Below are 60,948 nucleotides of genomic sequence, written 5' to 3'. Positions count from 1 at the left end.
CAAATTACCCATAAGAGTTTAATTATTTAACAACTACCCCCAACAATAATTGCCAATCACAAATAACGCTCAATTAAGTCTTTAACCCAGTGTTTTAAAACCCAAATTGGCTGCTGAATTGGGCGATCCGACCGATCCTCTCAATTAAGAATTGGTCCATAAAAAAAAAAAAAAAAAAGAATAAAAAAATGAATTGTGGTTCCCTAAGGGAACCTAACAATTCCAATTCCTAGTTGTAATTGAGAACTGGGTCAGTTCCCACCAATTCAGATGATTTCAATCTTGATTCTAGATCAACATTTTTTAAACACTCATTTAAATGCTAAGAAAGTATTCAACCAAAATATAACCTGTTAATCTAATTGAAATCTTAACTGCAGTACGATTGCATAAAGCACTAAGGGTGAACATTAACTCAAAGCCGTACCAGGATCCAGACTGATCTGGACTGGACCCCACTGGACCCAACCCAAAAATTAAAGGGTGCGGTTTGTATAGAGCCTAGGCTCTAAACAATCAAATTAGAACGTACTTTCAAATAGTGTGGAAAAATGAGGTTTCAATACTGAAAATCTTTGTGATAGCCTTAAAATATATTTTCATCTTTATTTATAAAGTTTAAAGCTTCAAAAATAGTGTAAATAGATAGATCTAAAAAAACTTGAAAATCTTGAAAATTGACTATCAAAAAATGCATTACAAAATACCCCATTTTCAAAACTTGAAATCTGTTTTTTTTCTCATGTCCATCCATCTTGATGTCGAGAAGATCAATGTGAGGACATTTGGAGATCAAAACCACCTCTTCTAGTAAACTTGTTGAGGTAGGCTCTAATTTGATTGTTTATAGCTTTGGCTCTATATAAACTTTTCCACATATATGTATTTAACTATATATGAATATATGTTATAATTTGAGACCCAAAAATATTATCGGACTGGGTCCAAGATTTGGATCCGGACGTAATCCGCCAAGTCCAATTTATGGATTCATACCTGAACCCAGTTTGGGTCTACCCGGGTCCGGATCCATTCCATGCCTAAACCCCAAGAACATGAACGTCTAAGATCAGCCGCATAAATAACTCATTAACGGTGACGATAATTCAGTTAACTGTGCCAGGAATTCTAGCAAGGTGACAAACTTCACAAACTCGGAGCTGAATAATAAGCAAAAACTAACGCAACCTATGCTCGTCCTGACACCAAGAGGCATGCTTAGATTTTCAGGATGAGATGAGCTATTCAATATTTTACCTATTTGCGACTATTTCAACATGGTCATATATTTATTTTTATGGATATTTTGAAATTGAATAAAAAACCTCTCTTAAATATTTGGATATATTTCTTAAATTTAAAAAAATAACAAACTCTAGAAAGAGAATTTATTTTTGATAAAATATAGAATGAGATCATTTATCTTTGATGCAAGGTGGTCACATTAATCTTGACCGTTAGATGTGAAATTGAGCGGTTGTAATTATTCCATTACCAAGCTCAAACTTAAAATGAAATTTTTTCAAATTTTGTGACACATCCAAACTATCAAATTTTACATCAAATGGTTGTAAGAAATTGTGACCACCTCGTATTAAAGATAAATGATGTTATTATATAAAATCCCCAAAACATATTGTATACAATGGGACCATTTAACTTTACCATGCAATTGGAAATCTAATAGCTTAGATATGTCACAAAGTTCGAAAAAATTTATTTTGAAGTTTGAGCTTGGTCAATAAAATAAATGCTGCCATCTAATTTCACATCGACTGGTCAAGATTAATTTTGACCACTTTATATCAAAAGTAAACGTCTCATAAACATTTCCAAAACCAAATATAAAATCATCATAATTATTTTGGCAGACAAAAAAACCCTATATTTTTTTTTATGGATATTTCGTTTTGTCTAGTGACGGTAGCTAGACGAGCAAGATCTAGCATTATAGCTCAAGAACTATCCTTTCACCTATGAACTTTATTGGAGTTCGGAACTTTTAAATACATTTGGTTTTCTTTCTCATAAAAGTAAATAAGAATAATTCAAGAACACATGTATTATATTTCTGCGGGAGCATAATGTATGCTTACTCCCTCGGTGTAAAAGACTTGAAGATTTGAGAATCGGGTTTGTATAGGGTGCCAACGCAACTTACACCATATAAGTAAGGCAAACCTCTAAATTTTACTGGAAGATGCAACTCTGATGTTACTAGCTTTACAATGGCTTGAAAATTCGTCTTCAATGATAGATAGAATTGAAAATTCCAAAATAGTGTAAATTACATAATTCTTTAAATACATAAAATTTTTGAAATGAGTAATGATACTGAGACTTTTTCGGACCCATGTGTGTACCCCAAAAGATCACTATTAAATTTGACACAATCTCTATAAAAGTTATCATGGGTGTGGGGCTTGACTTTTCTAGAGATATGTGCCAAATTTAATGGTGATCCTTTGGGGTCCTACACACATGGGTGTGGGAGGGTCTCAAAGGATCATTACTTTTTTGAAAATAGACGGTTCAGATAGCTTATGACATGATAAACTATTTTTAAGACTTGAGAGTATAATTTTTGTTTATATTGATCTTGAGGTCAAGATGACCAATAAAAATAAATTTTCTTACTTCAACAAGTTATTTTTGCTTGATACCTTGCCTCTATAGTATAAGGTTAGAACCTTCTACAAACTTTCTCTTTTTTTTTTTCTATCGGAAATATTGGGATCAATGCAAGCATAATCGGATTATTGTTAAGGTAAAGAACGATTGTTTCATGTGGGCTAGACCGCATTTCTACAATATGCAGTCGTGATGCATAAAGCATCCATCTCAGTGTTCGTAAAACTAGCCGGTTAGAATCGGAACCAGCCAGTTAGAACCGGAACCGGCCGGTTAGATCGCTACAGGTGGGGTGGCGAGTTCGGTTAGGGCCGGTTTTACGGTACACCTCATAAGATGGCACTCTCCAAAAAATATCAGCACCAAAACCGGCCGGTTTGAGGTCGAACTGGCAGTTTTTAGTATAAACTAGCCGATTTTTCCTAACCGGTATGGTTTACCGTTTTAACGCCTGATATAACGGCGTTTTTAACACATCAAATAGCAGCCGTTATTTGATACATGCTCGTTATTTTTTACAGAACGAGATTTTGCTGCTTTTTTTTGTATATTTTTTCTTTTTTTCGGTCAACTATTGATGTTATACACCGGAAAGTTTCTATAAATCGTCGATTATTGAATCAAAATTCCAAAAACAAAGAGTTCTTGGAGGATTGAAATGGGTTTTTTGAAAATTAGAAATTTCCGCCATTCTATCAAATGCAGCTTCAATACCTCATAGATTTTCATAAAATGGAGGGCTTTGATTCATTGTTGAAGGATTCAACGTTCACATATTTCAAAATTTCCAAAACGATGAAGATTTGAGGTTTTATTGGGCCCCAAGTACTGCCGCTCGAAGAATTGTTTTTTATCTAAACAAATAGATTTCTGATCGATCAATTGATAGATTTTTATCGAATTGATCACTGAAGTTTGATCATAAAGGTCTCATGTATTAAATAAACGAATTATTTTGATTTACTATTGATTAAATATTTTTATATCAATTTTTTTTTGCTACGTTTTTTTCCAAAAATTTTTGTGAAGTGAAAAATCCGCAATTTTTTGAATAAAGATCTCAATAGTGAATGAATCTTTATGACATTTTGGGCATTTGAATCTTAATTAAAGTATCTATCATATCCCCAATGTCAATTTGTTCAAAAAATGAAAGATTTGGGGTTGATTTTGACTCTAAAGTTTATGTGTTATTTGGCTCAATTTTAGGGTTCTTAAAAAAAATGTGTTCTTTAATGAAATTACGTTTTGTTTTTATAAAAATATGTTATTTGTGATGAATATAAGAAAAAAATAATATATTATTTTATTCTTTTAATTTTATATATTTTTGCTGAGCTTTTTGGATCGTTTTTTATGTTTTTTACAAAAATGTCTTTTTTTTTATAAATGTGAGAATAAAATATTTCGTTCTTTTTAATGTTATATATTTTTTATGAGCTTGTTGGATTGGTTTTAATGTTATATTTTTTTTTTATAAAAATATTTTTTTTTGTGATGAATATGAGAAAAAAAAATATTTATTTTTAATGTTATTTTGGTGCATGTTATTGTTGTCTTAGTTCTCAACTTCTTGTTTAGTTGTGACATTTTATTCTAATTTGTTTTTTATTTGTTGCTCGCTATTTATCATTTTTTGCAACTTCATACTCGTTAAATCTATTTATTAGCCTTTATGAAGAAGAGTGGTAGAAACTAAAATGTGTTTTACTCATCTCTCATGTTTCCACATGCCGAAATGGATAAAAATTTAACTTATTTATTTATTTATTTATTAATATGCATCTTAACTCTACATTTTAAAGTTGCCATCTTATATAATTTTTTTTTTTTTTCATGTTAAAACCTAACTCTAAAGGTTATTGAGTAAACGAGGTTTGACCATTTTAAAATTGTTTTGGCCCTTTGAAAATCGACTCGGCAATATTTTTTAAAATATGCGATTTGGCCATTTGAAACAACACTCAACACCTTAGATTTGATAACCAAGTTATTGAGTAAACGAGGTGCTCTCTCTTAGACTCACAACCCTTCGAAAAACTGGGAACATCATGCTACAAAAAAATACGCTATGAAATTCAATTCTAAACTGTATTAAAGGGTTTTTCAACATTAAAACAACATTTTTCAACATCAATATTAAAAAAACATAAAAGCATATATTGTTGCATCATCCATTGTTAGTTGGACTTTGTAACTTCCTCAATTGAATTTATGTGAAATTATAAATTGTCTCGCATATCTCCATAATATTCCAATATTGAATTATATAAAAAGTTGTTTCAATTTTTTTTATAAGATAAATGTATGTAATATGATAGTGTATACTTAATCTAAGTTTTTTTATTTTTTTTGGGGGGTTTTGAGTCAATTTTTTTTAAAAAAAATCTACTTGACCGGTTAGTCCGGTTACCGCTCTGGTTAGTCTGGTTCCGGTTCGAACCGCTCCTAGCCTCATGACCGGTTAACCGTTCCGGTTCGATTTTGCAAACACTGATCTATCTTAAATATGGATGCAAATAGTTGGTCTATCTGAAAACAATTTTAACTAACTGGTCCAAATGTTTTTTTAATATAACTATTATTTTTAGTTTTCATTTTTTTTTTTCATATGCATGATCTCCATGTTAAAGATTATATATTATCTAAAATTTAGAATCCAATTATATTTAAAAAATATATTTATTACCAAGCCCATATTTCTAAAGGTTGGCCGCATGCCAACTGCATCCTAAGGTAAATGGTTTAATAGGCCTGTAACTTTATTAAAATAAGTAAAACCTCACATCATAACTCATAAAAAATTACAAATCGTGTTAAAAAACCTATAAATCAATCATCTCATCTTGAACATTATGGTTGTGAAAAAAATTAAGATTTTAAATTGAAAAATAATATATATTGTAACAAATCATCTAGACTATTTATTTCACTCTAAAAATAATTATGCATATATCCACAAGATCCGTAGTATATTTTGATTTTCAAATTTCATCATCGGTGCCAAAAATTAAGTATAGAACCATCATACAACTTACTAAAGTACTTTTCAAGTGAGGATTTGAGTGAGGCTTTATTTTGTTTTCATAAAGCCTAGACCCTACACTGACTTCATCCCATTATTAAACCCAAAATCTCCCGCTGCCCTAGCACCATCTGAGCTCTCACTCTCTCTCTACCCATAATTGTTTTATGCATCTCTTTCCCCATAACAACTGATTCACCATTGCCATTGCTCTTTCTCCAGGCCAAGGTAATACTTTCTCTCTCTACATTCTCTGAGTATAATTGATAGCCATCTCTACATTATCTGAGTATAATGAAGCATGAAATCAATAACAAACAAACCCCACTAGGAAACCACAAAACCCCACAAAAACTGACGCAATATATAACTCCACAAGAAAACCCATGAATTTGTTTTTGAAAGCAAGTAATGTGGCCCACGAAAATCTGAAACAACCCAAAAAGTTTTTGAAAAAATTGCAGGTGTTTCAAACTTTCGAAACTGTTGATAAGAGCTCAATGCACTAGTTTTTGGCAATATTACATATGTTACAAGAATTTTCCCTTTGATGGTCTTTCCACTGAATAATAATAAATTGAAAGATTGACAACACTATTTTAATAAAAAATCAGGTTTTATTGTTATTACTAATTTACTATTTTCAATGTTTTACTGATTTTTTCCAGTATAAGAACAACTAAGAACACCAAATATAAAAGCAAATAAGAACTCCAAATATACCCGTACTGGTTGGATTAAGTTTCCAACTGGTTTTAGGGGGCTCGAAGTTTAAGATTTTTGTGTTTGAATGATATGTGATATTTTGTTCAGTTATTGGTTCTGAATCATCATTTTATATTGGCTTTGAAATGGTTAATTCATTGCACTTTTAAGCATTTAAATTTATATAGACATGTTATAGCTGTCCATGTTTTGAGTTGTTCTTATTTGGAGGATTCCATTGAATAGTTTGGCAAGGGTTTAAAGAATGGGTTTTCAGAGGGAAGGAGGGTTACAGAGTGACTAAGTGGGGTTTACAGCACTGGTTTTACGAATGGGTTTTCAGGGAGGGAGGGATTCTTATGATTTTATAATTGGTGAGGTTTGTATAAGGCTGCCTCCTTATACTGTAGAAGTCAGGCGCACCTATAAATTTACTTAGAGATGTCGTTTCGGAATCTAAAATCTTATGATGACTTAAAAATCTCTTTTTATCTTCAGTTAGAAATTTTAAAATTTAAAAAATGGTACAAATTGAGCAGATCAATAAACACTTGAAAATCTTGAAAACAGACGGCCCATATGACTTTTAACAAGATGTACTATTTTTGAACTTGGAATTCTTTTTTTTCTTCATGTCCATTCATCTCAAGGTCGAGTTAATCAGTTGGAGGGTTCTCCTATGTGGAAACACTCTCCGCTGTAGGATTTTTTAGATGCACCTTTCCTCAACAGTATAAGGTTGCAACCTTATACAAACTTTTTCCTTTTATAAAGTGGAATTAGAAAGGGGAGAAGGTGGTAGGTGGAGATAGGGCTCAGAATGCAGAAGAAAAGGATGAACTTACTATAGGGTCTAGGCTTTATGAAAACAAAATAAAGCCTCACCTCAAATCCTCATCCGGAAAGTATTTTCGGCATCAGAAATCTTCATGATGGCTCTAAAATTAATTTCCAGCACCGACAATAAAATTAAACTCAAAAGATGGTACCGCTCTTGCGGATATGTGAACACTTATTTTTAGGTTGAATTGGATGGTCTAGATGATTTGTTGCAATATATCCTATTTTGGAATTTGAAATCCTAGTTTTTTTTTCACACCCAAAATGTTCAAGTTGAGATAATCGATTTAAAGGTTTTTCAACACTCTTAATTGCAATTTTGATGAGTTATGAGGTGAGGCTTTACTTATTTTGATAGGGCTGCAGCCCCATCAAACCATTTTCCTTAAGAAACCGAAGAAAATAAAGTTAGACAAGGAATCAGTAAAGTAATTTTGACAAATATAGAATATTTGATTATGCTTTGCTCTCTCCTGGTAGTAGCCTTATTGGATTAAAGCTAAACTGTGTTCTCACTTTATTTTTCTTCATAATCATTTAAATTTAATTATTAATCTCCAAAGAATTCCCTTTCATTCAGGGCAGGGTTCACTTGTAGTTGATCAAGAATATGATGTCTATGATCTTGTAATGATGTTAGCCATCAACCCTTCTGACAAGAAGACATTCCAACGCCACATCTCTGAAGGTGATCTGGTCATAGTATACGAGAGACATGACAGCATGAAGGCCATCAAGGTCCAGGATGGCTCAGAGCTTCAGAACAGATTCGGTGTTTTCAAACACTCTGACTGGATTGGTAAGCCATTTGGGTCCAAGGTCTTCAACCAAAAGGGAAAGTTTGTGTATCTATTGGCACCCACCCCAGAGCTATGGACATTGGTCCTCAGTCACAGGACTCAGATACTTTACATTGCTGACATCAGCTTCGTTATTTCGTTTTTGGAGATTGTGCCTGGTTGCGTGGTGCTTGAGTCTGGGACAGGCAGTGGGTCACTCACCACTTCCCTTGCTAGGGCGGTTGCTCCAACAGGACATGTCTACACCTTTGACTTCCATGAACCCCGAGCTGCTTCTGCAAGGTTTGCTTAGTTACTGTGGATTAACGTTTAAAAGTGTGCACCTTGTTTTAATTTGTTTACTGTAGTTAAGGTGGCAACATTAAGATTCATTTCATTGGTTGAATGAATGGGGTTATGATATATGTGCTGGCATGGAAATGGGGGTTTTACTGATTTCTTTTAACATTTAGGTTGCTTTAGCTGCTTTCATGAAACCAAAGGGGTCAGATCAAGATGGAAAATATTGACCTTTCGTTTCTTGTATTTTTAATTTTCAGCAGATGTTTTTGGGGAATCTTTTAGCCTAACTGCCTTCCTGTAATTGTAAAATTTGTTGGGCTGGGTTGTGTTAGTCACTTCAATCAAGCTGGATATTTCAGTTACTCTGCAAGTTCATGTTATGGAATTTGCATTTTCATATTAAGTTGGTCGTGTATGGCAGTTTTAGTGCCTTTGATATTCTGGCAGTCGTATTGCTTTTCTCTTATTTTTGATTATCAGATCTTCAAGTTCCTGATCTGGTCCAACATGGAGGACTACAGTACAGCTTAATTGTTTGGGTTTGTTTTGAAAGAATCAATTTAATTTCTCAACATTAATGATATTTTATTCTGTCCTTATTGCTTAAATGAAGAGTTTCCTGCCTAGAAAGCTGAGTATTTTCCCATGCCATTCTCTAGTTGTGTGGATTGTGAAACTCTTCTCTTTGCTTAGGTGGGGGATTCATTTCCCATGATTCCAATAGAAAACAAAAGGAGAAGAAAACAAGAACCCTGTTTTGACTAAAATATGTGAAATTTTTTGGTTGGATAACTTTCATGCTGCTTCTTTTTGTAATCTGAACGATATACTTCTTTTTTTATAGATTGTATTTGTTGATCTTACTGCACAAGCTTCTTTAGTAGGCCTGCATGTTGAAGTAGAGGTTTAGAGTACGTTTGGAATTTGTTGCTTTGGTATCACTTGATGGGGTGTCAAGAGAACTTAAAAAGTTTACATGAACACACAAAAACACCCCTTAACTAGACTTTATAGCAACATATAGAGTGACATTACTCAAAATTTCGTACACAATTACACCCCAAAAGACTTCAACAACATATCATCTTGGTCCAAAACTATTTCCACTTAACACATAACATGAAGATTGGCCAAAATGAACATTACATAACCAAATTACATATCAAATCTGTCCATAAATATTAGGACCACAAATATAACAATTACATACTCCTAAACACATTAAAATGCCAATCTCCTTACACATGAGGCAAACCAAATTTGTGCACAAGGACTCAAAATTATGGGATGCTTCACATGGATTAATTATTTGTCCATTAAGTTCTTATTTATAGCTTATATGATGATGCTACTTTGATAACATGAGAAATATGGTCCAAAGCAATGTAGGTTATGGGATGCAGTGAACTAGGATAGCAAACTTTAAATATGCTCAAGATTTTGAAAGAAAAATTCATGCGAAGCTTTATGGGAATCAAAGTATGAGAGACTGTTGTGTGATACTCAAGTATGGCCATCATTGTAGGTAATGGTTCAATATAGTGGGAGGCTAACAACATTACTACGGCCTATAAAATAATGATATGAATCTCACGAGGGGCTTAAAATCTTACTGATTTTGGGTCAAGAATGTGCAAATTCGGCATCAAACTACTCAAGAAAATTCAGCAAAATTCACCTTCCTCCACTGTGGGTTTGCAAGAATATTATGGACCTGTATATTGGGCTTCTTTCAGTGGTCATGGGTAACCCCAAGCTCCATCCCACACCTGTTCCGAGCTTACCTTTATTCGCCATGGCCCAAGGCAGGAAGAGAACTTTGGAAAACCTCGGTTTCTGGCACTTTGTGGGTATTATGGATAGAAAGAAATCACAGGATTTTAGAGGAGAAAGACCATCAATTGCGGTATCGGCCGACAAAATTTCGAACTTAATGGCTTTCTGGGCCTCAAACCATAGATTGTTCAAAGGCTTCCAATCCAATGACTTCCACAGGAACTGTGCTAACCTACTTTATGTGGCCAATCCCAAAATTTCATGGGCAGCTCTGTGGAGACCACCCTCGCTGAAGTCCGTGCCCTTTTGGAAGGCCTGCAAAGACTCAACAACATGTGGGATTCATCCATGGTGGTCGAAGGAGACTCCAAGAATGTTCTTTCGTGGGCATCCGGTCTTTATCCTTGCCCTTGGTGTTTAGATGACATCTTTGATGAGATATCCCAGTTGTCATACCAGTTGTTGCGGGCTATCTTAATCTCATGGCGCCATGTGTTTTGGGAAGCGAACTCGAATGCAGACCTTCTTGCTAAGGAGGGAGTCCACTCTAACACCCTGAGGGTGCTTTAGATTTGTCCACCCCCACCTTTAACTTCCCAGCCACAAGCCTTCTTTTGCCTCTCTTTTAAACCCTTTGGGGATGTAAAGGGTGCCCTATAAGGGAACCTCATTTGACTATATCATTAATACATGTATAGTTAAAAAAGAACTAGATAAGAAAAACTACTGAAAATTGTACCAAAATGGACTATGATCAAGTAGGCTTGAAACCAAAGCATGGATGCATAAAGGGAAGAAGTAACTGATGAAAATTAACCAAAGTAGGATTATACCTTGCTGTTTTGTTTGATTGGACAACAATAACAAGATGGGCTTCAGCGTGGGGAAAAGGTCTCCTTCGTTGCCTTTGATCACTTTACACCACATGCACCATGGTGAAGAAGATGAAGGCCAAATGAGTGGGGCTCTCTGTGATCATGAAGAATGAGCTTTCATTGATGCAAGGGCATCTATGGCTTGGAAAGAGGATTGATCCTAGCTCCACATCCACTCACAAGCTATCTTTGATGAGTGATTGTGATTTATCCTCCTTTATTTCCATAGTACAAGTTGATTTTCAAATTTTCCTCCTAAATAATGATTTTGAAAATTCAAAAATCAATTTAAATCACATTACACATTTGCCCTTGATTTTAAATACAAATTGCATGAGAGCGTATGTATGAGCATGGGAATGAAATTTGCATTAGAATGTATGTATGTATAGACATGGTTTGTATGTGTATTCGAGTACAAGGCCTCAAAAAGCCAAGTGGGAGAATTTTGGCATTATGGCCTTTCAAGTCCTCAACACAAAGATTTTCTATGCTTCTTGTTCTTTGTGGGAGTGATCAAGAACATGTGGCTCACAATTTTGTGCGAACTAGGATCCAGAGTTGGTATTCATAGAGTCACAAAACCCCGGATCATGAGGAGTGAGATTATAGGGCAACAAATCGAAAGGTTTGAGGGTTACCCCTAGTTAGGGTTGGTATTAGTACACTTCATGATCTTTTCAGCTAAGGGATGACTATTACTGTTATTATATGAGAAAATGCGTATATGGATAAGAGAATTTTTGTAATTAGTATTTCTGGGTGCTGTTGAGGATTAATGAGAGAAGCTATGTGTCCCAATGAATAGGCTTTGAGATATCACGAGCCAAATCCCAAACTTCGAACCTTCTCACGGCATGTGCATGACCAGTCGCAAATGGGAAGCCGCTCTCTCACAGTGTAATCCACTGGAGAGAGACATGCACGTGTTAGAGAGAGTACCCCACATCCCAAGAATGCATGTCTTTAGGGGTCTACCTACAATCTAATATAATTATGGGATATTAGATTAGCCTCAATGAAAACAGTCGGCCATGGGCCTTGTTGGGTTAATTTCGAGAAAATGACTCAGGGCCTTGGGAGTTGTCAAGTGGAGTTCCCAAATCATCAAGTTTAATTTCTTTAAGAATACTAATTTTGCTCTTGATATTTCTATTGATCCCAAAATCTATGGAGAAGAGTAAAATATTATTGAAAATGATTTTAGGGAAATTTTGAGAATTTTTTGAAATCTTTCTGATGTAAAAAGAGTGTTGAAATAAATTGTTTATCAAACTTCCAAACAAGGACATTGCAACGTGGGGCCCAAATGGCCAAAGGGTCCCCCGGGCACTGCCAACATGGCTGCACATCAACGCCACATCAACAACATGGCTGATGTGGGTTGACATCATGCACTTTCACAAGTGGCTCAAAAATACGAAGGCAAAACGGAACCCCACTCCAAAACCTGGGTTCCATAACAATATCCTAAACCTTTTTCCCCTTTGCCTCCATAGACCACTTGCTCCCCTTCCATTCTTTAGAGACAAACATGGTTCGAAGCTTGTCTCTCTACTTATTCAAAGAATCTAAAGACAAGAATGAAGTGGCAAACCTGGTGACCTCCGACATCACCAAGTGAGTCCCATTTGTTAGCTTCCTCTTCATTGCCAAAACATGGGTGCGGCTATAAATAAAGACAGTTATAGCTCTGGCTTTTTCTGATATCTCATGCACTGCTTTCTTTGTAGCAATTTTTTCAAGCATGAAATCTTTACAATGAGCCATGCAAGGCGTCCAGAAAATGTACAGCCTCGAAATCCTCAACAATCTACCAGTTGCCAGATTGGCCTTAGCCATATTTGTAACAACTTCACAACATGTGCCTCCCCCACCTCTGTGATGCTCTTATCCACAAAACTGTAATGAAAGCAGCATCATGAATCTTATTGGACTCGGCAATGGACTTCATAACACTCTTATACCTCCTGGGGAAATTAACTAAGAAGTTCATAACACTCCTATACCTCATGGGGAAATTAACTAATAAGTTCATAACACTCCTATACCTCATGGGGAAATTAACTAATAAGTTCATAACACTCCTATACCTCCTATCGGTCAAAAAATCTGTCATAATAGTCACTCCATTATGCCCCAAAGCATCCTTGTGGGCCTTCAGGTAGTCATTTGTTAATTCCACGTCTTTCTTCAACAAAGGCCCCTTGAGCTCATGAGGTGTTGGGCCCCTATATCCTGGGCCATACTGCCCCACTACTTTTAACATAGCATGGAAGCTCCTCAAATTGGTAGTATTAAATGGGAGACTGGCTTGAAAGTACCACCGAGCCACATACTGATTCACCCTTTCTCTATACTGCTTCTTCAATTGACTCTCTAGACTACTCTGTGCCGGCTCCTTTTCGCGAACCACCATCTCGGGATCGGGAGGTGGGAAGAATGTATCAATAGGTCCCCTTCTTTGAGGTCTCTTATGCCTATTTGGTCTACATATGGAGGCTCCTCCCTCTTCATCTTCTTCATCTATTCCATGGATATTACATAGGCCCTGATGTCTTGATATTGTTTCTTGGCCTGTTTTTTCTTCTTTTGGACCCCTTCTAAATGATCCAACATCTCTTTCTTGAGCTTTGCAGGGACTTGAGGATATGGTGGTATGTCTCTTCTTATGCTAGCCAAATGCTTTTTCAATTGATTAATGACAACATTATACTCCTTTTTGCAAAACTTGCAAGCTACTTATTCTTTTCATTAGGGTTGGGACAATATCCATATTCCCAACCCATATCACTTTGTTTACTTGAGCTCGAGGAAGACATTCACCTACAACCCTTAGCTATCAAGTATCAATTTATGACCTAAGCCTGAAAATTACACAAAAACGACAAAGTAAAACTTGAAAACATTTACAAGGAGTGAAAATTGTTAATACATACACAATTTTCAAATTAGTCATCCAAAAAATATTAAAAAATGTTCATCTAAAATACAAATAGGAAATGAAGTAGAAATAATTGTTACATTGATCCTTTCATATCTTGAGCTCTTAACAATCCAAGGATGAAGTAAAGCAAGCATTATCAAGGCAAAAAGAAAACATCTAGGTAAAACCTACATATCAAAATTACAATGATATAACACATAAAATAAAAAAAACATATTCATCATCATCATCATAGCCTTTTCCCAATTAATTGGGGTTGGCTACACAAATCCTGGTCCGCCATTCTGCTCTATTAAAGGCCATACCCTCAGTGAGGCCATAAGTCCCCATATCTTTTTGAACTACTTTCAAGCACGTCCTTTTGGGACTACCCTTTGTCCTTTTAAATTCTTCCACTTGAACTAACTTGCACGTCCTAATAGGTGTTGTACTTGGTCGGTGCCATATATAGCCAGTCCACCAAAGTCTACTCTCTCTCGTCTTCTCGCCTATTGATGCCACACCTAAATTCTCCTGATTGGATTCATTTCGAATTCTATCCCTTCTTGTCTTGCCACTCATCCATCTCAACTTCCTCATCTCTGCTACACTCATTCTATGGGTATATTCTTTTTTGTCAGTCCAACATTCAGCCCCATATAGGAAAACTGGTATGGCCATTTCCTAGAGTCCTTTGGAGAGTCATCCTGCTATGAAATTAGTTAAACATGCATGAAACTTGTAAAGAGAGACTATGCATGCAAACCTTACAAGCAAAATCCCAACTAGAGAAATACATGCATAAGCGGATATAGAAAAAAGCAAACTTCAAAAAACGACTTTCCCATATATTTGTGTATGTGCATCATTGATGAATTTGTGCGAGACTTTCATTCCATCAATATGCCCATTTTGCGATTGACTCAATATGCCCATTTCAGGCACATAGAAACACATTACATTCCATCATGAAAAAAATAATATTCACCATTTCAGACAATTACATTACATTCCATCATGAAAAAAATAACAACCATATGAAAAACAAGAGAAAGGTTTCTATGCTTCCCCTACAACATAAAAGGTATATACTTCCCCCTTCATCTAGCCGTCCAATTTAGATCAAGTGAGCCACTAACCATTTAATCTAAATCCGACTCCTCAAAGTATTCTATTTATATGAATATGAAATTTGGTATGTGGCATCACCTAAATGGGGCACACCTAAATAAAATATAAAAAATATTGTAGATAAAATAAAATGACCAAAATACCCCTGAAACTTTCAGGGGCATTTTAGTCATTTTATTTTAATGGGAATGTTGTTGTTGTTTATATATATATATATATATATATATATATATATATATATATATATATATATATATATATATATATATATATATATATATATATATTTTATAGGTGCGAGTTATTGGATGCCCAAATTTTTGGTGTCAAAATGTTTTGTATAAAAAAAATTAAAACTAAAATAGAATAGACGGTGACATTGTGATTGGGTCCATCTAAGCCGCCCATTTAGAATGGACGGTTGGATAGGGGAAAGTATAGAAGTTTTATGCTGTAAGTGAAGCATAGAAAGCTTGCCCAAAAAGCAATGCATCAAACAAACGCATTGCACTCCATCCATTAATGCAAAAATCCATCTTAAAAAAGTACAACATATAATATTCCATTAATAAGCCTAATTTTGTGAGTGGATCAATCTGCATGCTCGTTTCAGGCACATAGAGAGAGATAATTTTGCCATTTCAAACAAAGTATATGTTTCACCATAATCAGAAAAACACTACGTCAAAAAACAGGTAAACATATCCAAGTACGACTTGTTGATTATATTTAAATATATATTTTACTTTGCTTAAAAATTTGTAGTTCAAGCATCTAATTATTGGAACTGCATTAAGTTGCCTATTTAAATTTAAACCAGTGTGCCCTTTCATCCTCATCCATCTTCAAGAATGCTTGAGCTTCTCCAGCTTCAAAATGATTGAACAATACAAATGAGTCAGGAGTAAACACTTTTGAACCTGTCAGAGCACCAAAGCTTATTCCTTTATTGTAATTTATGTGGAAATAACTCAAGGCTCTCTTTGGAGTGTATTAGCTAGCTAGCATTTAGGACAAGTATTGGCCTACATGTGACTTAGTTCAAGTCAATGCTTTAATATATAATTGAGGTCGATACTTTAATATATAATTGAGGCTCCCTTTAGAGCTTGGCACTTACTAGCATTTGGAAAAGTAATGTTCTACCACATTGCTTTGATACAATGAATGCCGTATACATATTTTGCTCTTATATCGTTGGTTTTTTTGGTTCCTATCAACAGGGAGGATTTTGAGAAGATAGGTATGAGCCAATTGATTACAGTAAATGTCCGGGACATCCAAGGTGAGGGCTTCCCAGAGAAGTTCGAGGGGACTATAGATTCAGTTTTTCTAGACCTTCCCCAGCCTTGGCTAGCCATTCCATCTGCAGGAAAGATGTTGAAACAGGATGGAGTTATTTGCTCATTTTCTCCATGTATTGAACAAGTCCAACGTTCATGTGAGGCACTAAGATCGTCTAATTTTACAGGTATTTCTTCCTTTTGTTTCTGTGTAATATATGATGCTTTTGATCGCTAATACAAAAATGCCTATATATGAGGCACTTATTGATAATGGAAAGAACAATTTGAGTGGTCTTTCAAACTAGAACTAGGAGTTGAGTGGCTGAATTGAATATAGATATTTGAACTGGTTCCTGCATATATTTCTGTATGATATTAATTTAATTGGTGAATTAGTAGGGAACTAGGAATATGAAAGGTTTTCAAAAAACAACGTAGGACAGTTGTGAGACCAGCTTTGCTTTATGGGCCGGAATGTTGGGCTGTCAAAAAACAAGATACCCATAGAATGAGTGTAGCGGAGATGAGGATGTTGAGATTGATAAGCGGCAAGACAAGAAGGGACCAAATCAATAATCAACATTCGCTTAGCCTCAAGATTTGTCCACAGATAGAATCCGAGGAGAAAATTTCTCGTGTTCCTAATCTAGTGTTGTGGGGTGGGGAATCTGATGTATCCGATGTTTTGTACTTATGTTGTGGGTCAATGAATAGGCACCTGGTAATCCAATGCAGAGCCATTGGCAAGCGGTAACGAATTTCAAAGTTGTTGGGAACGGGAGATGGTGCAGGTGTGGGTGTGGGTGCGGGTGCGGGAGCCTGAGATCGACCCTTGGCTGAAGCATCCCTACCCTTGGAGCGCTTGGGACTGCTGCTCACGGAGTAACTTGGGAGCGATCTCCTATATATGCACTACATGTACATGGGAGCGCAATGGGAGCACCGCATGCATTTTGTGTTTGTGTGCGTGTGTGTGTGTGTGCATATTATTTTTCTATATATATTATTCCAATTTATTTATATATAGAAAAAATAATGTATATATGTATATATTTATAGAAAAAATACTATATATATATATATATATATATATATACACACACATATAGACATGTATTTATGCATAGTATTCTCAAATGTTGCTGTATATGTTATTGCAATTACCTGAATCATAAATCATATATATATATATATATATATATATATATATATATATATTATTGCAATTACCTGAATCATAAACCATAAATGTATGTGTGTGCATATACTTACAAATATGTCCTATCAATTTTTCAGAAATGATATTTTTAAAATAAAAGAATGATCAATCAATCTTTGAACATTATCAATATGCTGGATACATGCTAATAAGAACTTTATTGCTAGAAAGTCCCATAAATACTTACACAATCCAAAACAAGAGTGCACTTACGAGTCTATAGGGTACACTTACAGAGAGTGCACTTCGAGTATGTAGACATAAGAGAGTCTATAGACATAAGCAAATGACATGCATAAGAAAATCACAGAATCCAAAAATATTTTCTATTATAAACAGAAGATGAGAAGAATTTATACGAAGTGAAAGAGGCATTTTGTGTTAGCAAAATAGAATGTACAAAAATCTTAATAATTGAAAATCAAGGAAAGGATTTAGGAAGATTTGATACAATAAATGCATGAAATGATATTAAATTGATTACTTAGGAAATGAAAGACATAAAGGGCATTATGAAGTCCACGAAAATTTGTCATTATGAAATCCAAAAAAAGATTTTCTACTATAAACAGAAGTCTTTAAATGAAATAGTAAATATATCAGTGAAAAATGTCATTATTTTCATGCATTTTCAAATAACATATACAAAAAAAATCGTAAATTGAGTAGACACTTTTGAAAGGTAAAAGACATTTTTGTGTTAAAAAAATGTAAGGTATGAAAAATATTAATAATTGAAAAATATGGAAAATATTTTAGGGAATCTTTGAAGTGAGATACAATAAATACATGAAATGACAGAAAGGTGATTAAGAAATGCAAGGAAAATTTTTTTATTATAAATTACATATTTTAAATGAAAATGAAGTGAAAAATGCAAATGTATGAAATAATTCCATCATCAAAATACCCTTGGAAATAATATAAAATAATAAAAATCATCAATTAAGTAGACAATTTGTAGGCGTGGATCAAGATCCTTCACAATCAATGATCAAGATCCTTTATGTTAGGAACCCAGATCCCAATAGGTATCAAGATCCCATGATGGGAGGAAGCGAGTATCACTCGGGCTCCAACTCTGGGATCACCGGATCAAGATTCTAGGAGGGGATTGCCACCTCTTGAACAAGGTCCCCTCAACTATGAAGAGGATATATTTTGAAACCTCCAGAGCACTTTGACTCAAATGATATGTTCCCAATGTACTGACCTACGGTTACAAGAATAGAGAGACGCTGATGAGGAGCAAGCTTGGAGTGCGAGTTTGGGTCACATGTTCTTGCGCAAAGGAGGCGCTATCTACTGATATAGCAAGAAACGATTGTGCACTGCTCCTTCAATACCTCGAGGTTCACCCTGGTACTTGGCTCTGCAAGGGACTGAGGCCGAGTAGCTTGGCCCAGTTCAGAGTTAGAGGTATGACCAGGTGACACAAAAGTTGAGACTGATGCATGTCTATGGCTACACTAGGCCCTCATGGTGTTTGGGGTCCATTCTACATCCTAGTACCAACTCCACCATGAAATGCGACTAATTTCACGTGCTACATGGGGACTGAAAATAACCCACATGAGTGGAAGAAGATCCCTTGTTCCTTTTATTGTCTTATGAGAACCAGTTTGTAGGTAACTTAGGGTGCCTTGTGGGCCTTAGATCATATAGACCATTGCTACCTAGATTTCCTAAATTGAGTGTCGACTCTGCTCCGAGTTCTTGCTTCGGTGGTCCCGGATGGGGACCTCGATCCCCACTTCTTAGGGTTCGTTCACCGCCACTCAACAAGAGGCAATAAGATAATTCATTTGGATATTACTTGCTATCATTCTCTCCCTCTCTCTTTCTCATGCTTTTGGATGTTGTAAAATCTAACATTGCAAATAAAGCAACTTATTATGCATTGGGTTTGGGATGTTGTAAAGTGTGAACTTATAAGCAAAGCATATTTTTGTTAATAAAAAATCAACTCCGTTGTATTGTTATCCGCTATGCCGATGTGCTTCATCACAATATTCTTTTGTTTTATTATGTATGATTATTGTTAATAAATTATATCTCATAGGGATGTAAAAATATTATTTATTAATGAAATAAAATTTAGTTAATAAATAGTTACTATTTTAGTTGCCCATTTTTATTGTATCTTATGGGATTGTTGGGTTTTATATTTAATAAAAATTCTGATTTTTAATAGTAAGTTAAAGAGGTATACAACATGTGCTCCCAACCTCGGGAGCTTCTTGCTTGTGTTGTCCCGTTGTTCTTGCCACTGCTCCCACTTCAAGTAACTGTGCTTTGAATTGCATTAGGAAGTGATGACCAATGTTTTAAAATGCGGGATGCGGCTCTGATGCGGTGGGGGGGCGATGCGGCTCGGATGCCGGTGCATCGAGATGATGCGGTCAATAAATGTAAAAAAATTCTAAAAAATCTAAAAAAATAAGTTAATACATAGAAAAATATATGAAGGTGATATATGTGATAGTAGTATTTTAGTTTAGTGATTAACTTCAAAACTATTAGCTGTCGGAGATTCTGTATCCAGTTATCCACTATCCCCTGATAGAAACTAAAAACTTGAAACCAACTTCATAAAACATTCAACAATCAACAACCATCAGCACAAATTTGCACCCTAAGCACAACTATAATTAAGCACAACCATCAACAACCATAAGTACAACTATAAGCACAAAATAATGATATTACAAAATACAAATCAAAAGTCAAGCTCAAGAAGAGTTAATAGTTAATAAATAATAACTTAGTACAATCATCCATTTTGAGAGTCAAATTTGAAATTTGAACTTCATTTTTTCAAATATCAATCAGACAAGTCATCTTGAGAGTCGTCATGCGCATCATCAATATCATCCTCGATGCCCTCCATGTATTTTTCTTCATCGGTCTCCTATGAGTCAGCTTCCTCCTTGACCGTTGAAGCTAATGTGCGAGTGTGACTAGACCTAGCAACTCCTCTACTCCTTTGTGCTCTAGTGTTAGGTCGATCTTCTTCATTTGCCCCTGTTGCTAGCTCGACATCAAGCCATTTAAGATCGTCACCCTTAAAAACACGCCCTTGTCTTGGATCCATGGTCCACTCACTGAATCACCATCAGCTTCATATAATTGAACAGGGTTGAGCTTCGTGCGATTTTCATACTCCCTAAGCCGCTTGTTATATCGCACATAAACCAAATCATTCAACTTTTTCTGCTCCAACCTATTTCTTTTTTTTGTATGGAGCTGTGGTAGAAATTTGAAATCAGATAAATTAGATTTTAGATTAGAAAATTGAAATTCAGGAAATAAGGATTAAGGAATAAGGAGTAAAGGACTTACATGCTCAAATGCACTCCAATTGCGCTTACAACCAGATGAGCTACATGTGAGATTCAACACTCGAATAACGACGTTGTAGATTTTGTGTCTCGCTTCCATATAATGCCCACCATGCAGCTGTATATTATTTTATAGTTTAGAATATAGCTAAAAATTAAGGGTATAAAATAAACAATGGAACTATACATAAAGTAAGAGACAAGTAAGATTATTTTTGGGCTTTTGGCCTTTACCTGGATCTGTAGTGTCCCTATTTCGAATGGCAATATCTTTCCCAAAGTTTCCCAAGGCTAACTTGAACTTAATCAATTCATGGCTCTGGATCTCATCTTGGATATCTTTGTCTGGCACCAACCTCTCTAACACATCTAAGAACCCACCATTTATTACACGATCTGACTCAATGGATGGGTGCTTGTAGTGAAGAGATGGGTTTAGAAAATAACCAGCTGAATGGAGGTGCTTGTGAAGCTGGGTATCCCATCTCCTATCAATAATTTCAAGTATAGCCTTGCGCATATTTTCATCATTCTTTAAAACATATTTTATTTCATTTCTTGCCCTAGTCATTGCCTCATGTATGTAGCCCATGTCGGGCTTCGCATCACCATCAACCGGTCGAAGCACTCTCACTAAAGGGGGAGCCTCCTCCAATGCAATAATTATTTGACTCCAAAGGGATATATTCAGAATAAGTTTTTCAGCCTTTCTCCCATCCTTATGCTTTAACCATTTGCTTTGACTCCATTGCTCTGAAGCAAACATAGTCCTCAAGGCACTTTTTTGCTTGGCTAAGCTTCGAAGAGTGAGAATTGACGTGGCAAATCTAGTGATACCCGGTCTCACTAATTCTCTCTTCTTTGTAAACGACCTCATCATGCTTAAGACTTTGGTGTGATTGTAAATAAATCCAACAACAAACATAGCTCTTGAAATCACCCCACTAAATAAAAATGTTGTATCCGTTTCCTTAAGCATAAGATTAACACAGTGAGCTGCACAAGGAGTCCAAAACATATGCTTCCTTTTCTAAGTCAAGAAATGCCCAGCTGCAGCATAGTTGACACTATTGTCAGTGATAATTTGTACCACATTTTGCTCCCCAACAAAATCGACAATCTCATCCATAAAGCCAAATAAGTATGTACCATCATGTGACTTGTCTGATGCATCAATAGACTTAACAAAAAAAGTACCTATTGGGCAGTTAACCAAAAAATTAATGAATGCCCTTGATTTCCCATCGGACCAACCATCACACATAATAGTGGCCCCATATTTCTCCCACCCTTCTCTCTAAAAAATCAAAATTTTATTCACATCAAATACAACATCCTTCAACAAGAGCTCCCTAACCTCATGTAGTAAAGGAGGAATAAGTCCTGGGCCATATTGCCCAATTGCCTAGACCATACATGCAAAACTATCTAAAGTTATAATATTAAAAGGAATGCCGGCCATGTAAATCCACTTTGCAATCCACGTACATACTGACTTCCTTTGTTCTTTCTTATATTTATTGTCAATTGTGGTTTGTTTTGTTTTTTTCTCTCTCCTGAACCATAATTTTAGGGCTAGAGGTGAAAAAAGAATCCATTGGCCCCTTAGAGAGAGGTGTCCTTCTCTCAGCACTACCACCAATATTTATAACCTTCGCTCTTGAAGTTGGCGTATGAGTACCCTTTGCCTCATAGCAACTTCAGACATATCATAATCGTCGTCATCAACATCATCAAATAATTACATATCATCAAGTAATTCCTTTCTTTTCGTTTTTTTTTTCTCTTTATCTTTTTTCAATCTATCCAAATATTCTCTAATCTCCTTTTTTATATCATCTGTAGCTTGTGGGCATGCTCATACATTCCCAGAAATTCCGGCTAAATGCTCTTTTTGTCGAAAAATACCACCCATATAAGTATTTCCACAGAGCAAGCATATCACACAATTTCTATCCTTCGGATTTTTTAGTTTAGCATATTTCCAAGCTGGATTCTTGTTACTAGAACATTGGGAAGAAGACATTGCCCCAAAAATAAGTATAACAGTATTATTGTACAATAAGGAATAAAAAGTTACCGACTCTGTGAAGTAGTGCTCGATTTCTTCACGGCCTCTGAAATCCCCAATTTCTTATTACAAATTCACCTTAACATCCCCAAATCAACAATCAAAGGCATCAAATGAACATCCAAGTATCAAACAACCGCCAAATTGAAGATTTGGATGAAAAAAAAATTTCGCCAAATTATTTTTTCCCCTCGATTTGATGTAAAAAAAGCCACAAAAGTGGCTGGAAATCTTCGTTTATTGGGTATAATAACCCCCCTAACAGTTTCCCTAAACTTTGGAACTACAAAAAGACCACTTTGCCCTTCCCCTAGGGGCAAAATCAAAATTTTTTCCATGGAAACAGATGTGGCACGATGCGGTCTGATGCGGCACGATGCGGGATGCGGCCATGATGCGGCACGATGCGGGATGCAGCGCATATGCGGCCGCATCTGTCAAAAGCGCATATGCGCCAGTTTGCGATGCGGATGCGAGTGCATCCCGCATGATGCGGCCGCATTTTAAAACACTGGTGATGACTTGATATCATTTCCTTAGCACATTCCCTTTGTTAGAGGAGTGGTTCCCATAGAGCTTTAGGGTTGTTTTCCTTTTTAGTGAGAAATCTCGTTGCTCCCAAGGTATTCTTCCTGGATAGTAATTTAATTGTGGATTAGAGGTAAGAGATCGGCGGGGTTGATCTAGTCGAGAGAGTGGGTTTAGAAGGTTTGCTCAAGAGGGTTTTGTCGAGAGGTGGAGAGGCAACTCTATGTCTCAAAATCTATAATGTAATTATCATTGATGTAGTGGATTTTTGTTTGCCATGCCTGTTGATGTAGCATTTTTGAGGTGAATTGTGTAAATCTGTGAGTTCTTGTGGTGTGTTTTTTATTTTTATTTCTCGTATTATGGTTTTTATTGCTATTGTTGTTTCTAACCGGTTAAGTATACGATCTTGGTGGGATCGAACTTCTAGGTTCCTGTTTTAGCATCTAAAAGGGTTCTTAAAACTCAAAGAGTCGGCGCATATTTCAGTACGAGGCTTGGGTTTGTGAATTCAATCAAAGAGAAACACATGGCAAAATATGTGTGTTTTGTTCGAGGTGGAGAAATATGATGGTGAACATAATTTTCATCAACAAGAATGACATATTTATTTGGAAAAAAAGGAAGAAATCATAAAACTCTCCGATGGATATTGGCATGGTGAGCAGATGACTTGACTATTAAGGTGGCGATTGTTAGAGAAGGTGATAAGCAAAATCATCACCCCATAGAAATCTAATGGTAAGTAGGGTTAAGATTGGGTAAAGAAAATAAAAGTCCAACTAAATTAGGAGGCATGGTTATATATCTTGCGTTATATGTGACATCTGTGAGATTCCTATCTGGTACAAGATTCATAACCTTATATATATAAAATGAGAAAGAAAAACTTGTGTGTACTAGTTGGGTCACCATATAGGAAAGTTGACTAGCTATAGCTGGGTCACTATATGGCAAGGTCTATGCATATAGAGAATGAGCTTCACATGGAGAGAAACACTGCGATGGGGCCTACTGAAGTGTGAGGTTGGTATTTTGTGGAGAAGCAGTTTTCATGGAGATATTGGGTGATTTCCCCTTTTAGTGAGAGATTTTAAAAGAAATTGAATTTTCTGAAGATGGAGAGGTTTTGTCTGTGGATAGGAATGCAGTTTTTCATTATTGGCTACTTGATTCAGGTGTATTTTTCACATAACTCCACATAGGGATTGGTTCTATAAATACCAATCATGTGTGGGAGGTATTGTTCACATAAAAATGATGACCCATGTAAAATAGTGGGAGTTAGAGATGTAAGAATCAAGCTGTTCAGTGGAGTGACATGCACAATTCCGGGTCTCAGACATGTTCTTAGGAGTCTTGTTCTTGGTTAAATTTGATAAGAAGTTCTATAAATACCAACCATGTGAGGGAGGTATTGTTCACATAAGAATAATGGCCCATGAAAAATAGTGGGAGTTGGAGATGTAAGACTCAAGATGTTCAGTGGAGTGACATGCACAATTCCGGGTCTCAGACATGTTCTAGGTCTTAGAAGGAGTCTTGTTCTTGGTTAAATTTGATGAGAAGGATCAGTTGCCCATGGCAGATCTTTTGGCCTTGGATAAATATGTTTTATTCAATGGTTCCTTAGAAATTCAATGGTTCCTTAGAAGAATTCGTGAGAATACAAAACATAATATGAAAAATAAAGCATAAAATGCACATAACACAAGAACGCAAAGATTTTCGTGGTTCAACCCAAAAGAGCTACATCCATGGGCATGACAAACTGAAATCCACTATATGGATGAGAGTTACATCGTATATTTAGGGACACAATTACTTCTCTAACCCTCGTAAAAACCTTGTCGAGCAACCTTTTTCGACTGCTCTCTCGTCTGACATCAACTACCAATCACCCGTCTCTATTCCACTTCTAAACTATTGTCTATAACAGAACCTTGAGAGTAACTAGGACTTCCTTTCACTAGAAGAGAAAACCGCCCAAAGTGTTTATAAGAACCACTTCTCCCCAAGGAATCAGGCTCTTATTTTATAGGAGTCCCCATCACAACAATTCTTTCCATAAGATGCTCATTTCTCTCTTTGTGCAGGCTTTGCCTTTTAATGCAGGACACCCCTGCTCTCTCTTTAGTGGAATTCACCTTTCCCATATGGTGATTCAACTAGGGCATGCAAATTATTTCCTTTCTAATTCCATGCGTATAAGGTTGTGAACCCCATACTAGATAGGAGTGCCAGATGTCACATATATCTCAAACTTAAGATATGTGACCAAGATTACTAATTAAGTTGAGCTTCTATTTTATTTACTCAATTTTTACCCTACTTGTCATAAGATATGTATGGGGTGTTGATTTTGCCTATCACCTTCTCTAACACCCTTAATATCATGATGGAAGTGACCTGTTTGGAATATTGCTTCGAAAGCAAAAAATACATGACAGGAGGAAGACCATTTGGCATCACTAGTATTTGGCATCACTAGTATTGGTCAATGTTTCAAAAAATGCTAGGTGGCCAGCCTGGTGCCCAGGTCCAGGCGCTAGGTGGGTGCCCAGAACCTCAGGCACCCTAAGGTGAAAATTGCATATATGTGCTCTTTAAAAGCACATATATGCAAACATTTTTGTTAATTTTGTATTGTTTTGCATTTATATGTATTCTAACTAAACTAACTTTTTCCATAAATATATATGCATGGATCTTGAAACACGTTCAAAACTGAAAATTTAATGAAAAAAGTCAAAAATATAAACAAGTCCATGGTGTACTAACCTCCAACTATCCAATCCAAACTGAGTATGGCATATTCGATAGTGACACATGAATACGATCACGACTAAACAAGATGAAATGCAAAAAAGAAGTATAAACTCAATAACCCAAATGTCCAATGCAAGAGGATGGATTACTCAAGACGAGATGAAAACTGAAATACATTAGAAGAGAGAGGAGATATTTCTTTCTTCATAATTTGTTCTTCGATTTTTGATATATTTCGAGCTAGAAACAATCGCATAAGCCTTCGAATACTTTCACTAGCACCCTAAAAAAAAAAATCCAACAATGAAGGCTAAGCTTTTGGATGCTTCTTCAAGCCTCGTATTCTTTTTTCAATTCACAAAACTATCAAAATCAATTGCTTTGGGGGCTAAGTTCGATTTTTTTTTTTTCCTAGATTACCCCCATTGTTCTTCTATAAAAATCTCGTGGGTCAAAACTACCCAAAGTGCCCTTGGGGGCCATTTAAATTGCAAAAAAAGGGCTCAAAACCTGGGCGCTGGGCACCTGCCTGGGCTCGTGCCTAGGAGGGCCAATGGCTGCCCAGGCCTAGGCAGGCGCCCAAAGGCACTAGGCTGGGTGGACTGTTTTTTTGGAACATTGGTTTTGGTACCGTGAGGAAAACAGTACATGCTCGTGTTGCTTATTTACCATGGCGATATTGAGTTTTCTGGTCTCTATCCAAACTTACATTGAGACGAAGGAATCCTAATCTAAATATCTTGAAGCAACGGAAGGAGGAAGTTTCTATAAATAAAGTGGTGGGGACCTCTATCTCAAGAAAGAGTCAGATATGTGCCCAAGAGAGAGAGAGAGGGCCCCTAATAAGAGAGAGCACCCCACGTCTTGCCTCTTTGAGAGAGGTAAAGGCCTAGAGAGTAGATAGAGGTAAAGGCCTAGAGAGTAGAGATAGAGAGAGAAGCATGCTCAGCCTTCTCTTTCCTTGTATCATTGCATGTTTGTATGATTATTGGGAAGGCCTGTCGAGCATCAATCTAGCTCGAGGAAATCGCGGCCAGAATATTCCATCAGCCTTCGTGTCTAGTGGCTTGCCTTCGGAGTGCCAACTGTTCCTCTCCACCTGTACGTGTGAAGAAAAGGAGTATGCTACAGTAGTGAGGTAACCTAGTTATTGGTTGTTGGATTTTAGAATCAATTATTCCACTGTATAAAAGGGTTAAAACTCAACTGGATAATAACCAAAACCTTTTGTTTTCTCCCAACTTGCAAAAATTCCTTTTTTTGGGTTAACCAACTACTGTGTAAAATTTATTTTGTGGGTTAACCAGCCACTGACAGGTGCGCGTGTGAAGGGCTTTCTACACTGGCTCTAACTTTATATTCAAGTAGCAAGGCAGATCATACACCAGTGTCGAACTTGAATTTGTAAATAAAAATTTACTAGTTATGATTTGGCATTGGAATTTGATATTTTCTTTGTTGGATTTCGAAGTTCACTGATTACTGATTTAGTGCTAAATCCTAATAAGTAGCATATGATGTCTTCTAGCATTGTATGGTTTATTAGCATTTACCAGTTTCTCCTGGAATTGAATAATCAAAGTGTTCATGCATCATTTTTGGTTATGCAGATATAAGAACATTTGAGATTCTACTTCGCACATATGAAGTTCGTGGGGGGAAGGAGGGACTGGGTACAATAGAGGAGGGGGATTTTGTAGGTTCGCTTCCACGCAAGAGACCATATTCTAATGGACACAGCAGTAATGTTGTGAGGGAGACAGCGAGTTGTGTCGTTGCGAGACCGTGTTCTGAGTCAAGGGGCCACACTGGTTATCTAACATTTGCCAGGTTCTGTCTCACCATTTAAAAAATTTTCTCACTTGACTTACATTGGTTTTGAGCTTCTCTTATTTATTATGAGCTCTCTCGCTCTCTCTCTCTCTCTTTCTCTCACACACACACGATCTCTCTCTCACACTGGCTATCTAACATTTGTCAGGTTGTGTCTCACCATTTAATTTTTTTTTCTCTTACTTGACTCACATTGGTTTTGAGATTCCCTTTTTTATTATGATCTCTCTCTCTCTCATACACTCATAAATATACATGCGCATACGCACATACACATTTTCTTGTCTTTTTGGCAGCCTAATTCTCTGCACATATTTAGTAGTTCTGCTAGTGCTGATCTACCCGTTTATGTCATCAGACTAATATGCTTGAGATTTGAGACTCAGTTCTCTCATATAGATGCACTCTATAAAGGGTGTGGTCTGTATAAGGCTAAGTCAGTAAGGCGCACCTTAAAATAGTGTTATAATATGTTGTTTCAGTATCATTAATCTTTATAATGGCATAAAGGTCCGACAGTTTATTTTAAATCTCTGGTTATAAAATTTAAATATTACAAAATAGTGTAAAACTATGAACACTTGAAAATCTTGAAAATTGATGATCGAGGTAATACATCATAAGATGCACTATTTTCCATACCTAAAATCAATTTACATCTCGAGGCCGAGATGATCGAATTGAGGGTTTTGATATGTGCCTTGGTTTGATTGTTTAGGGCCTCACCTTTATATAATTTTTTTCCCTCTTTAAATGCCTATATGGAACATGGCACAGGCAGTGAATATTCATGTATTGTATGGTTTTGTTATAGCCTTTTTCATATGGGTGCGGTCAGCATAAATACATCAAAAATTGAAGGCATACCTCAAAACCGTGCTACAAAATGCAGTTCCAATGCTAGAAACATATGTGATGGCTAAACATCAATGTCCAATATGAAATTTGAAGCTCCAAAATATCCATAATTGTCAAAGTCAAAATGATCAATTTGCAGAGATTTTAGCATCAGAACTACAGCTTGTTGTGGGGTTTTGAATGGTATATTTTTTTATTCTACCGTTCTCCTTGAAAGTATTGTTCCAATGTTGGAAAATTCTTCAATTGATCATCTCGGCTTTGAGATGCATGGATAAGAAAAAAAGAATATGAAGTTCTACTAGCAATGCATCTTGTAAAAATTGTTTTACAATTTTTGATGGTTTGGTTTTGACCGTTCTGACAGTCCTACAAGATCTATTACTTTTAGGACTTGTAACTTGTAAAAATAGTGTATCTCCTAAAACTTGTTTTCGATTTGGTTGGATGGAATTTAAAAAATTAAAAAATAGAAATTGTAGTTAAATTTTTTTTATGGAATATATGAAAACAATTTTGCTGAATTTAATTTAGCTCATCGAACTGATAAAACCGGCTAATACATCATGTCAAAATCAATTAAATATTGGTTTTGATCGATTCTCGATCAATTCAATTTTTATTTTGGACCGGCCGCATTGGTCGATAGTCCAAATAGCCAGACTAATGCATCCAATGCAATCTTCCCGACTATAGTTTGCCCCACGCAAAAGCTTAACCTTGGCTCCACACCACAAGGAGGACATGGCAAAGCTCTAACTGAGAAGCCACATGAGGGAGTGACCACTAGGTCAGTGATTTGTGTAGTGAAATTATTAATCTCCTAGCCCTAACCGCCACATGAGGGAGTGACCACTAGGTCAGTGAATTGTGTAGTGAAATTATTAATCTCCTAGCCCTAAGGTTAGAATTGCCATGTTTAGAGTACTGGACTCTTGTTGGCATTTGGAAGGACTAGACCAATTTTAGGAATAAATGGGCACAATTGTCTTTTAGCATTGGGCTTGTTTTTTATGTTCATATTTTTAGGCCTTCCTTTCAATTGCTTTGGCTCTGTTTTTTTTTTTTTTTTGGACAATTGATACTTTTGTTAGTTCAGCAATACCAATCGAGCTTCAGAGCGCTCCCAAACATCAGCTGTTAACCACTAGGGTTCGCAACGGTTTTGGTTGCGTCCAGCTGGATTTGGACACAGATCCAGACCTGATTGCAGCCTGATCTAAATATTAAAATATCTATGTATTTTTAAATATATTTCATAAATGGGGAATGATTTCATTTAATGGTTGTATATTAATATAATGCAACAACTTTAAAAAACCATGTTAGTGTTATTCGTTTGATCTCAATTTTTAAATGTATATTCTTTTCATTCCATTGAACAAACGCAAAAAACAAAATTTTAAAAATGCACTCTAGAAAGTGTTATTTTTGCTTGATTAACATAAGCCGTCTATTTTGTTAAGGTGTTTAGATCTAGGCTTTAGAAGGATTTTTCTCTTTTCAAAATTTTTAGATAGCTTTGTTATCATTAGATGAACATTATTGAAAAAGAATGGTTTTGAGTTTGTAAAGGTCTAGATCTTGAAATTGACCAAATGGATGGTCTAGATTCATTAAGGGGATTCATTTTAACCATATCTATGATGCAAATTCAATTTTTTTTTTAGAAATTAACTATTGGGATGAAGGGAGGGTATATACAATTTTTGGGGTGACATAAATGCTACAAACATGATTTTTTACAAGTGTGGTTGTATTATATTACTATATAACCATTGGATGAAATCACACCCTTAAATAAATTGGAACCCAAAAAATATTACCAAACCTGGACCTGGACCCATAGCCGGATCGGGTCTACCCCTTCGGTCCGGGTCCATTGCCACCCCTAGTAACCACTCAAGCCCCTTCCCTTTTAAAATGGATCCAATATCGCGTTATATCTTTTACGGCATTAGCTTGAACAATCTAATGTAGGAGCACACTGCACATCTCTCGAGTAATATTTTTCTATAGTAAATTTTGGGATCCATTTTACAAATATGAGTGTTTAAGAAAAAAGGAAAAAATTTGTATAAGGTAGCAACCTTAAAATATAGAACTACAGATGCACCTCAAAAATCCGTCGGAAAATGTTGTCTTAATGTTGAAAAATCTTCTAATTGATCATCTTGATATTGCAATATATGAATATGAAAAAAAAAAGGATTTTGAGTCTAAAAAATGGTGCATTTTACAACACGTTATCTAAACCGTCAATTTTAAAGATTTTTATATATTTAGAGATCTACTTGATTTTAATCATTTTTTGAGCTTAAAATTTTATAATTAGATATGGAAATAGATTTTGAGATATCCTAGTAATATTTTACATCAAAATTATATATCATTATAAAATTTGAAGGTGTGCATTAGTTGGATTGTTTAAGGTTACAACTTTATGGAAACCACACCCAAAAAAAAAAATCTTGTAAACACTTAAAAAAAATCAACAATATCTGTTCGATCTAATGGGACACTATTTTTTATTGGACACGCATAGGAGGCTACTTCTTATTAGGCACACAAAGAATAGGATTACATCCGGGTTTCTTTTTTTATTTTTTTGTCGTCGGTTACAATTTTGAGAAGGTTACATTTGCAAAATCTGGGGTCCTAAACGCACTCCTCTCTCGTGTTTGATTGGTAAAAGAGATGGCCGCCAAAGCACTTTCTTCTTTGCGGCCGCTTCCACAACTCCCGAAGCGGTAGCTTTTCATGAAGTGGCATGGAAGCCGCAGCTTCTCCAAAATGTAGTATCCTCTAACAGCCTCCAAAACAGTGTAATGCTATAGTTTTGGAAGCCACATCTTCAGAAAATAAACATCATCATCATAGTTTTTTCCTCTTTAATTGAGGTCGGCTATATGATTTTGGTTTGTCATTTTAACCTATTTAATGCTATACACGTTTTAGCTACCCTTTGCTCATTTTTCACGGTATCTGGGTTCCGGTACAATGCGTTGCTTCTGGGAAACGTGCTTGCATAAACAGATGTTGTAGTTTTAAGATTCATGATGAATTAGATAAAATTTTACATTGACTGCCTACTTAATACAACTCAGCCCCTTCACCCGGGCATGGGATGGGTTAAGAAAAGTTTAAAGTCTATCACCTTTCACAAAATAAACATGCTAATGAAAATGGTTTCAGCTGAGAGAGTTAATGGAAAACATGCTCCTTTGCGGACATAATATTTTGGTTTTACCCTTTTGCCCATCTCAAATGTTCTTAACAAGTTTCTCGGATGACCATGTTTCCTTCTCCTTTTTGTTCTCCATTTTTTATTCAAGTTAGAAGTGTTTGCAGGTTCTTAGTCTTCTCCTTTAATGTGAACGTTGCCTTGCTTTTTCTTTGGTGTTTACAGCACTGTTTTATGAATTAATGAAGTGTTTGACTGAATTTCTCTCTCTCTCTCTCTCTCTCTCTCTCTCAATCTCACAAAAGTGCTCTGTTAGTCTTATGTCAATAATCAAGCAAAGAAAGTGATGTTACTCACTCTCTCTCTAATTCTCATTATATTCCTTACTCTCTCTCTCTATCAATATTCCTTTTTATCATTCTTATACCTGCAATCAAGCAATGATCTTGGCTTTACTCGCACACACTCTCTCTCATGGCTTGCTTTAAAGCTCTCTCTTTCTCCAGCGTCTCATATTCTTGGCATAAAAGCATGCAACTAGGTTTGGAAATTCTTCTCTTTGAACTTCTTCAATGAAATCTTATAAAGGAAAAAGCTTCTATAGAGCTGAGGCTCTAAACAATCAAATTAGAGCCTACCTAAAACATTTCAGTAGAAGAGATTGTTTTGATGTCCAAATATCCTAAAATTGATCATCTCGACATCAAGATACATGGACATGAGAAAAAAAATGAATTTCAAGTTTTCGAAGTAGTGTATTTCGTAACAATTTTTTACCGTCAATTTTCAAGATTTTCAAGTTTTCATAGATCTATCGATCTACACTATTTTTGAAGCTTTAAATAGTTTTCAAATTTATATTGAAACCACATTTCACGACACTATTTGATTGTTTAGAGCCTAGGCTCTATATAAACCGCACCCATATAAAAAAACACACAATATGCTCCTCTTCCACTGGGGAGAACTTCAAGATTTCAGTTCTTGATTATTTGAGATGACATTCCCTATTTATTCCTATTCTAGGGAGAAACCCAAATCTTGATTGTTTGACACGAAATTCCTATTGATTCCTATTCTAGAGAGAGACCCAAATCTTGATTGTTTGACACGAAATTCCCATTGATTCCTATTCTAGAGAGAGACCCAAATCTTGATTCTTTGAGAAGAAATTCCCATTGATTCCTATTCTAGAGAGAGACCCAAATCTTGATTCTTTGAGAAGAAATTCCCATTGATTCTTATTATAGAGAGAGAGATCTCTCTCGTAAAAGTTGAAATTCTTGGTATCGAATTTCAATATTCTTGGCTGCAAACACAAGAACTTATTGAATTTGTTAATATATTACTTTCAAGGTTGCGGTTTGTATAGAGCCGATGCTCTAAACAATCAAAGTAAAGCGAACCTTCATATAGTGTCGAAAAATGTGGTTTCTGGAAATATTTGTGATAGCCATAAAATATATTTTTATCTTTAATTATAAAATTTAAAGCTTAAAAAATAGTATAGATCAAGCACATCTATGAAAACTTGTAAATCTTAAAAATAGGTGTGGTTGTATAGTGCCTGGCTCTAAACAATCAAATTAGAGCTTATCTTCAAATAGTATCGAGAAATGTTTCAATATTGGAAATTTTTGTAATTGCTTTAAAATATATTTTCATATTTATTTATAATGTTTAAAGCTTCCAAAATAGTGTAGATCGACATATCTGTGAAAACTTGAAAATCTTGAAAATTGACGGTTCAAAATGCGTTACAAAATACATTATTTTCAAAACTTACGATCTATTTTTTTTTTTTTGGACAAAGCTTACTACTTTTTATTAAAAACTACTCAAAGGAAATTACATCATTAGAGGCAATAAGTGAGGGTAGCGAAGCACCGCCTTTGGCCAAAGCATCAGCCGCATTATTGGCTTCACGATAAACATGGCAAAAGGAGATAGAGAAATTAGAAAGCAGATCCATTATTTCCAGCCATAGAGGTCTAAGTTCACAGGGAACTCGTTGTTCCTTGCTGCAGCACCTAATGACATTAAAAAAGTCTCCTTCGATCCAGCAATTATCACCCAAGTTTTTCTCAATGAAAATCTTCAACCCACTAAGCAAAGCTTGCAGTTCAGCACAGTTAGCAGTTGCAATACCTATTGGGCCCGCATAGGTAAAAAGAACATTAACGAAACAATCGCGCAACATACCACCAATCCCAGCAAGACCAGGGTTACCAAAAGAGCTCTCATCAAAGTTTAGCTTAAAAATTCCATAACTAGGGGCTATCCAAATACTTCTCGGTCTACTTTTAACAATACCAAGAAGGAAAAGATTACTAAAGTTAACCATGACATCTTGGAGATTCCCCATCCCTCTTTGGTTACCGAAAGACACAACTAGATGGAAAGTTTAATAACATGAATAATATTGTCAAAAGAAAGAGAAGCCCCATCAAAGGTCCTTCTATTTCTTTCCTTCCATACCTCCCATAGGATCACGCCTTTTGATATCTTCCAAAGAACTTTACCCAACTTGGGCAAGTGGGGTAGAGCAAATTGCATCACAATTCCTTCCACAGAACGGGGTAGCACCAAGCTTATCCCCAAAACACGAAACAACCAATGCCAAATTCTTGCTTTGAAGGAGCAATGAATAAAAAGATATGCATCTATTTCACCATCAGATTTGCAAAATAGGCAAACATTAGGCAAAATTTTTCTCTTTTTGATTAGATGATCAACAGTCAAAACGTTATTATGAACAGCTAGTCAAATAAAAACTTGAACTTTATGGGGCACTGACAACTTCCAAATCTGAGCAATCTGTGGGCAGGACCATCTCCACTTGTCATGGAAGAAAATATTGTAGCACAATTTGACAGAGAATAACCCATCACTCTCTATTTCCCAAATCATCTCGTCCTTGGCATTATGTGAAATATAGACCTTATCCAATAGCTCCATCAGTGCACACCATTGGGAAAGTAGAACATTACTTAAACGACTGTAAGCTAGGTAAATATTCCACGAAATGAGTTGCCCCCTCCTTTCTACTGCTTCATTGACTTTAAGATTAGACCTAGTAACAATCCCAAATAAGTTCGGGAAAACATACTTAAGTGGGCATTCACCAATCTACTTATGATGCCAAAATGAGTTTTGATTACCACAACCTAAATTCCATCTAAAGTAACTTGAGATCATCGGCCTACAATTAAAGATAGCTCTCCACATATGAGAGGTATCCTTACCTCTTCCACCCCCAATCCATAGATCATATCTATCCCGACCATACTTTGAAAATAAAACTTGGTACCAAAGTTGGTCTTGAAAATGCAAACTACACTACCACTATTTGCACATGAGGGCTTGGTTGACCATAATGTTCCGAATACCCAGACATCCTTCCCTCTTGGGGGTACACACTCTATCCCATCTAAGCAATTGGTATTTCCTCGAGTCAGCACTGCAGTCCAGAGAAAGTCCCTCGTCATTTTTTCAATTTTCTTTGCAACAGATGCTGGCATTTTAATCAGGGCCATTTGATAGACTGGGAGGTTCGCCAAGCATGATCTTAATAACGTCACCCTACCACCCAACGATAAATATTTGTGCTTCCACTGATCTAATTTGACTTGTATTCTTTCATTTACTTTGTCCCAAACTGCCGTGGAAAGCCTTGAGTCAGAAATTGGCAAACCAAGGTTGATGACTGGAAATGAACCAACTTTGCACCCCATCGCACTTCCAAGTTAGCTACCAAGTCTACATTGCAATTTATACCAACCATGGATGATTCATGAAAATTAACTTTCAGGCGAAGCGTAACCTCACAGACTTCCAAAAATCTTACAATGTTCTCAACTTGTAGCAACTCCACATCACAGAAAATTAGCATATTATCTGCATATTGCAAGTGAGAGATAGTAATATCTGAGTCCGAAATTCTGAATCCCGCAAAATTACCTACATTTTCCACCCTGCTCAGCATCAGGTTGAAACATTTAGCATTGAGCGTAAAAAGGAAAGGGGATAGGGGATCCCCTTGTCGGATACTTCTAAAAGTATTGAAAAAACCAATAGGGCTACCCTTGAAAAGCATAGAGAAATGAGCAAAATAAAAACACCTAAAAATCCATCTCCTCTATCTCTCACCAAACCCCATTTCCTTTAAAATTTCTAGTAAGATATCCCATTCCATTCGATTATAAGCTTTCTCCATATCAAGCTTAAGTAAAATACCACGCATTTTGTTTACAAACCTCCAGTGAATACATTCTTGAGCAACAAGTACACTGTCAGTAATTTGCCGATCTTTGATAAAAGCTGACTGTGTACTAGAGATGATAAAAAGAAGAACCAACTTTAATCGCTCCCGCCAACAATTTTGCAATGATTTTATAAACGCTAGTAAGGAGACTAATGGGTCAAGTATCCGAGAGCTCAGATATAGCCGATTTCTTGAGGATCAGTGCCAGGTAAGTTGAGTTTACACCCTTAAAAATCTGCCCCCTAATCATGAAGCTTCTAACCAGCTCCAATAATTCTCCCTTAACCAAATTCCAAAATTTATGGAAGAAGGTTAATTGAAAACTATTAGGTTCAGGAGTCCTATCACTTGGCACAACAAATACAGTCTTACGCTGCTCTTCCATCGTGACATCTCTCTCCAAATAGTTCTTCAATTCCACAGACAACATTTTAAAGGGCACCCTATGTAGAGGAGAGATAGTCACTTCTTTAAAGGGCATCTCTCTACAACTTCCATCGCAGAGTCATTTTCTGGATCAGTCCCAAGAATGGACAATCCAGAGAGATCATTTTGTCTTCTTCTAGCACTCACAATCGCATGAAAGAATTTAGTGTTAAGATCTCCCTCTTTCAGCTATATAGATCTCAATCATTGCTTCCAGTATATTTACTCAGATCTACGCAATACCTCCAACTCTTTGAGATTCAAACAACGGTCCAAAACCATTTGCTCATGATAGAACACTAGCTAACTAGGTATTCTGATCAAGCAATTCAATATCGGATAAAACCCTATCAATTTTGACATTAATATCAAACTTACTGTCTTTCTTCCATTCAATCAATTTATGTTTGATATTGATCAACTTGTTATACAGTTGGCAGTCCACAGTACCCTCAACCACAGTGTTCTCCCGAGTCCTAGTGATCAGTTCTACAACATCATTGTTCTCCAACCATCCCACATCAAGCCTAAAGGGTTTCGGCCCACCCTTCAACATACCAGTATTTAAGAGGATAAGGAGATGATCAGAAGACAATCTCGGCAATGACTTCACAGTGGCTAAAGGAAAAACTTCCATCCAATCCATAGATATCAAGAACCTATCTAGTTTAGATATAGATAGGTTAGTGATACTATTATTAGACCAAGTAAACTTAGTACCAAGAATAGGAGGATCCATAAAAGAGTTGCTCTCATTAAATCTATTAAACATTCTCATCGATGTATAAATAGATGTTTCTGCTAAACATTCATCCGGCTACCGTATCAAATGAAAATCCCCCCCAACCACCACTGGAAAAGAAAAGGATTGAATGACAAAATTCAAATCAACAAGGAAAGCTTCTTTTAGAGGAGGCAAAATAGGTCTATAAACATTCACAAAACCCCAGGAAAAACCCAAATTTGGACCCTGAAAACCCAAAAGCAATAACCGTTCCCTGATAATAGTAACAAAATTTTATATGATCAAAGGACACCAGAAGCACCACATGTATCAACCCCACGGAAACCAACTACAGCAGAACCCCAATCTCCCGAGCCCCATAAATACTCGGACTAGGGAGTTTAGTTTCTTATAAGACCAAAACAACCGGTTTTTAAGTTTATACTTAAAAACCAATAACAAAACATCCTTTTTACAGTTGGGGTGACTTAAACCCCTTACATTCTACAATAAAAATTTCATTTCAAATCAAAAGGGGGGAGGGTTAGAAAAGGAACCTAGTCCATCAGGACCGGCACCGAAGTAGCACTCCTCCAACATCAACGCTTCATTCAAATCACCATCATCCTCTGATGAGGCCGAAGAAGACTCCTCGTTTACCATTGTCGAATCACGGAAGGAAACATCAGCCACTAGAGGTCTACTTTTGAAAATGCCATATATCTTGATGTCGAGATGATTAATTTGAAGATATTTGGGCATCAAAACAACCTCTTTTAGTGAAATTTTTGAGGTAAGCTCAAATTTGATTGTTTAGAGCCTCGGATCTATATAAACTTTTCCACTTAAAAATTGACGGTAAAAAAATGTGCTACAAGATGCACTATTTTCAAAATTTGAAATCCATTTTTTTCTCATATCCATGTATCTCGACAGATGTCGAGATGATCAGTTTGAGAATATTTTCAACGGGTTAACTTGGTTTTCATGAGGGCTAACTCCCTTCTCCAATTCAAGTCTCACATCACCAATTCTCTTGGCATAAATTCTTAAAAAATCTCTCTCTTTCTCTACCCTTTCCCCCCAAAAAAACCATCAACCAAATTCCATTAGCCAAAAAATATTCTCTCCTCGGAAGTATACTATTGGTTTACTTTCTCAAGTAAAACACCACCTAGGATTAGTTTTAGGACCCAAAATTTTAGGGATATAACCTCTTGGGTGTGGTTTGTATAAGGTTGCAACCTTAAACAATCAAATTAAGACGCACATCCAAATTTTATCATAAATGTCATTTTGGTGTAAAATATTCTTAGGATGGCTTGAGAATTCATTGTCATCACTAATTATAAAATTTAAACTTTAAAAACGGTTCAAACCAAGTAGATTTATAAACACATGAAAATCTTAAAAACGGACATTTCAGATAATGAATTGTAAGATACACTATTTTTGGGACTCAAAATCTTTTTTTCTTTTCATATTCATACATCTTGACATGGAGTCTTTTGAAAACAACATTTTATGATGATTTTTTGACGTAAACCTTAATTCTACTTTTCATGATTGCAACCTTATATAAACTTTTTTCTGACCTCTTTAACACATAATTAACCTCACCCTATAAGTACTTGGAAAAAAAAATATCAAGATTGAATAGAAACAGTCTAATTTTTAGAGGGTGAGATCTAAATTTTAGAAAACTTAAATTTTATGTATTAATTATTTTTTTAAAAAAATAATCATGTAGTGATTCTAAGATGGTTACCAAAAATATATTGAAATCTAACCGAGAGAGTAAAAGTAAACTATACTCTCGAGGGAACATAGTATACGTGTTCATTCCATTGCACATAAATTCTTAGAAAATACCATTTCCCCACCATAGTGAAGCTAAGGGTCTTAAACCTCCAAGGTTTATTTATTTATTTATTTATTATTGGGGGTAGAGAGAGAGAATATGTATTTTAGAGAGAGAATAGAGATAGAGTGAGAAAAGGGCATGTTGGAGAGGGTATTTGGACAGAGAAAAAGGAAGGCATGGTTAAAGAGAAAAAAGGCATGTTTAGGAATTATTTGAGAAAAAAAGATATAATTACATAGAGGAGTTAGAAAGGTTTTACCGAGGGAAATGGTAAATTAAGAGAGGGAAAGGAGTTAGAGAGAGAGAGAGAGATGGCATAATTAGAGAGATAGAAGTTATGGAAATTGTCCTATCCTTTTTCGTTTTGAGAACATCCACAACCGTTGGATAGGGATTAAAGACCCTTCATCTTAGTGTTCGATAGGATCCAACAATCGTGGGTTTTTTTTTTATAAAATATGTAGGTCCCATTTGGCATTTGGATAAAATGATTAAAATAAATTATCTTCTTTTAAATAAGGGCTTTGCTGACATGTCACATACTTATTAACCTACTAAAAAATGGACCCAATTTGTAAACTTGAATGGTCTGAATCCTATCTAATTAAAAAGTCCAAGCTTCCTAATATTTTATATAAGCATGTGTCATGTGGATTGTTTTGTAGTAAACATGACTACAAGAATTCAAAACACATGTCATTTTTTATGGAAAAGTATACAATAAGATATTTTTAAATATGTATCATGTGGATTGTTAGCTGGAAAAAGGCTTTGAGGATGATAATGATGTTATAATCACCCCAAGCTATACAATTTTGCCAAAAGATCTTATACTTTCGGATTATATTGTCTATTTACTCCCTCGGGTAAAACCCTACCTAGATTTAATTTTAGGACCTCAAAATAATTTGGGATGAAACCTCTTCAACTCAAAAATTAATTTTAATAATACAATTTCTTAATTACACCGCCTACAGTTGAAAAAAATAATGTCTCGAGATTGAATAGAGACCGTCCAATTTTTAGATGATGAATCTAAGTGTTAGAAAAGTCAAATTTAAATTTTTTTCTTTTGAAAATAATCATCTTGTAACTCTTAGGTAGTTTACAAAATTTTAGATTGAAAAAAATCCTCCTTCTGACTGAGGAGTAGAAATGAACTACATTTCCACATGAGCATAGTATAGGTGCTCCACAATTTTTCTCGTGCTTTGCACTTAATAATGACACATCCCAATTGTTTGCTTTTGCACCCAACTGCTTGGGGTGTCTGTGACTTTTGAGTACAAAAAATTAATGTTCTTAGTACACACTCCCATTTTTTTAGGTTTTGTTATGCTGATTTCTGTTCAATTGTCATTTATTACCATTGTTTAGTAATACACAATTTTTTTGAGCAATGGCATTTTCGTTATTAATAAAAAGAATAAATATTGTAATAAAAAACGAATAACATTTATTAGCTATTAGAATGTAATTGATGCTCAATATCCTGATGTACATCCTCTATTGATGATTTTATATTCATCCATATGGGTGATGACATTTTCTACTTTAGTTATCAATATTACATTGGATCGGGTTGTCGGATTAGTAAGACTATCAATTGGTGTCTTAGTAGGTTTAGTCCAAAATAAGAACCATATTTGATTATAGACCGATTAAAAGTCGATGTTTGATCAGTTTAGGCTAGTCATAGTGACTGGTTCTAATGTGTTAGATTCAATAATATTTTGTAATATATTTATTATTATTAAAATATTATTCTTAGTTTTTTTTTTAAAAAAAATCTGATTTAAATGGTTTGATCAAATTAGTATTAGTATGACCTTTGTTGAGAATTCTCTTTCTGGACCCTGTCTCTCCTACTCATTCAATCATTTGCTTAGCTTTCCTGCTCAATGAAGAGGTAGAGACGAGGAATCCCGCTCATGTGACAAACTGAAAAAGAAAGAAACAAAACAAGAGTTGGCACCGGCTGCTTGCTTACCAAGCCATCTTAGCAACTCCAGTTCTATTGATTTTTCATCTCGACTTCTTATTATAACAACTTCAAACTATCGAAATGAACGACAATGGATTATCTACCCAAGAAGATAGAGAATCCGAGAAAGGGTCAGAAATGGAGATGAACCAATTAACATTGCAAAGGCAGTCGGGATACCTCCGAATCGGATGTGAAGGTTTCCCCTCATCCAGGTCTCTGCAGGGGAATCTCCACTCACTACATCCCCTAATATCCTCCCCGTTACCGCATCTTGGGGGGGTTTATAGGAGATCCAAGAGGCTCGCTCTCAAAGGCTGCATGCTACCCGGTTCGATAGCCGATTCGATTCTGATAACACTATTCCCTACCATAGTGAATAAATTCTTTTGTTTATATTAAAAAATTATTTTACTTTTGATTAATTACTTAAAATATCTCTAAAGTGAAAAATTAATATAAATGTGTTAAAAAAAGGTTAACTAGGTTAGATAAAACATTTCCTTTTATTAGCATGTATCAATTTTTTTTCTTAGTTTGCATTATGAAGTGTAAAAAGTATGGGCACGTATATTATGCTATCTCAAGAGCATAGTTTATTTTTAGTCCCCTGATCAAAGACCTACTTGGGAAGATTTTTTCAATTTGAAATTTTGGGAACTATTTAAGAATTACTAGATAATTACTCTAAAAAAAAATATGAATTTTGAGTTTTCTAACACTTAGATCTCACTATCTAAATATTGGATGGTCTCTATTCAATCTCAAGACATTATTTTTTTCAAGTGCATAGATGATTTAGTTTTTTTTTTTTTTTTTAAAAAAAAGTTACTCTATGAGTTGAAGAAGTTGCAGCCCCAAAGTTAATTCTGGGTGAGATTTTACCCAAGAAAATAATTAGACATTCTACTCTCGCGGGTGTGGAATATCTTTTTGGCAAAAAGTATTTGAAATAGGGTAGTACAACTGAAATAAGGAAAGTTGTTTCATGCGAGCCACCAAATGAAAGACATGTTGTCTAGAAAGTATAAAGTATCCATCTTAAAGATGAATGCAAGTAGGTGTTCCATCTAAAGACAATGGAAACTAACTGCCCAAATGTTTTTTTACTTGAATTATTATTTCTAGTTTTTGAAACTTATTTATTTATTTATCTTCGTGATCTCCATGTTAGAGATTACATGTCCTTAAAAATTAAGTCTTAAAATCCATCTCAAAAATAGATTTATTAACAGTCCCGCATTTCCACATATGCGGGGTTGGCTGCATAGAAACCAGGTCCATGTAATAATTAAGAAAAAAATTCATGTAAGGTTAAGGCCCTAAACAATCAAATTAAGGCGTACCTAAAAAATTTACTAAAACAGGTATTTCGAAGTTAAAAAACCATCAAATCGATCATCTCAACCTTGAATTACATAGACGTGAAAAAAAAAAAAAAAATTCCAAAATTTGAGAAATAATGCATCTTGTAATGCATTATTTGGGCAGTCAATTTTTAATATTTTTAAGTGTTTATAGATTTGCTCAAACTATACTATTTTTGAAGCTTTAAATTTTATAATTAGATATGAAAATAAATTTTTAAGCCATCACAAAGATTTTTGCTGCGGACAAATCATATTTCGGCACTATTTAGAGGTAGGCCTTACTTTGATTGTTTAGGACCCCGGCCTTATACAAGCCACACCCAATAATTAATCAAATCATTGTCAACAATCACATTCCAAAATAGGAAAATTATTTTGATAAAAAAGCATATAAGAGGTGTTACAAAATAGCGACTGCTTAGGGGTTGATAACTTCCAATTTAAGGGATTCTTGTATTTATAATACACCTACTCCTCTCCCATTTGACAAATTTGACATCAACTTTGATGTACATTTATTACCCCACTAAGGCATATGCCACTGCAAGGTGAGGGCCTTTGCAATATTTATCAAAGCACATTTTAGTCCACAAAGGAATAATTGCCAAAACCTAAAGGGGTGGAAATTTGGTAATGAATTTTTGACAAATGTTTCTTAATAAAAAATGGGGTGAGGTTTGTATAAGGTGCCCACCTTATAATATACAAGCAATGTGCACCTCGAAATTTTGACAGAAGATGTAGTTTCGGCAACAGAAACTTTATGATAGTTTGAAAATCCATGTTTAATTCTAATTATGAAAATTCAAATGACAAAAACAATGTAGGTCGAGCATATATATAAATGTTTCAAAATCTTGAAAATGGATGGTCCAAATAACTTGTTACAAGTCAAGATGTACTGTTTTTAGGATTGAAAATTCTTGATTTCTTTATATCCATATATCTTGAGGTCAAGATGATCAATTGGAAGGTTTTCTAACTTTAAAACACTGTTTTCTAATAGATTTTTTAGGTGCATCTTAATTCTATAGTATAAGGTTACAACCTTGTATAAACTTTTTTCTCATAAAATAAGTGGGCAACTATTTGAGTGTGCTAGTTATTCATGAAACACTAAAATTTGCCTGGGTTATGTTGGGTAACAGAGACAGAGACAGGTTGTGCACCATGTTTTTTTCTTTTTCTTTGAAATTTGAGCTAATATCCTCATAATTAAGCACCATTAGAGAACTTTTCTTCATGTTTATATTTTATGCTCTCTTTTCTTTTATTTATTTATTTATCAAAATACTTCGAATTTTGAATTAATACTTTTGAACCACTCATTATAAGATACGAAAGAAGACCATAACTATTAATTGTGAACCACTCATTGTAAGGAATCAAAGCCTACCATACACGTTAACACTTAACAGATAACTCATTGTAAGGGATCAAAGCAGTCCTAATTTATTAATCGTGAATTGTTCAATATAGTGAAAAAAAATATGGGGATTTTTATCTTATTGAATGTATGACTCATGTTATAAAAAAATTGAAGAACAATATTCAGATAGCCGATCCCAAATAATTGGGATAAGGTTTGGATGACGATAATGATAAATCGCTCATTATAAAAAATCAAATCGCTCTCTAGTTATTAGTTCCAGATAGAATCAAAGTAGCCTAGAACAGTTAATTCTGAACCTCCTTCATTCCTTACAAAGATTGAAGGCTAAATCAAAGCAGTATGAAAATATTAGTTCCAAACCGCTCATTAAGACTAATAGCTCCGAACTAGGGGTATTTTGAGAAATACAAAAACTACAATAAAAAAGACACCAAAGTAAAATATAAAACATGGAAGACATTTTATTACATACCTCTAATTATAAAAGAGATTAGCATATTTCTTTCCTTTTTTCTTTTTTATTTTGTTTTAGATTATCCACCGTGTTATATGTAATTATAGACAAAAGTATTATGTATTTCAGGATGTGCATTTTGAATGTAAAAGCTAATTTGCACATACAAATTATAGACTTGAGAGATTCTTATAACTAAATTCCAAGTAGTATGGGATGAAAGCAAAATGCTTTTGAGCTTCTCTTTAGTGTGTGTTTTGATGAGGAATCTTAGAGACATTTGCCTGCAAGGTTCAGACAAAGGGAGATGGAGTGGATGCTTCTGTTTCCACTTTTGCTTTCAAAGATCAGCAAGTCCCTACCATTTGTCTACTTTGATGTTTTAAACCCCTTTAGCCTTACCTGGACACAATGGATGCACTTTACAACAAAGAGGCTTTAAATTAAAGGGTCTCTCTCTCATTGAGATCATCTTGTCTCTCTCTCTATGTCAATCTCTTTCTCTCTCTCTATATGTGTGTGCATGTTAAGACCATTAAGTTTGTGTGTGTAGTAAGACCAGTGTTTCTCATAACACAGTTTGCATCAAGAATCATCCAATATGGACTGAGAATCAGACCAAATAGAGGCCAGTTCTGGGAAGAAATCAGTACCGGTTTGGTCATCCCCCAACCCCTATTTGTATTTTTTTTTTTTTAAGCTTTATAGATGTTTTTTTTAGTACCCTAGTAAATCACAACCCACAAACTATTCTTATATTTTTTAAAAATTTTAATTCTTAAATATTTTTCAAATTGCTAAATCGAACCGATCAGGGATTGAACTCGAGATCAGTGGGTGGACACTGATCTGTTTTCTCAAACGCTAATCAGGCCATCCATTCTCCACCATCCTAGAAAACCAATAATGAGGAATTCTATGCAATGGGCTTCAAAGTTATTGGGTTGCATAAAAAAAGTAAGAAAAAGAGAGCTTCAAGAACTCATGGAAGAGTATTAGAGCTGTAAAGCACACCCCGGTGAAAACAATTAACTGCACTGAGAACTCTCAACTACTCTGAGAATTCTAAATAAACAATGAGAATTATTAACTAAATGAGTATTTAGTCTAACTTTTAACCACAGTGAAAGGATATCTAGCAAAATACCTGTAAGAGATGAATTATGCAACATTTTATCACAGGCAATTATTCCAATTCATTACCTGGTGTCTTTTGATTTATATTTAAAAGTATATCAAATAATATGAGTAGAATGCTAAATATTTCATCTCGAATGAGTATTTGTATGAATTTCCTAATATCAAAAAATAATAAACTTTCATCCCTAGAATTTGGATTTATAAACCCCCATGAGATAGGTGTCTTGAATGGTATCTATTAAGAATGTGTAAAATGCTCCAAACAAATTATACATAGACACAGTCGATTTGATATAAAGATACCCTTTACATAGGGGTGGCAACATGTTGGGTCGGACCCGGACCCAAAAAAATTATAGGACCCAGAGTTGAATCCGAAGTTATCAGACCTAGACCCGACTAAAAAAAAAAAGAGTTAAATATATACATGTATTATTTAAATATTATAATTAAAAATATGTAATTATATTAATTTATTTAAATAATAACACTATTTGGGTCGGGTTCACATGGACCCATACCCGGACCCTATCCGTTGGGTCCAATTTTTGGACCCCTTACCTGGACTTGGGTCGGGTCTAGTCGGCAGGCCTCAGGCCCGGTCCGGGTCCATTGCCCCCTACCTTTACAAACCATAGTAAACTGCCACACAAATAATAAAACTAGGGAAAATATCTCTTTATCCTTTATTTTTAACTTCCATATCTCATGAAATCCAAGAATTACAAATATTACTTGTAAGCAAAATGTCTCCATATTACAATCCTCTAGACTCATTTGACCATAAATTTTTGACCCAAATAAATACTAAAATGATACCCTATTCAAACTGCATCTCTCTCTCTTCGCTTTTCGGTGAGTTTACCAGCCAAAGGGTTTAGCTTGAGCTCGAACGCGAGCACACCTTCTTATGTGTGAGAGAGATGGAGTTTTAGAGAGACAGAGAGTTTTAGAGAGAGAGAGAGATGGAGTTTGAGTTTTAGGGAGAGAGATGGAGTTTTGAGAGAGAGAGAGAGAGAAATGGAGTTTGGGTTTTACAAAGAGATGGAGTTTTGAGAGAGAGATATAAATCATTTCATAAGTTGTTGAGGTCAATAATACATAGCCAAAAGTGTTTAGGTGGTTGAGAGATATAAAAGATGGAATCTTTTTGCTTACAAGTAAAATTTTTAATTCTTAAATTTGATGAGATATAGAAGTTAAAAATAAAAAATAATAAGATATTTTCTCATAAAACTATGACAATTGTTTTCACACAAAAAACCTTATCAACCGCATCACAAGTCCCTCTTTATATCACACATGCGCACATTTTTCTTCCTTCCTCCATAGATGGTAACTAGCATTATTTCTCACAGGAAAAAGTACTATGTTCACATCACGTGGGCGATTGGGAGGGAGCACAAGCACCCTTCCAATGGTTGAGATTTTACAAGGATATATCTAATGGTCAAAAATTAATTTTTTATGTTATTTTTATTTTTATTTAAATATTATATTTATCTAAAATTTAGGATATCAATTCATTTAGGATATCAAATCATTTTCTAATAATTTGAAAATATTTAAATAAAAAAAATTAAAATACACTTGAATATATTTTGGTCAATATTTTTTGTTGAAAACAATTCTTTTTCTTTTTATTTAATTCTTTTTATAAAAATAAATCAAAACCCAGATTTCAGATAAATATAATTTTTAAATTTTTTTTAAAAAAAATTAAAGTAAGTTTTGACTCTTGGATGGGTTTATGTTCAATCTAAAGCATCGTTAACTATCCATAGCATGTAGAGGCAATACCAGCTTAAAAACTGTCCTTCTTTATGAACAAAAACTGACAAAAACGGTCCATTAAACATTGATGAAGTTTGGGACTTTTCACTTTATTAGGTTTTCTCTATCACAACAAAATGAAAATAATTAATGAAAAAGTGAAGAGACCATTTAATTTGGGACTCAGTTTCAATTCAGCCTAGCCCGTATATTTAGAAATGCCTGCCTTTTAATAAATCTAATTTTGAGATGGATTTTAAAACTTAATTTTTACGGACAGGTAATCTCTAACATAGAGATCATGAATATGAAAAAATGAAAAACTAAAAATAATAATTTTAGTAAGAAAAATTTTGGACATTTAGTTTCGATTGTTTTTAGAGGAACACATGCTTGCATCCATCTTTAAAAAAAAGATGATTTACACTTTCTAAACTGCATATGTAGAAATGCGGTCCAGCCCGCAAGGAACAATTTTCCTTTCTTTTTAATACAAATAGGTCACAATCAAACTTATTCATCAGATGTTAAATGAGATGGTTGTAAGTGTGGCATTGATAAGAGTTCAAAAAAATAAATTCTCAAATTTTTTAACACAATCCAAGCCATCCGATCTGACATCTAATGGGTAGTAGCTTGTGAACTCCTCATCTTACAATATATTATCTCATAATACCTAAAAAATTAGGAATATTTCATAACATTCTAGGCATAGACCCCTAACAGTGTGAGAGAATGCCTCCCATGTTGACACGTGGCATCCGTGCAAGTAAGATTTGTGGGACTATATCTGAAAGGAAAATATGACCATTCATTTCTCAAGCTCATTCTCATTTCTAGGACGTTTCACCAGTAATCTTTTTTTCTTCGTTTTAAAGAAGAAAATTACATGTGTGTTGTTTTCCTTTAAGCATACTGATAAATGTCAAATTGGACTGATTGGTCCAATCTGTTGGACTGTCTGAGGAGCATAGCCTTTTCTAATTTGATCCAAAGTAAAAAGTAAATTTCATTAAAATTGGTTAAAACAAATGCTTGATCATGTTGAATCAATTAGTTTTGACCGGTTAAACTAGCTTGAAAAAATTGAGAAATTGTTTTGAAAAATATATTTTAAATTATTATTACTCTTTTCTATAGTTTTTTAAAACCCAATCAATCTAGATTGATTACTGGTCGGCCCAATTTGATTAGACCAACATCCTCGCTCATTTGATGTCCTATATGGTTCTAATAACACTGGTTTTAAGTTATTAGGTAAAGTGGCACCTCGATATCCAGTTAGAAAATGCAGCTTTGGTGTTTGCATCTTATATATATATATATATATATATATATATATATATATATATATATATATATATATATATATATATATACTACAAAACGGCTATAGGCGTTCACCTACTTTCATCATCATCCAAGTTCATCATACGATCCCGATTGTCTGGTAGTGTTTTATTTTTCATTTTTTTTATACAAATCAGAATGATCTAAAATTTGGAGCGTGTGTTAATAAAAAATAGGCGAATCTATGAAAAATATCAAAAAAAAAAAATTCATGAACCAAATTGACCAAAATACTCTCTTGAAGTTTCAGGGGTATTTGGTCATTTTTTCAAGAATTATTTTTTTTATATTTTTATTAGGTGCATCTCACTAAGATATACATACGCTCCAAATTTCATATCATTTCGATTTGTAGAAAACAAATGAAAAATATAACGCTACCAGACAATCGTGATCGTGCGATGAACTTTGGACGGTGATGAGGGTAGGCGAAATCACTGTTCATTTTCTCTTATAGGCATTGGGAAGACTTATATATATATATATATATATATATATATATATATATATATATAGAGAGAGAGAGAGAGAGAGAGAGAGAGAGAGAGAGAGAGAAGTTAGCTCACCATATGAATATATGAGCCTAACGGCCCAGATTGAATCTGGGCCAAATGAATCTTCGAAAAATATCAAAAAAATAATTTTACATGAAATAAATTAACCAACATACCCCCGAAAAGATTTGGAAGGTATTTTAGCCATTTTTTTTTTTGAATACATTTTTTTATATTTTTATTAGGTGTGCCTTGATGAGAAAAACACACACTTAAAATTTCAAGTGTTGATTTATAGAAAAATAAATAAAATTCAAACACTACTGGATATCTGTGATCGTCATATATTCATATGGTTATATGAGTTAGTGGGCTAACCTCAGCTAGTGGGCTAACCTCAGCTAGTGGGCTAACCTCGTCATATGTTCCTATGGTTCTATTCAGGCTGGTAGACCTTGTCCCAAAATTCACCTAAAAATATTAGAGAAAGAGAGACAGGGAGGGTGTGGGGTGGGGTGGGGTGGGGTGGGGGGGGCTGGGGGAAAAGAGAGAGTACCATTCATTCTAAAGGGACTGGTAGATCCTTTTCCATGGGTTACCTAACTTTTCCACACAGTTACAACATGCAAAATCCATGCGTGTGGTGCATTACTAAATAATTCCTATTTTTCCCACAATACTATAATAGCATGTATAAAATTTATTATTTAAAACCTTTTGTATGTGTCTCCACCAACATACAAAATATATGCGCTTACTATTTTTATTTGTTCTATCTAAATTAATGTTTGAGACAATTTTAGTTATAATGTTAAGCCCAACCCTGTTATTTTGATTTTTTTATACATTATTTTGGCATGAAATTTGAGGTATACCATATACCTAATAGAATTAAAATAATTTCAAAATAAAATGGACAATATACCATTGCAAGTTAGAAGGATATTTTGGTCATTATTTTTATTAAAATTATTTTTTATTATTTTTAGAAAAAAAAGGTCAAAATTAAATACGATATACTTTCCAAGCCGCCTGACAAGATGCTCTCTCAACCAACATATGTTTTATATGTGAGTGGCAACTACTTCTTTCTACTGTAACCCCACATACCATAGGAAAATAGTAGGTTGGATCATCACCATCCAATCAAAAAATGGATTGTGGTGGAGAGTGATAGGGCAAATGCCATGACTTCAACAATGAATATCATTCTATCTCACTTTCCATCGCTGAGCATACCCTCCCATATGAGTGACAAGAAAATCTGTCACTCATAGGAGTTCATGATACACTTGCTCTCTTGGGCAAAAGAGCTACTTAAGAGGATTTTTTCTAACTTAAATTTTGGTGTGCAATTTAAAAATATAGCTTTATATTGTTTAAAATTAATTTAGATTTTGAGTTCCTACGCAATTAGATTTGACTGTCCAAAATTGGATGCTTTCTATTCAATCTCAAATCATTATTTTTTTTCAGGAACATGTGAAGTGCTTTTGGCTTCTTCTTTTTTTTGTCATTTATTGATTTTGATCTATAGATCGATGAGGTTACATCCCCAAAATTTATGACCCTAAAAATACTTATAGATGGGATTTTACCTGAGGGAGTAAATAGGAAGATATGCCCATGTTGGTTAATTTGTTTGACGAACAAATTAAATGAACATAGAAAATGATAATTATATCTTGGTTACTGGAAATTCCAAATCTCCTTCAGTTCCAATTTTTACCTAAGAAAATATTGAGCATGAGTGAATTTCCAACTCGATTTCAATTGGAGCATGGAATAATATAGGTTCAATTTTCCTTATATATGTTTGTGGGAGATTTATTTCCCTTAATTTTCAATATCAAATAGAATTAGATGACCACTGGCTTAAATCTCCCATAAAAAGTTAGGTAAGTCCTATAACATCAAATTTAAACCCTAAGTATCTTCTAAGAGATTTTATATGTTTATTTTATATTTATTTTGTTTTCTCATGCCTGTACTCCTATATACTTTAGAATTATCCGGAGACTTCCCTTGTGGGCTCCATTGTTCTTAAAACAATTCTCTCCCCTACTTGGAAACATACCAAGCTTTTGTTTTTAAAAGAACTCTCAACTCCTTGAAGATTAAACTTTTGCTTTTCAAAGGATTCAACAAAGCAAATCCATGATTTACTCTCTTTTTCTCAACTAGATAAATCATTATTTTAATATTCATGTTTCTTTTTTATTCTAGTGATTATCAGATCAGCCCAAATTTAATACAGGTCATTGAACTTATAATATTCCATTAACGGGTAAGCTCAAATGATCTTTTATATATATATATATATATATAGTAAGGGTCCTATGAGACCCTTCCACATCCATGTGTGTAGGATCCCAAATAATCACCATTAAATTTGGCATATATATCTAAAAAAGTTATTATATAGGTGCGGGACTTGACATTTCTAAAGATCTGTGCCAAATTTAGTTATGATCTTTTGGGGTCTTACACACGTGGGTGTGTGAGGGTCTCACAAGGTCATTTCCCATATATATAAATATATAATCTAAAGTTCACAACTTTTCAAATTATAAAGGTTAAAGATAGAAAGAGTTGTGAATGGTGGATTTATTAATTTTATAGTCTATTTTCTAAACAAAGTTACTTTTTGTGATATCTTCATCATTAAATAATGACAATTTTGTAAATATTATTAGAAGACAAGGGGTACTTTTGTCTTCTCCATAATTGGTAAAGTTGAAATTTTTATTAAAAGACAATGACACTCTCCAAATAAATTTTTAGGATAATAACTTTCAAAATGCCATTGTATTTTTGTAAAAATTTCAAATTTACCCTTGTTTAAAGTTAAATTACCTATTAAAATAAATTTTTAAACAAAAAATAATGATCTTTTTAATAAATACACCAATCACAACCCCTTCTAACTTTAACCTTTGTATTTTGAGGGATTGTTAACTCTAGACACACCCATATATATATATATATATATATATATATATATATATATATATATATATATATATATATATATATATGAAAACACTGGGATTAGCTCACTAGCTCATATGAACATATGAGCCCAACGGCTTAGATTGAATATAGGCCGATCTAATGGTTATGGATGTCTGTCAGTGTTTAAATTTTAATTTTTTTTTTCTATAAATTCAAATCGCTTGAAATTTTAGGTGTGCGTTCTTCTCATCAAGACGCATCTAATAAAAATATTAAAAAAATTATTTTTAAAAATAAAATGACCAAAATACCCTTATAATTTTTAAAGGTATTTTGGTCAATTGATTTCATGTAAAATATTTTTTTGATATTTTTTTAATATTCACCTATTTTTTATGAACATACGTCTAAAATTTTAAATGATTTGGATTTGTAAAAAATAAAATTAAAATTCAAACACTGAGAGACATCAGTGATCGTCATATCGGCCCAGATCCAATCTGGGCCATTGGGCTCATATGTTCATATGAGCTAGTATGCTAATCTCATATATATATATATATATATATATATATATATATATATATATATATATATATATATATATATATATATATATATATATATATATATATACATATGAAAACTCTTAAAAACACCTATAGGTGATTTTGAACAGTGTTTCGCCCTGCCACTGACATGGCGGTTTATTGAAGAGAGCTGCAACAGACAGTGCGTGATCTGTGGCTGTTTCCATGTGTTTTTTTATCACAACGGACTTATTATGTCTGTTGCAGTCTTTTAATCCACGCCACTCAAAAAAATCATACGGCAGTGAGCCTATGGCCCAAAATACTATTCGTTTTCGCCTATAAAAATTGTGTAGTAGCTTTTATATATATATATATATATATAGCTAGGTTAGCTTTAGTTTGAGTCTGGCCCGTGTCCCGATAGGGGATTGCATTTAGAGTTAAGGATCTTTGGCTGAGACCTAGCCCTGGACCCCCACACAAACACATGGCTGGCCCAGTTGTGGCCGTACTAGAGGGCCGGCTTGGCAGGGCCTTCAGGGTGTGTTGGCTATGCATGAGGCATCCGATCATATTTGTGGCCCAAGCCTTATTTTTTAGAGCCAAGTGAACAAGGCTACCCGACCTATTGTCTACCCTACTTATATTTATTTTCATTTCCCTTTCTCTAAGGTGACAACTGTGCCATTAAAGTTTATAATTGCTTAAGTGCCCATACTTAAGTTCAACCCCATGCTCATATTTTTAGTGCTAAAACTTTTAGAACACTCTAATTGGCTTTGTAGACACTACATACATATGCACTGGTTAAAGCAAGGAGAATTTAAAAATAAATATTATGCGAATATGTCTAGGTTTTTAAAATGTCAAACAAATATGATATCTTCTCGACATATCAACATAAAAAAAACCATAACAAAAATGGTATCTTCTCAGCATATCAGAACAGAAAAACCATTTCGATACTTACTTTGTGGGCCTGGTATTGGGCCTACATGGCCACGGATGGGAATCAAAGCCCAATTATGCACCCCACTTGTCATATATTGTTTAGTATAGAGAGAGAAGTGTTTTTATTATTTAAAATACGAGAAATGGTCCTATAGGACCCTCTCCTACTCATGTGTGTAGGGTCCCCAAAAGATCACCATTAAAGTTGGTATCGATCTCTAGAAAAGTCAAGTCCCACACCTATGTGATAACTTTTCTGGAGTGTGCCAACTTTAATGGTGATCCTTTGGGGTCCTACACACATGGGTGGGGGAGGGTCCTATAGGATCATTACTCTTAAAAAATACACATACTTTTTCAACAATTTAACAATGTGAAATTAAGGTAAAAGATACACAGACAAATTGTTAAATATTGAATATCTCATGTGTAATTTGAAATTTTTACCTTAAAAGCAGGGCTGACAACGAGCGCGATCTTGGTCGGCTCGTATCCTTAAAGGGTGGACTCTACCTTTGCTTAGCCTGGACAATGACGAATGGGCTCTAGCCTTGTCTAGGTTGAGCTTAATAATAATAATAATAATAAAGAAAGTTCAAAAACAAAGAAAAAGCAAGGCCGATTCTGTCATCATTCTCATTGAGGCCCGGCCCGTCAAGCCACATTTTGTGGTCCCATCCCTACTTTTTTAGGCCGGGCCTGGCCCGCCCTAGATGTGAGCCCAAGGCCTAGCCCGTCCTAGATGTCAGCCCATGGCCTGCCCCAATGGTTTAAAAAGTGGATCGGTGACCCTGATCGGGCACCTCAAAAACCGATCCGGATCGGCGAATCGGCTATCCGGATTGGGAATCCGCTGAATCGGTCAGATTAAAGTTTCAAAAAAATCCAAAAAATTTATTAAAATTCATTATAAATGTTGTTTTTTAGGAATCCAATAAGAAATGAGTGTACTACATTATTAAATTTCATTTTTTTCATCAATTTGTGAATATAGAGATGCTCTTTCCCTGTATAAACTTAAGTATTAAATTTGCTTCACATAAAAGAAAAATCATAGAATTATCTTGGATAAAATATATAATTATACATGGACTACAATAAAGAGTAGACTAAATCACTGAAAGATTGGCCATTAAAATCTTGTTTTGGCGAAAAACCCTAATCCGCTAAAGAAACCCAAATTATTACAGCCTAACTAACTATAATCCAAAATTATTACAACCTAACTAATTATAATATTATATACTGAAATTATAATTATTAGTTTACATTATATAATTATTTTATTAGACAAATAATAACAAATTTAAAATATTTTATAATATTATCTAAGACAACTATAAGAAAAATAGTACATTGCATGATTTATAATGTAAAAATTAATAAATAAAATAAAAGATTTGGTTATCAATGTAAAAATTAATAAAATGCGTACAAATTTTGAAAATAACACTTTAATTTATTATATGCCCAAGGGGGAACAAAAATTAGCTCAATAAGGGATAACTACTATATGGCCTAAGGGGAGATTCGAATTTGAGAAGTCAAAGCAAATAACATTAGTGATAACCATCATGCCTCCTTAACATATATGTTTAAAATTGCCTATTAATAGTATATATTTACATTATGGTTTCATTTAATGATGTTTGGGAATTATCCCACATCGAAGGATGAGTATTCAAATATGTTATATAAATAACTATGTAATTGGAAGATAAACATAAGTGTAAAAACACTAGGGCATCCGTGCACATGCACGTGTGCATGTGCGTGTTGCATGTGTAGCACATATGGGAGTAGTGGTGTGACGCGTACACACGTGTGAAGATGTTTTTGAGGCCTGAACCACGTGTGGGAGTGTCACATGTGGGAGTGGTGTGCGTGTGAAGATATTTTTGAGGCCTGAACCACGTGTGGGATATTTTTGAGGCCTGAACCACATGTGGGAGTGTCACGTGTGAAGGTGTTTTTGAGTGGGAGTGGTGTGATGCGTATACACGTGTGAAGATGTTTTTGAGGCCTGAACTACGTGTGGGAGTATCACGTGTGAAGGTGTTTTTGAGTTGTGTGTCGCACAATATGTTTTTGAGGCTTGAACCACGTGTGGGAGTGTGACGTGTGAAGGTGTTTTTGAGGAGAGAGGGAGAGAGGACTCTACAGGTCTGAACGATCGCGACGAGAGTATGTATGAAACACATCACTGGTGCGTGTCACATCACTGGTGCGTGTCACACACATGACTCGTACATACGTGTGAAGGTGCTTTTGAGGCTAGAACCGATGTGTTTTTGAGGCTAGAACTGGGAAAGTGTTTTTGAGGAGAGAGGGAGACAGGACTCTAGGCTAGAATCGGGAACGTGTTTTTGAGGAGAGAGGGAGAGAGGACTCTACAGGTTTGAACGATCGTGACGAGAGTACGTCTGAAACACATCACTGGTGCGTGTCACACTCGTGACGTGTATACGTGTGTGAAGATGCTTTTGAGGCGCGTACACACGTGTGAAGGTGCTTTTGAGGCTAGAACAGGGGTTCTTTTGAGGCTAGAACAGGGAAAGAACCGCTAGAACCAGACAAAGGTGCTTTTGAAGAAAGAACCGCGAAAACCGAACAGAGGTGTTTTTGAGGCTAGAAACGAATAAGAACCGCTAGAACCGGACAGAACTGGGTGGGAATCGGCAGTTCTGCTCTAGAACCAGGTGAGAACCGACAGTTCTGCTCTAAAATCGGGCAGTTCTTGATTTCATGCTGAAATCGACACGGGTTTGTAGATTCCCGAGTCGAACTCGACGAGTCTAGTTCTTTAAATCATTGGCTTGCCCTATAGTAAAAGTATAATTGTATAAAGGATGCTTTTGTCATTAACATTATTGTTCGGATTGACCGACGGTAAAATAGTTTTTTCTTTCTAAATATTCAATTGCTTCGTTCGAGGAACAGGGAGTGGTTGTGGAGAGAGAGAGCTTACCTTTCGGTTTCAGGGTTTGTTGAGCCATGGTGGACCAAACGAATCGCTTTAAAGGTCATCAATCTCTTTATATTTCTCACTCTAAAAATCAGATTCATCAACGCCATTTTATTCTGGTTATTGTGACGTATTTTTCCACTGATATAATGGAGAATCTCTCAGCTTCTTCTGTAATATTTCCTTTTTTATATTTTATGGTATTTTTCTGTTATCTCTTTGTTTAAAGCGAATATATTTCATTTTTGATGGTTATATCATGTGATTCTTCTTGCAATATGATTGCTTTCAGGTCATCTTTTTGGAATTTTAAGATTTGTAGATTGGGAATGAGGATTGTTTGGAATGTGTATTTTATTCGCTGATGCGAAGGTTTTGTTATTCCTTGTATTGTATTCCTTTTATTTTTCTTCTGGCTTGTTTGATGCTTATTTCATTTCACATGGTGAAGTATCAACGAAGTTGTTCTCAAATCTGTAACCTGTTTTATGAGAAATAACTTTAATTTTTTCTCAAAATCTGTGTTGTTTTACGTGGATTGAGGAACATGAGTAGTCTGAAGGTAAATTGATTAATTTTGGGTTAGGGCTTATTGGATTTTGTTGGTGGAATCGTGAATTTTGAGCTGTTGGAGGGTAAATTTCCTCTTCTGATTCGATTGATTTGGATTCATCTCATGCGTTGGTGGAATCATGAATTTTGAACTGTTGGAGGTTGAATTTCCTCCTTTGATTCGATTGATTTGGATTTCATCTCATGAATTGAATGAGCATTTTTGTTATTTTGGAAATAATGTTTTTTTTTCCTGCACTTTTTAGGAAAATTCATGGTTACTATCTTGGATCATTGAGGTTTCGTTATCCATTTATACTTCTTTTCCTATAATTCTATTGAAATATTCATTCGTCCTTCTATTGAAATCTTTAGTCATCCTTTCTTCTGGTTCAATGGGTATGGAAGTGTCCACGTTTTCCTAATATCTCACTTGTACTAGTATTTACTTCTTCTTTTTTATTTTATTTTATAAAATTACCATTTTATTTTCTTTTTCAAAACCTGTGGTTTTCCAGTGAGATTGTTGTTTTCTAGTGATCAGATGGCCAATTAAAAAAAAAAAAGAACCAGATGGTTTTCCTGGTTGCCATTATGGCATTTTTCTATTTTGATGGTGGAACCAAGGTATTTTTCCGTTACCAAAATTGTTGGAATTTCTATTATAGGTTTAGTAACATAGACATTGTTTGATTTGGGAAATATCATGCAGATTTTTCTTATATCTGCAATTTTTATCATAATGGCATTTATTGAAATTTTGTTTGTCAGAAAATCATCCCTGTTATTGTGAGGTTCTAAGTCTTCCTGTTCTGATTCTACATTGTAAGTTTGATTGATTTCCAGACTTCCAGTTATGTAATATGAGATTTTTGCATTTGGATGGTGATAAGGTCTTTGAAAAGTTTGAGAAATTTTTGAGGGATTGTTATTGCTTCTCTGTTTTGGTGATATAGCGCGCATGTAATGCATTGGTGATATGATTTTTTGCCTCTTGTGGAGTTTTGGCGTTAGATGCGTTTGGAATATTTATGAGAACTTTTGGAATTCTTGGAAATTTTGAACAAAATGAGTCCAACTTTTGGGAATTTTAGAGTAATACTGGATTTTGTGTTGTGGATTATTCTGCTGGTTCAACCCATGTATGATTTCATCTCATGGTAAAAGATCACCATAGTTTTCACTGAGTTTCTCTTCTCATTTTTCTCTCTTAGAAGTATGTCCTCTTTGTCAGTTTATGTTAATAAGATGGTTTTGTGGTTAAAAGTTGAGGCCTGTTTCGATTTTTTTCAGTAAATGCTATTTTTTAGATTCTTAAGTGTAGATTTTTTAGGTAATAACTTAGCTTTTGTTTTCCATGAAAACTTATTTTTTCCAGTTGGATGTTTCTGGCGTGTTTTCTGATACTTCAATTCTTTTCTGGTTGGTTTTGGAATATTGTTTGGTTCAGAAGGAGGAATCAAGATTTTCGAAAACTAAAGAAGATTTGTGAGGGTTAATAATGGGGAGAAACTGTATTATATCAAATCCTTGAGAACCATGAACAATTAATGAACTCTGAGGCTTCAAAAAGTTTATCTTTTTTAGCCATGATATCCACATAGGTAGTTGTTTAACCAGATTACTGCCTTTCTATCTGATTGTCTGGTTTCCTAGCACTTTTGAGTTGTTAATTCTTGTGTCTTTTTCCAATTATTTATTTCATATTTATTCCTCGATTGAAGAGTTTTCTAGTTGGGAATATTTTATATCGTCATCATTATCATCATCATTGTCGTCATTGTCGCCGTCGTCATCTGAGCCCAGTATTTTATATATTTTTCTTGAGTTGAGAGAATCAGGTTCTGAGTGACCATGGTATATGTAGCTCTTTTTTGGCAACTTCATTGTGAATTTTCAATTTGGTTCCATGAAGAAGCTAAGGTTATGGCCTCTTTGACGTGAAACCATGTTATGTCTCATTAAACAAAAAGAGTGAAGCTGTATAGCCTCGGATTTATTATTATTATTTTTATTTTCATTCTGCACTAGCTTTTCTTTTTTGATTTCCTGATATGTTAAACTTAGTTTTTTCTGCAGGAGCTTTACAGGCTATGGTTGATTGATCCACAGGCCTTTGTTTAAACATTCTAATTAAGTGTTTCTAGATGAAGTGCCTGGGCTCTACCAAGGAATATCTGAAGGATTCATGGTTCCGTAGAAAACATAAGAGATGAAGACTAGTGCAGAAGTCATGTATGATATAGTTCCATGATTATTGGACTTTTGGTCAAATAGTTGTGATGGGTTTTGATTAATACTTGATTGCATTTTCAACCATGCAAAAACAAGTGATCAATATCAATATGATGGATAGAATTGAGGATACAGATATCTTGGTCGCATTATGATATAGAAGAAGATCAAGCAATAGGTGTATTGTTTTCTTGGTAGATCTTAGTTTTTTTTTGGGGGTAAGGTGTTAGTTTAAGTTTTCTTTATTCAGATAATTATTTGAGAATCTATTGCAAAAGGCATGTATATCGAAGATTTGGAAGAGGCTGTGACTGAAATAGGAAGTCTAAAGTCTGTAGAAGATACTATTATTCGTCATGAGAATAGTTTAGATGCCAAGAGAGTGTTAGTTGGAGCCGGGGCTCGTGTTCTTTTTTACCCAACATTGTTATACAATGTCTTTCGCAATATGATCCAGGCGGAGTTTCGATGGTGGGATGAGGTTGACGAGGTTGGTTTGCTGGCTCATTATTAATTTTCAATTTCGATGTAGTTCAATCAAGAACTATTTCTGCTTCCAAATGGTCAACATGAAATGGGTTTTGATTTTCTGTTTTCATGTTTGATTTGAGTTTATATGATTGCATTAAGTTGTGGGATATTCCAGTGTGGCTCATTAACCATGCGCTAGTGGTAATAACTAAAGTATCTGAGTACAAAATGATTGAAATTACAAACAAACAATGACATTTATATGTTTTCACTATTAACAACAGGAACAAGTTTACATCTGGATATATGACGTTACCCTTGTTCTCCTTATGTTATTGTTTTACTACTGCAAAGGAGTTAATTGGGTGGGGTTTCATGGATTTCCAAATTGTGGATGGAACAAATATTATGCTTTTATTTGTAAATTCAGAGGAATTGGGCATGTTCTTATTATGTATCTTATTAAGTATCGAATGTTGAAAAAGTCGATAGAATTCTGCCTGATAAGTTTTGTTTCAAAAAAATTTATGCCCGATATGTTTTGTCATGCATTGTCTTCTGTATGAGTTAAGTTCCTAATTTCTTTTTATGCAAGACTAACATGTCATCTGTCAGTATATTCTGTTAGGTGCCGTTCCATTTCCCAAAGATGTTCCACGTCTAAAACAACTTGGAGTTCAGGGAGTCATCACCCTGAATGAGCCATATGAAACTTTGGTCCCTACCGCTCTGTATAAGGTGATTATTGCTCATCTCTAGTACTTTCAATTGGCGATGATTGGGACATAATATGCAACCAAGATATTTGCTTGGTTGATTTTTTTGATGCCTTCTGCAATAATTGTCTTGGTTTCATATTAAGAATTCCCTATAATTTCTATCATTGATGATCTTGTGTTATGAATTTTGTTGAAGAGTTCCCAAGTCTTCGAAGCCTTCATACTTTTGAAGTGAGTCTTATGATCTTCTG

At 34.8% G+C, this 60,948-nt stretch overlaps 2 protein-coding genes across 4 annotated transcripts in view; both read left to right on the top strand.

Moving 5' to 3' along the window:
• Positions 1-5,782: 5,782 nt before the first annotated feature.
• LOC18428234 (S-adenosyl-L-methionine-dependent methyltransferases superfamily protein) lies at positions 5,783-28,324 on the top strand. Its single transcript, XM_011622877.3, has 4 exons — positions 5,783-5,884; positions 7,782-8,283; positions 16,215-16,462; positions 27,816-28,324. Exons 2-4 carry the CDS (start codon positions 7,832-7,834, stop codon positions 28,052-28,054), a joined length of 939 nt encoding a protein of 312 aa, XP_011621179.1. The 5' UTR covers positions 5,783-5,884; positions 7,782-7,831; the 3' UTR covers positions 28,055-28,324.
• A 28,369-nt stretch (positions 28,325-56,693) lies between these two features.
• LOC105420195 (phosphatidylglycerophosphate phosphatase PTPMT2-like) overlaps positions 56,694-60,948 on the top strand; it is a 6,733-nt gene continuing 2,478 nt past the window's right edge. Inside the window, exons 1-3 of one of the 3 annotated variants that reach the window (XM_088856210.1) lie at positions 56,694-56,777; positions 59,352-59,997; positions 60,594-60,716. In XM_088856210.1, the coding sequence (XP_088712336.1) occupies positions 59,788-59,997; positions 60,594-60,716 (333 nt within the window). In that variant the 5' untranslated portion in view covers positions 56,694-56,777; positions 59,352-59,787. Of the gene's footprint in view, positions 56,921-59,351; positions 59,998-60,593; positions 60,717-60,948 lie in introns of all 3 variants that reach the window. The other 2 variants (XM_088856212.1, XM_088856211.1) reach the window with 2 other exon arrangements.

The sequence above is a fragment of the Amborella trichopoda genome, chromosome 13 (genome assembly GCF_054954075.1).
Source record: "Amborella trichopoda isolate Santa Cruz 75 chromosome 13, AtrichopodaSantaCruz75HAP2 v2.0, whole genome shotgun sequence".
Classification (NCBI taxonomy): domain Eukaryota; kingdom Viridiplantae; phylum Streptophyta; class Magnoliopsida; order Amborellales; family Amborellaceae; genus Amborella; species Amborella trichopoda.
This window is presented reverse-complemented; position numbering and strand designations above follow the sequence as displayed.

Bases quoted from the DNA above. Each gene is read 5' to 3' on its own strand.
- LOC18428234 (XM_011622877.3), top strand. From the start codon at position 7,832: ATGATGTTAGCCATCAACCCTTCTGACAAGAAGACATTCCAACGCCAC. The intron at 8,284-16,214 runs GTTTGCTTAGTT...TCCTATCAACAG, and splicing joins CCCCGAGCTGCTTCTGCAAG to GGAGGATTTTGAGAAGATAG. The intron at 16,463-27,815 runs GTATTTCTTCCT...TTGGTTATGCAG, and splicing joins AAGATCGTCTAATTTTACAG to ATATAAGAACATTTGAGATT.